Source organism: Leopardus geoffroyi, chromosome E2, assembly GCF_018350155.1.
Source record: "Leopardus geoffroyi isolate Oge1 chromosome E2, O.geoffroyi_Oge1_pat1.0, whole genome shotgun sequence".
NCBI classification, from domain to species: domain Eukaryota; kingdom Metazoa; phylum Chordata; class Mammalia; order Carnivora; family Felidae; genus Leopardus; species Leopardus geoffroyi.
This window is the reverse complement of record NC_059335.1, coordinates 42606535-42658833: the sequence shown is the minus strand read 5'-3', so window position 1 is coordinate 42658833 and position 52299 is coordinate 42606535. Positions and strand designations below refer to the sequence as shown.

General features: G+C 51.6%; 3 protein-coding genes across 11 annotated transcripts; 2 read left to right on the top strand and 1 right to left on the bottom strand.

Moving 5' to 3' along the window:
• Positions 1-1328: 1328 nt before the first annotated feature.
• RRAD (RRAD, Ras related glycolysis inhibitor and calcium channel regulator) lies at positions 1329-4646 on the top strand. 2 transcript variants are annotated; one of them, XM_045443024.1, is made up of 5 exons: positions 1329-1460; positions 1697-2087; positions 2739-2812; positions 2946-3150; positions 3995-4646. In XM_045443024.1, exons 2-5 carry the CDS (start codon positions 1712-1714, stop codon positions 4270-4272), a joined length of 933 nt encoding a protein of 310 aa, XP_045298980.1. In that variant the 5' UTR covers positions 1329-1460; positions 1697-1711; the 3' UTR covers positions 4273-4646. The 2 variants fall into 2 exon arrangements, with proteins under 2 accessions (XP_045298980.1, XP_045298979.1); XM_045443023.1 differs by having other exon boundaries at positions 1330-1464.
• A 2510-nt stretch (positions 4647-7156) lies between these two features.
• CDH16 (cadherin 16) lies at positions 7157-29086 on the top strand. 5 transcript variants are annotated; one of them, XR_006702713.1, is made up of 19 exons: positions 7157-7286; positions 8274-8331; positions 8596-8679; positions 9314-9469; positions 9540-9678; positions 10035-10193; positions 10954-11150; positions 11780-11902; positions 12116-12266; positions 12483-12710; positions 12790-12866; positions 12941-13129; positions 13231-13472; positions 14023-14156; positions 14887-15129; positions 15278-15385; positions 15696-15812; positions 26898-27048; positions 27383-29086. XR_006702713.1 is itself a non-coding variant. In XM_045443007.1 (18 exons), exons 2-18 carry the CDS (start codon positions 8287-8289, stop codon positions 26915-26917), a joined length of 2412 nt encoding a protein of 803 aa, XP_045298963.1. In that variant the 5' UTR covers positions 7157-7286; positions 8274-8286; the 3' UTR covers positions 26918-29086. The 5 variants fall into 5 exon arrangements, 4 of the variants coding, with proteins under 4 accessions (XP_045298963.1, XP_045298960.1, XP_045298964.1 ...); XM_045443007.1 differs by having other exon boundaries at positions 26898-29086; XM_045443004.1 differs by lacking the exons at positions 26898-27048; positions 27383-29086 and adding an exon at positions 16634-16982.
• A 924-nt stretch (positions 29087-30010) lies between these two features.
• PDP2 (pyruvate dehyrogenase phosphatase catalytic subunit 2) lies at positions 30011-38221 on the bottom strand. Of its 4 annotated transcripts, XM_045443019.1 has the most exons (3): positions 38206-38221; positions 37083-37252; positions 30011-34961 (listed from the first exon to the last, which is right to left on the bottom strand). In XM_045443019.1, the coding sequence occupies exon 3, from the start codon at positions 34905-34907 to the stop codon at positions 33315-33317; it is 1593 nt and encodes a 530-aa protein (XP_045298975.1). In that variant the 5' UTR covers positions 34908-34961; positions 37083-37252; positions 38206-38221; the 3' UTR covers positions 30011-33314. The 4 variants fall into 4 exon arrangements, with proteins under 4 accessions (XP_045298975.1, XP_045298977.1, XP_045298976.1 ...); XM_045443021.1 differs by lacking the exon at positions 38206-38221 and having other exon boundaries at positions 36798-37099; XM_045443020.1 differs by lacking the exons at positions 37083-37252; positions 38206-38221 and adding an exon at positions 36945-37074.
• Between the last annotated feature and the right edge of the window lie 14078 nt (positions 38222-52299).

Here is a 52299-nt window from a genome sequence, read left to right as displayed (position 1 = left end):
AAGGGGGGAACAGATCATTTTATAGCTGGGCACCCTGAGGCTGGTAGAGGAAGCAAGACCCAGGAGTCTGTGGAGGCAGAGCCAGGTCTAGAAACCAAGCTTCCCCATGACATCTCCCCTCTGCCCTGGCCCCCACCCTAGGTCTAAGGAGGGGGTGAGCTCTGGGCAGTGGTGGCACCAAGTGGTGGCTAATTCCATCCCCCCAGCCCCAGCCCTGCCCCAAGGGTGCTCTACCCCTTGCCCCTCCTAGATGGGAGTCTGAACTTCCAGATCCTGTTATATGCCCTGAACAGTAGGTCCTTATGGGGCTAGAGGGAAGGAGAGAGCCATTGAAGACTTAAAGTGGCTGGATTCAGCCCTGACTGGTCCAGTCCCACCCACCCCATCCGTTCTTGCCGCCATCTGACACCTATCTGCCAGGATTTCCCCAACTTTGGGCAACCTCCAGCCCAGGAGCAGAACGACCAGGAACGGAAAGGCCAGGAGCAGAAGGGCCAGGGCCAGGTATTTTTAGCAGAGTTGTTGGCAGCTGTCTGGAGGGTGCTGGGAGGTGAGGTGGTGCTGAGTTCATCCTTTCCCTTCTCTGGGCTTGTATTCCTTCCCCCAGAATCAAGTATGCACCTCTACCTGCAAAGCACTGCCAGAGCACCTCCCTTCCCTGACTCCCTCCCCCAAACAGCTCTCCATGTGCCCCCAGGGGCTCACATTTTGACACTAGCCCACACCCTGAAGGGGAGGCGCACCAGGTAGGACCTTCAGCTCCCCAGGACAGGGAGGGGAGTAGAGAGGACTTGGTGCTAAGACCAGAGGTCCGGATTTAGGACCCTTATGTTTTAGCTCAGATATGGGAGGGTGGGGAGTGGGTGTCCTGAGCAGAGAAGGGTCAAGTCTGTTCAGCCTGTATTGGTCTGCTTGTTTGGGCAACAGGCCAGGGCTGAGGGAGAGCAAAGGGAGAATTCACTGTTAAAGGGCCAGAACTAATTTTTCCCCAGAGGAGAGTTGGCACAGTGGACCCTTCCGGTTTTCCCCCTTGACCCCTACCCACGATGGTATCCCCAACTTCAAACCCCTCCCCCGCACCATTCAACCTACCCCCATTCCTTCTGCCTCCTTCCCTGCCTCCCACCACAACCGCTCAGACCCAGGCTTTGTCTGCCCAGTCTGGTGGGGCGGGGTCTCGGTGGGTGCGAGGTCCTGGGAGGGGGTGGGGGATTCCCCCGAGGGGGAGGGGACGGACACGTCAGCCCCCGCAGCAGCGGGACGTGGGCGAGCGCGGGGGTGGGGGCGGGGGTGGGGGCGGGGGCGGGGGCGGGCAGACGCTTAAATAGACAGCTCTGGAGCCCGGGGCCCAGAGCGGACTGAGGAGGCGACGGCTGCAGCAGCGTCGGGTGTCCGAGCCAGGGTCTGCGAGTGGACTGTATCGGGGCCTGGAACCTAGTTCTGACCGTGTCCGTGTGCGGGTGGGTGAGTGTCCTGGTGTAGCAGGGTGCGGGTGGTCGCACCGTCCGGGGTGCGGATGGACGAGTCGGGAGAGTGGCTCAGAGTCAGAGCGCCTTCACGGCCGAGAGGGGACTGCGGCAGGTCCTCGGCTCCAGCGTCCTGCCTGAGCCGGGGATAGGGCAGGCGCGCCAGGGGTCCGGCCTCCCACACCCTGTACACCACGGCTTACCCTGCCTTCCCCACTCCCGTTCCCCAGACGGCGTCGGGCGCGATGACTCTGAATGGCGGCGTCAGCGGAGCGGGCGGGAACCGCGGCGCGGGCCGGGAGCGCGAGCGCCGTCGGGGCAGCACACCCTGGGGCCCGGCGCCCCCGCTGCACCGCCGAAGCATGCCGGTGGACGAGCGGGACCTGCAGGCGGCGCTGGCTCCGGGCGCTCTGGCAGCGGCCGGGACCGGGACCGGGGCCGGGGCCCAGGGTGCGACGCTCGAATGGCACGAGGGCTCCTCCGAGTCGCTCAGCTCAGGAGGCAGTGACTCAGACGAGAGCGTCTACAAGGTGCTGCTGCTGGGGGCGCCTGGCGTGGGCAAGAGCGCTCTGGCGCGAATCTTCGGTGGTGTAGAGGATGGGCCTGAAGCAGAGGCCGCAGGTGAGGGGCTGGGACTATTCAAGGGAGGGGAGATGCCAGGGTTGGGACTGAGGGCTACAGGGCTGGGGAACTGGATTAAAAGCCGCACATACCGTGGGATTCTGAAGGCATTTTCAGAACCATGCTTCTACTGACCCGTTTCATGGTTGGGGAAATTAAGAGAGAGGGGACCTCCAGCTCTTGCTAGAGGGAGAGATGCCCAGAGTAGAAGACCCATACCTAAGACAACTCTTAGGATGGGAATGGGACATCCCTCCCTGCCAGGGCTGACAGGAACACAACCAGAGGGAGTTTCTAGGAGAGAGCCCTGGGTGACAAAGGCTCTAAGAATATGACAGTCACTATTTTAACTCAGGCCACTGTGGTCGGAGCTACCTTGGGGCCAAGACATCAGGATTGGCCACCCAGGACATTGGCAGCTTGGGGAAGAGGTGTCTAGGTGAGGATCAGGAAGGCCCCCCATGCCCTCTACTTCCCACTTCCCAGCCCTGTTATTTCTGTTGTCACATAGTGGCCATAAGTGGAGGGAAAGGTTAGGGGGGCTCTGGAGTGGAGTTGGAAGGGGTGGCCAGAACAGTAAACCTGGCACATGGTGTGGGAGGGTGGCTTCTTGCAGCCCGCAGGTAACCTGACTACTAGTCTCCTTCCTAGGGCACACATATGATCGGTCCATCATAGTGGACGGAGAGGAGGCATCACTCATGGTCTATGACATCTGGGAGCAGGTAGGCTGCAGGCTGAGACCTAGGGCAGGGTGGGAGCGTGACCCAGGGGATAGAGGCCTGCTGATAGTGGCAGCCTTGTAGCCTGGGGGCATGAGAATTATTGGGTAGATATGTGTATATATGTGTTCCCCAGGATAGTGGCCGCTGGCTACCTGGTCATTGCATGGCTATGGGCGATGCATACGTCATCGTGTACTCAGTGACAGATAAGGAAAGCTTCGAGAAGGCCTCAGAGCTGCGAGTCCAGCTGCGGCGGGCACGGCAGACGGACGACGTGCCCATTATCCTAGTGGGCAACAAGAGCGACCTGGTGCGCTCTCGAGAGGTCTCCTTGGATGGTGAGCAGGGAGCGGGTTGGAAAGGGAGGGACATCCTAACTGGGCTGTGGTCCATTCAGTCTTGGCTCAGCTCAAGTCCCTGGGGATCATGAGTGGCTAAAAATGTTCAGGAAAAAAACTTGAGGGGGAGAGAGAGAAAACTGCTACCCTCCCACTGGACTCTCAAAGGTCCAAGAGGGCTGGGGAAAGGACCAAACGCACGAGGGGAGGTGGAAGCTGCTGTGCACTGAGCTGGGCCACCACAGGGTCCTCATCTCCTGTCCCTTTTGGCCCTGGCCTGACAGACAATGGGTGAGGAGAGCGCAGAGAACTGGGATAGGAGGTCACAGAGTGGATTTGGGGCCCAGGCCAGTCTTGGCATGGACTTGTGCCTGGGGAGGATTCTCCCCTCTTGGGCTCAGCATTCTCCTCTGTGACCCCCCAGAACTGAGCCCCTCAGAGGAACCTAGCAGTGACTTGGTGACATTCTGCTTCTAGTTTCACTGGTATATAACACCAAACCATGAAGCACTAAGCTGCTCAACAAGGTTCTCGTTCTCTTGTGTTGAGTACTGTAGCATTTCTATTTCAATATCCGACTTCAAATTATTTCAATAAACGAGTTTCCTTTTGTGGGCTTTTGTGAACTCCTTAAACGTGGGCACATTCTACTAGTTGGGTGACCCAGCAATGCCCTGGATCCTCTGTACAGGAGCTGCGTTCTATGTTTCTGGGGACCACCCAGGGATCCCCCTTCCCTGACCCTGAGATTCCTGAGTGGCAGCTGCAATGGGGTGACCAGGATTTGAGTGGACTTCTCACCCACCCACGCTTTGTTTAACCAGAATGTGCCTTTCCCCACCAGAGGGCCGGGCGTGTGCCGTGGTCTTCGACTGCAAGTTTATTGAGACCTCAGCAGCGCTGCACCACAATGTCCAGGCCCTGTTTGAGGGTGTCGTGCGCCAGATACGCCTGCGCAGGGACAGCAAAGAGGCCAATGCACGTCGACAGGCGGGTACCCGGCGGCGAGAGAGCCTTGGCAAGAAGGCAAAGCGTTTCTTGGGCCGCATTGTAGCACGCAACAGCCGCAAGATGGCCTTTCGCGCCAAGTCCAAGTCCTGCCACGATCTCTCCGTGCTCTAGACTCCACAGGCACATACTGTGTTGTGCATACACGTGGGTGGATTGGTGGGCTGGCCCAGCCAATTGCCCTAGGTGCCTCAGGGCTGGCTCAGACTCTGGGCATACCCCACCTCATGGTCACGGACAGACAGACAGTGCTGCCCAGGGAGGCAGCTCCCAGTGACCATCAAGGGCTGGGCCCACAGCAATGTGTGTACAGGCCAGTGTGTGTCCCAAGCAGCAGCCTGAGCCCAGCCCGTGGGGCAGGCCTCTGTGTGAGGAAAGGACTCTATCTTTCTCCACACTTGGGGTGTGCATGCTCTGGAGGGAGGCTGTTCAGTGCAGTGGTTAATTGTTTACATGCAAATTTTTGTAATAAAGACTATTTCCTGATAGATCAGGGCTGTTAACTCTGTATTTCCTCCCAGTAGGGGGTTGTAGGAGGAGGAAGTGTTCCTGAGGTTAAGGGATAGGGCCTCACTGCCCTTCCCTGGTGTGTGGCCTTGATTATCCTAATATTTGAGCTCTGATATATTCAGCTGAATCAGAGGGGCAGGTGTGGTTGTGGCCTGGTTGGGGATCCAAGCAGCAGGAGGAGATAATAGCCCCTCCCAGCTTGTTATCCAGATTTTTCTCTTGCACTGGGGCCTAGCAATGCCCAGCTGATTAAAGGTTCAATCTCTCCACTGTGGGTCAGGGAAACTGAGGCTGTCTGAGGTACCATGCCCTGCCCCAGGTCTCATGGGCAAACAAGAGCCCTGGGTCTGGCTGGGTCCTGGGCTGGTGTCTCCGTCCTGCTCCCTGCTGAGAGTGGCTGGAAAGTTGCTTAAGTGGGGTAGCTGTGGAAGACTTCTGAGACTCCCTGGCTGGGAAAGAAGGAGGCTAGTGTCTGAGGCTGGGATACTGAGAAAGGGAGGGCCTCACTCTTCTCTCCTCTGGGAGGGGCCAGGCCAGAGCATCCCAAGCTTAGCACTGGCTAATGTGGTGTTGGCAGGAACAGCTCCCTGGAACCCTCCCTGCCCGGAATGAGAGGCCTTGCATTGGTGTGGGAACGTGTGCCTGTTCGCTGATAGATGGCAGTGTGCCTGTCTCCTCACCACCCGCACCAGGCACAGGTGACTGCTGGGACTTTACCTACATTGTTTCAGGAATGAGTATCTCCATTTGGCAATTATAGATGGGGAACTGCAGCGGTTGCCTGAGGTCACACAGGTAGAAGTGGCTGAGTGGGGACTGGTATACTAGTCTGCTGGTCTCCAGAGCCCAAAGGCAGCCTAGAGCGAGGCTTGGTCAAGGGTCCATACAATTCCTTCGTTGGTTCAATTTATTTATTCCACAGACTCCTAGGTGCCCTTGCAACCTGGTTAGAACACTGCAGTTGTTCATTGGCAGAAGGTGTGAGTTGTTCATTGGCAGTTGTTCAACATGCACAACCTGCAGTGTGCAGAACCCATCTTGGCTGACGCATGTGCTCCCCAGGGCAATGTTAAGTGCACAGAGCTTTGCCGCTCCCCACTCCCAGCCGCAACATACTTAGAGGCATGTGGAAGGCGTGGTTTTCTCAAAGCAAGTGAAGGTCCTGAGGCCTGAAGAAAAATCCAGGCCTTCCTGGCTCTGCTACTTATTAGCTTTGTGACCCTGGGCAACCCACTCAGCATCTCTGTGCCCCAGTAAGTGACATGGGAACAATGCCCCTTCAGAAGGGAGTTAGGGTAATAGTGAAGGTATGTGCTCAGAGCAATGCCAGGTGCATAGTAGGAGCTTAACATACATGAGACCCCTTCAACCACCCCACAGTGCACTGCTTCGGGCTGTGGTGCCTGGGGTGCCTGAGTTACCCTTGGCTTGTGGCAGACAAGGCTGGAGGCAGGTGAGGAGTTTCTGCCCATCCTCCAGATATGCAGTGGGAAGGACTCAGGGAAGACCATGGGAAACTCTGAGAACAAGGAAGGACTGGAGATGGTATCCCTGACCCTTCCCACACATCCTCCTTGTGGACTCCCAGGCCCCAGAAACTTTTCCTGGCTCCACTTGGCTGCCCTCATGGGGGGAGGGGCCTCTTGCAATCCCTGCAATTCCCTCAAGGTCACCTGAGCTGGCTCAATCTTCTCTTCCTTCTCAGAGGCACGAGACAGTCCATTTTCCCAGCCCTGTCAGTGTCAGCAGCTAGTGTGAACCCTTATGGAGCCTCAGGGGATCTCAAAGGCTGCTGATTGCTCCACCCATTGGTCCCAGTGGTGGGTGGTCTAGAGCCCCAAATACCCAGTTCAGGTCATGTTCATTTATCCTTCATGTGCAACCTCCTTGTTTTTGATCCAGTCAGGAGCTGCCAGGGCCAAGCAAGGGCAAGGCCAATACTGCGTCCCTGAGACTTGCCCTGGAGGGCTCCCAGTCTGATAGAAGAGACAATGGCAGTCTGGTGTCTTCTCTGCTCTGATAGAGGTAGCACATTACATGGGGTAGAGATTATTCCCAGAAGAGAATCCTGAACAAGCATGGGATCCCAGGGAAGGTTTCCTGGAGAAAGAAATATCTGAGCTGAGTACTGAAGCCTGAGTAGATGTTCACCAGACAGATGAAGGGAGGGAAGGACATTCCCTACGAAAGGAACAGAGTGGGCCAAGATAGAGCTGCAGATGCTGGTACATGGGGGAGAAGTGGGATCGAGTCTGAAACCACAGAAAAAGAAGTAATGTCCAAGCCCATAGGGCCAAGAAATACCCATTGGGCTGTGTAGGAATGGGAGAAGTGCCAGGCCAATGATCTCCCCACCTCCTGGGGCTGGCAGTCATGGATGCTGAGCAGCCCCCAGCTTTCTAAAGTCAATGAGTAACTTTGGGGGGCTGGGCAGGGCCGGGCCTGCTGCTTTGGGCCAGTGGTGTTTTCCACTCCTGAGCAAGCCTGGCTGGACCGCCTACCTGCTCAAGTGTCCGCCCTGCCCTACCCCACCCATCCCGGCCTGGCCAGTGCTCCCCAGAGAAGGAGTCCTCTCGCCTGGCGGCTGGACCAAGGGAGCCCGCCTGAGGCACCAGAGGGTGAGGTCCCTGGAGTGGAGGGGTGAGCAGGGCTGAGGCTGGGGGTTGGTGGTAGGGGAAGGACAAACACTGCCCTGTCCAGCCCCTGTTCGGGGAAGAATTCCCAGGAGCAGTTGGAGTCGTTGTCCATGCTCTGCATGCTCAGCTCCAAGCTGAGTGCTGAAAAATGCCAAGATGAGGGCAGGACTCCTGTCCCGAGGGGACTCTGTGTCTGAAGGATGGCAGTGTGTAGAAAAACAGGCCTCAAGACCCTGAACCATGAGTCCTCTGTTCCAGGAGGGATTGTCCTGTGGTCAAGTCCTCTGTGACCTTGGTCAGGTCTTGCCTTTGAGGCTTTACCTGCAACATGAGGTGACTGCAGGAAGTGACCCTTAGAGTCCTCAGGGCCTTTCCAGATTCAAGTTTTTGGGATATTCAGGGCTGCTGGGCAATTAGCACTTCGGGATCTACATACAGGCTGGGGAGGCTATGTTGGGAAGGAGACAAAGGTCTGGAGGTGAAACTCCCATGGAGATCCTTGTGGGGCCAAGAACCAAGAGGCAGGATGGCTGGGCCTAGGGGCCTAGGTGGGCCTGGTCAAGGAGCTGGATGCTACCCTGCAGGCAGTGGGGAGCCACAGGCCCCTCCAAGAGGAGAAAGTGGAGCACAGTCTGTCGTGAGGTCCCACTGGCTATTTGTGTGGAATGGGCTGAGGCAGGGGACAAGGATGAGAGTGGGTGGAGAGCAATGTCCAAGTGGGTGGGATGGGGAGGGGCATCTCTGGGAGTATAGAAGGACAGGAGACAGGAGGAGACCTGGCTGACTGCCCCATAGTGACAGGTAGCAGGAGGTCCAGCTGAAGAAGGGAAAGTTGCACCTGTGGGGCTTGAGGAAGCCATGGCTTGGGCTGAGTGGCGATGAGAGGAGGGATACTCTCTAGGAGGAGAGTAATGGGAGGGACCCCGTGCCTACTGATCCTGGCTGTACCCTCACTGCCGTGTCCTTCAGGCCCATCCTGACCATGGTCCCTGCCTGGCTGTGGCTGCTTTACCTCTCTGTTGTCCAGGTGAGCTGGACCCTGCTCGACTCCTTCAGATCCTGGCCCTGGGTGTTGGCACCATTGTCCCCAGCTCCACCTGGACTAGTTGCACTGACCATGGAAGAGACTAGTTGTGGGAGGGCGTTCAGAGCTGGCTATAGGCCTGTTGTGGGATCAGGAGGTCAAAGACCAGAGGGTGGATGGGTTAAGGTATGGCCAGGCCTATGGAAGGGGCAGAAATTCCCCTTCCTTGTCAGCTGCCTGTGAGACAAGGTGAGAATCCTCCCCCAGGTTCTCCCAGAGGCCCAGCCTGCAGAACTGTATGTGGAAGTCCCAGAAAACTATGGTGGAAATTTCCCTTTGTACCTGATCAAGGTAAGCCTGAAAGCTGGGTGGGTTGTCCACCCCCAAGTCCTGCTTCCCCTACCTCCAGCATTTTATCTCTTTCTTTTAATCCTGCTTCCCCAAGGATATGTGCTATAGTGAGTGAGTAACAAAATTTCAATTCCAGAAGAAAGTAGAGTTTTAAGTTGAAAAATAAATAATTGGTTGGGGCGCCTGGGTGGCTCGGTTGAGCAACCGACTTCAGCTCAGGTCATGATCTCACAGTTCACGAGTTCAAGCCCCACATCAGGCTCTGTGCTGACAGGTCAGAGCCTGGAGCCTGCTTCGGATTCTGTGTCTCTTCTCTCTCTCTGCACCTCTCCTGCTCTCCCTCTCTGTCTCTTAAAAAAATAAAAATAAATTTCTAAAAAAAAAGAAAAATAAACAATTGGTGGTGGGGTTTCAAGGTTTAGAAAGGAAGGCAGGGAGTATTGGGGTGCATCAGGTACAGGGGAAAGAGCTCCGGCTTTGAATCTCAGTCCTATGACTTCATGGCTGTTTGACCTCAGGCAAGCGCTAGCCCTCTCTGAGCTTCAGTCTCCCCACATATATAATGGGGTCATTGGGTGGAGGGGCATCCCCCAGGCCTGGCTCCCACTGCCTTTACCTCTGTTCTCCCCAACAGCTACCACTGCCCCCTGAGGAGACTGAAGGTAAGATGGTGCTGTCAGGAAACCCGGACATGACAGCCGAGGGCCCCTTTGCTGTGGATGCAGGGTCTGGCTTCTTGCTGGTGACCAGGGTCCTGGATCGCGAGGAGCAAGCGGAGTACCGGCTACAGGTATGGCTGGGCCAGATATAGAGAAGAACAGTGAAGGCAGGGCGGGGCACTGACTATCCTTCCCTGCCAGGTCACCCTGGAGACTGAGGACGGACATGTCTTGTGGGGCCCACAGCCTGTGCTTGTGCATGTGAAGGATGAGAATGACCAGGTGCCCCACTTCTCTCAGTCCATCTACAGAGTTCAGCTGAGCCAGGGCACCAGGCCTGGTGAGTGCCCAGGGCAACGGGCTAACAACAAGGTCATGTGGGCAATGATGTGGGCAATGATGAGAGAGTAAAGAGGTGGTCAGACACCCAGCATAAGCACAGGGCAGCCAGGATCCAAGGCGCCCCCCTCCTATTTCTGTCCCAACCTTCTCCCCCCACCCTCCTTAGAGTCCTCTGGCCCCATCCAGTCTTGGCCTCTGTTCACCTGAAAAGTGGGATGAAAAGCTGTGGCTCCCATCCAGAGTCCTGATATGATGATGGATATGAAAGGAAGTACCAGGGAGAGATAGGGGAGGCTTGGGAAACCCTCCCCAACCCCTTCTCCTTTCATGGTTTGTCTTCTCCACACACACCAGGCATCCCCTTCCTCTTCCTTGAGGCTTTGGACGAGGATGAGCCAGGCACAGCCAACTCAGATCTCCGATTCTACATCCTGAACCAGGCTCCAGCCCGGCCTTCCCCAGACATGTTCCAGCTGGAGCCTCGGCTGGGGGCTCTGGCCCTCAGTCCTGAGGGTGAGCCTGAGCTGGGTGTGAGGAGGAGAGAGGTCAGAGAAAGCTGGGGAAGGCAGCATGTGAGCCGTAACAGTAGGATGGGTTGGAGCTAGAGATGAAGAAAGAGTATTCTGGGTGGAGAAGAGCAAAGCACAAGGCTTGAACTTTGTGCATGGAGAGAAAAAATGGTGTGAATGGAGTACCTCAGCCCTATACCCGGGACACCTGAGTCTAAGGGACAAGGCTAGGAGAAACCTGAGGGGTTGTAGCCCAGGATGTTGCTGGGAGACCTTTGGACTGATTGTAAGGGAGACCTGAACCTGGGAATTCAGACCAGAGGCACATGATAGGGAAAGAAAAGCTAACCATATATCTGCCCAGCCAGTCACCCATTCACCCATCTACCACCCAACTGTTACACATGTAGTCCATCTATTCAAACATCTATGCAGATTAACCCATCCACACACCCAAATTCCCATGCATTTACTTGGTCAACCATCCATGCATCTAACTGGTCATCTAATCACTACCCAGCCACTCATGTGTCCCTACCCCCATCCTAGTCATCCAGTCCGTCAACTATTCATTGTGTGGATAGATAGGAAATGGCTTTGCAAATTTTCAAGTCCTGCTTGAGTGCTCACTATGGTGTTAAAAGTCTTACCCTTGGGCCAAGAAAGTATCCTGGACACCTGCCATATGCTTGGCTTTGTGTTTGGTAACTCACTGAGAAGGATGTCCTGGACTCCTGCTCACCTGACCATCCTGACCCTTCTAGGAAGCACCAGCCTAGACCAGGATATGGAAGGGCCCTACCAGCTATTGGTACAGGTCAAGGACATGGGTGACCAGGCTTCGGGCCACCAGGCCACAGCCACCGTAGATGTCTCTGTGGTAGAGAACACCTGGGTGCCCCTAGATCCTGTCCACCTGGCAGAGAATCTGAAAGTTCCATACCCACACCACATTGCCCAGGTGAGTAAGTGCCTGTCAGTGGCCGAAGTAGCCCCATGGATGGTACATCTGGGCCTCAGTCTCAAGATTTGGGGGGTGGGTCTGAGGCCCAGCTTGACCCCTGCTCCCCTCCTACCTATGTTCTTCCCTCGACTGTCCCCATCAGTTCCCATCATGGAGTAGGGCATCCAAGGCCCCAGAACCAGGCCCACAGCCCCTCACCTGCTATCCTCTGGCAAGCGTGGCTCTGGGCCCTGACCTGAGCTTGCCCCAGGTTCCTTAGAGGGAACAGCTGCCACCCTCTGCTGCCATGGGGATTGTCACCCGGGCTTGGAATGTCTCAGACCTTCTCGAGGAATGCCCCGGGTCTGGCCCAGCCTGAGAGGGCACAGAATAACAACCTGGTCATTCAGGCATTTTGGGCAGGGTCTGGGCTCGGACCAGGGCAAGGCCACCCTGGACTTGCTACAACAACGAGTGTCCCAAACAAAAAGACCCTACCTGGACTCCAGGGAGGATAGCAGCTTACCTGACGTCACACAGGAGCAGGGGCCCAGGCTCCCTACCCAGGCACAGTTGAGACATAAGAGCTGATGTGGGCTGTTCCTGCCCCTCATCCTGGGGTGCCCTTATTCTGTGACCCCTCCCAGGTACACTGGAGTGGGGGAGATGTACATTATCATCTGGAGAGCCAGCCCCCTGGACCCTTTGATGTGGATGCAGAGGGGACACTCTACGTGACCAAGGAGCTGGACCGAGAATCCCAGGCTGAGGTGAGGTGAGGTGAGGGGGAAGCCAGGAGGGCAGGCTGAGGGGTGCCTGGTCACTGTCCAGTTGGCTTCTGGGGGTGTCACATCCCCCACAGGCACTGAGGCAGTGGAAGAGCACCCAGAAGAGCTGGAGCTGGCCGCCGGAAGGGACCCAGACTGAGGCCAGGCTGGAACTGCCCTTGGCCTTCATCTGAAGACCCCCACTGTCCACCTCAGTACCTGCTCCAGGTGCAGGCTCAGAATACCCGTGGTGAGGACTACACAGAACCTCTGGAGCTGCGTGTGGTAGTGATGGATGAGAATGACAATGCACCTGTCTGCCCCCTACATGGTTCCCCAATCAGCATTCCTGAGCTCAGCCCTCCAGGTGGGCTATGGGCCTTGTCAGGGGATGCGGGAGGGTTGAAGTCCTTGTGAACCATCCCATCTTGCTCTTCTCTGGGGTGGGACCAGTCTCAGGCCCCTATATCAATGTCCCTACCCTTCCATAAGTTCACGTTCAGTCCAGCCCAAAAGAGGAGTGGGCAAAGTGAGGCCTGCAGATTGGCCTGTGGTCCCACCCAGGTGGGTACTGTCTTTACAGGCACTGAGGTGACTAGGCTGTTGGCAGAGGACCTGGATGCCCCCGGTTCCCCAAATTCCTACATTGTGTATCGGCTGCTGAGCTCTGAGCCTGAGGAGGGAGCAGAGGGAAGAGCCTTCAAACTGGACTCCACCTCAGGCAGTGTGACAGTCGGGGACGCCCCCCTCCAGGCTGGCCAGAGCATCTTGCTTCAGGTGATGGCTGCTGACCTAGGAGGAGCAGAGGGTGGTAAGTGCCCTGATGGTGACCCATGTTCTCTCCCTCTATTTCTATCCTGGTCTCTCCAACATGTCCTCTCCTGCCTCAGGCCTCAGCAGCACATGTGAGGTCACTGTCACAATCACAGACATCAATGACCATGCCCCCGAGTTCACCAATTCCCAGGTAAGCAGGAACAGGGGAGAAGACCTTGGGAAGGCACTGATGAAGGGCTCACAGCCCCTCCACAATCTCTCCAGATTGAGCCTATAAGCCTCCCTGAGGATGCAGAGCCTGGGACTCTGGTGGCCACACTCACAGCCACTGATGCTGACCTTGAGCCTGCCTTCCGCCTCATGGACTTTGCCATTGAGGTGGAGGACGTGGAGGGGACCTTCGGTCTGGATTGGGAACCAGACTCCAGTCATGTCCAACTTCGACTCCTCAAGGTAAGGGGCTGGGGGGTGGGAAGGTTTATGCGTATACTCATATGCATGCACAAGTGTGCCATGCCCTGACCCAAATAGTGACCCAGCTGCATTGGTTCTAGAACCTCAGCTATGAGGCAGCTTCAAGCCACAAGTTGGTGGTAGTGGTTCGGAGCGTGGCAGAGTTGGTAGGGCCAGGCCCAGGCCCTGGAGCCACAGCCACAGTGATGGTTCTTGTGGAAAGGGTGGTGCCACCCCCCAAGTTGGACCAGGAGAGCTACGAGGCCAGTGTTCCAGTCAGCACCCCAGCTGGCTCCCTCCTGCTGACCATCCAACCCTCAGACCGCATGAGCAGTCCCCTCAGGTGAGCCTTACTGGGCTGGACCTCCCCTGCTCCCAGGGGATGACCCCCAGGGCCTCAGAGGGGACTCACATTATCTGTGGCCTGGAATATTTCTCAAACCATGGCTAATGCCAAGGTTGTGACTCCTGAGGTTGGGTCAGAGCTGGATGAGCTGGACAGGCCATGGAGAGGAGTGTTAGGTGCTCAGAGGACACCTCCCCATGCTGTCTTGAACTGGGCCCTCCCCCATGCCCCACCCAGACCGCAGCACAGATGAGGATGTTCCCTGGCCCCATCCTGTCCCTTTTTGGGGTGACCCAGGACTAGTGGTGTTGAGTCAGGCCCCCCAGGCTGTGATAGTAACGCCCACAGTATCCATGATTTAAGCCCTGTCCCTCAACAAGCCCCTGAAGCTGAGGAGGGAGACTAGGCACCTTGGGCACTGCTGCCTAGCAGTGAGTCACAGAGATGATGTGGAACTTGAGCAGGTCACATGGCCCTGGGGGTCCCTGAGTAAGACCCCATATATGGTTTCAGTGCCTCCCTGCCCTCCATCTTCTCTGGGCCTTAGGTTCTCCCTGGTCAATGACTCAGAGGGCTGGCTCTGCATCAAGGAGGTCTCTGGGGAGGTGCACACCGCGCGGCCCCTACAAGGTGCCCAGCCTGGGGACATGTACACAGTGCTCGTGGAGGCCCAGTATGAAGGTACGGCCAGGCAGTGGTGGGGCCTCTGGGAGGGAGAGTAAGCCTCAGGCAGAGAGATAGATGGGCAGGACTGAGCTTTCTTCCCAGGCTCCTTACTGGCATCTACTCTGCCCAGGCAGGAAAGAGGAGTGAGGGCTGGGGCCAATGTCAGTCTCTGAGATGCCTGCCCTTTCAGACCACCCTCCTCCCTCAGATACTTACAGTCCTCCAACACTGCCCCTTAGCCCTAGAGGGCCTCTCAGGTGTTGGCTTCAGATATAGGTTAGGAGCAGAGGCTGGGGGACTGTGCAAGCGGAAGGAGTGCCAGGGGCTGTGTCTATGGCAGGTGAGCCAGAACTCTGAATGCCACTTTGACAAGATGAAAAGCTGGCCCAGGGGTGGGTATGTTAGGGCAGCAGGTCTCGGGTCTGGGCTGGACTGTCCTGTGGTATATGACAGACCCAACAGAGCTGAACTCCCCTACAGTCAGGACATCTCCACACGGTTGGGCCATGAAACTGGTGGTTGGGGGCTTGGGAGGAGGTGAGGGGATGCCTGGCATCCAGAAAAGCACAGGAAGGTCTGACAGCTGTTTGGATAGTGAAGGGGGCAAGGTGCACTGTGAGGAGGAGACAGGCGTGGGGATGCTGATGGGGATGGACAGGAGGGATAGAGTAGGGCAGGTGAAGCCAAGACTCAGCAGGGTGAGATCAATGGGCCTGGAGCTAGCTCAGCACTGCCTCCTCTGCAGATGAGCCGACACTGAGCGCCTCTGCAACCCTCGTGATCCACTTTCTGAAGGCCCCTTCTTCCCGGGCCCCAACTCTGAACCACGTGCCCACCCGACACCTCTGCACACCCCGCCAGGACCATGGTGTGGTTATCAATGGACCCAGCGAGGACCCTGATATGGCTGGTGGACATGGTCCCTACAGCTTTGCCCTTGGTCCCAACCCGACAGTGCAGCGGGATTGGCACCTCCAGGCTCTCAACGGTGTGTGGTGGGGCAGCGGGGGAGACTGTGGCTAAGACAGGAAGTGGTGTGGCACTTGGAAGTGAGATGCCCTTCCACTGTGAGGGTGGGGCTGGGCTTAGGGCCTATTCAGGCTACTGACTCTGGTCACTGCTTATGGTCCCAACAGGTTCCCATGCCTACCTCACTCTGGCCCTGCATTGGGTGGAGCCACGTGAGCACGTAGTACCCATAGTTGTCAGCCACAATGCCCGGATGTGGCAGCTCCTGATCCGAGGTAAGGCCAGGGCTCCGTGTGCCTGCAGTTCCTGAGGGAACCATTTTGATGCAGGGGGAGGGGCTGGGTACACATGAATGTTGGTTCACACGGACTGCAAATACCTGTGCATGCCTGCACATCTGTGATCAGGCGCACGGATGCTCGTGCACACAGACACACACGTAGAGGAGCGTGCTCACCCCCCCCCCAACACAAATACGTATGTGTGCACAAAAATGTGTATTAGCTGGCTGCACTGGGACTGCCGAGCAGCTGGAGAACCCTCCCCCACCGCCTTTACCTTCGTCCCCTGCCCCCTGTCCCCTAGTGATCGTGTGTCGCTGCAACGTAGAGGGACAGTGCATGCGAAAGGTGGGCCGCATGAAGGGCATGCCCACGAAGCTGTCAGCCGTGGGCATCCTCGTGGGCACCTTGATGGCGATAGGTAATGGATGCTGAGCTCTTGAGTGGGGGAGGGTGATGGATGGTTGGAGTCACAGCCTCCAGATGCACAGTGCCCTGTCCCCTGATGCCCCCCAGGACTGGAGAGGGAACCCCAGAACTGTCCTAGTCATTATGCTCTTGTTTCCTGCCATCACAGTCATCATCACCGTCATCGCTGATAACAGCATTTACTATTATATTATTATACGTTGTCTGTGCAATATAGGATTGTCACACTGAATTCTCCCCACAACCCTGTGAGGTAGATCCTGGCATCTCCCTATTTTCCATTTGAGGTCACTGAGGCTCAGAGAGGTTAAGTGACTCGTCAGAGGTTACACAGCCAGAATATGACAGAGCCCAGGTCTTTCCAGCCTATTCCCTTTAGTCCAAGCCTCCCTCTCTATCCCCTTGATTTTTTTTTTATCCCTATAGATTTTTTTCCTGGCTGTTTTTGTTGTTGTTGTTGTTTGGTTTTGGGTTTTTTTTTTTTTTTTTTTTTGTCAATTCTACCACAATGCGACCATGTGCCTGTCTCCCAGAGATCCATGGGAACAACTCACTGGCTCCCGTATGACTCCCACCCAAACTGTTCCCCAGAGGAGGGGACTTTGGAGGTGGGGGTGTTCTGGGGCAGCTGCAGGCCAAGCAGTCAGGCTTCTTCTGGCACCAGGACGACAGCCAAACCCAGTCTAGACTTGGGGATGCTGTCTAGGAAACCTTGCTTCCTTATTAAACCAATACCAAAGCAGGCAGTTTTTGGTGGTGGACAAGTCCCATGGCCCCTTCTGAGAGCTGATCCATCCCTCTTGGGCCCCTCAGGCATCTTCCTTATCCTCATCTTCACTCACTTGAGCCTGGCAAGGAAGAAGGACCTAGATCAGCCAGTGGACAGCGTGCCCCTGAAGGCGGTGGTTTGAACGGTCCAGCCAGACCCAGTTGGGAACTTGGCCTTTCCATCTGAGTCCACTGGGAGGGCCCCAGGACTGCTGATCACCGGGGGCTAGGACAGTGTAAAAGCCCCTTCACCGCCCTAGAGTGGAGGCAACATCACCACACAAGTCTGTAGAGCCTGACCACTGACTTTATGGGCTGCCCATGGGAGTGCTCCAAATGGTGGCACATTTGTCCAATAATAAAGCCTCAGAGAGCAGGGCATGTGTTCTAAGGGGCTGCTGTGCCTGTGTCTGTCATGTGCGTGTGTGCATTACCTATGTCCAAGGTACTCATGTACCTTGCGTCTTTTCCCATCTCCTGCTGCACAGAAAGGGTCTAGGGGCTTGAGGGACAAGCCTGGGGTCCCCTTTGAGGAGGAACATGGGGACATCATATTGGTTTTTGGTGAAAACTTGAGGTTGGAGCAAAGTGGATCATTTCTTTTTTAAAAATAGTTATTTATTTGGGGGTGATGCACACGTGCATGGGGGCGGGGCAGAGAGAGGGAGAATCCCAAGCAGACGCCATGCTGTCAGCACAGACCCCCGTGGGGGCCTCGAACCCATGAACCGTGAAATCATGACCTGAGCTGAAATCAAGAGTCAGATGTTTAACTGACTGAGCCACCCAGACACCCCAAGGTGGGTTATTTCTATGGGCATTTGGAGACCATGGCTGCAGCCCCTTGCTGGGTCAACTCTGACTAGGTGACGGTTGAGGAGGATGTCCTTGAAAGTGTATTCTGTGTTTTCTGGGACATCATATTTGCTAGGGGAGGGCATCGGTGAGTCCATGTCCTGTGCTCCTGTGTGAGCACACTCCTGTATCTGTGTGAGTCACCTACACATGAGTGGACAGAGGTCCCACAGTCTTAAGTGGGGCCTAAATAGGGCTGAAAAGAAATCATGAGGGCCTAATGTGGCTGGAACAAGAGAGGTAAGATTGGGAATGGGTCCCTCTGCCCCAGTGCAGGCCCCAGAGCACCTTTGGATTTCATATACAGGCTGGTGAGTACATGAGGGGCTCTGCAGAAAGTCAGAGAAGGGGCAGCACTGGGAACCCCCATGGCTCACCCTGGAGTTCCCCCCACCCCAAATGAACCCTTTCCCCTTGCCCAAGATTAAGCCTTGGCCCTGGTGCCCTGCTGAGGCCGACCTCCAATCCCTGACCCTTGACTGGCCCCAGACACATGCTGATCTCCTATACACCCATCCCAACAGTCTCTGGGGAACTAGGGTGGGACTTGCTGTCCCAGGCACCCTTAGCTGATGATGGTAGATCACGGGGAAGGGAGAAAAACAACCTCTGTGAGGCCCAGTCCCTATTTTTAGGAGATAATCTCTCCACTCCTGGCAGATTCTGTGGGATGGGGGCCAAGTGCAGCCAAGAGAGATGGGATGGGTATCCTGGCTGGTCTCTAGAGCCTGACTCAGGGAGGATCCCCAGCCCAGGGATGAACTCTGAGGCTGGTCCCAGCCATTCTCCGCCCAGGGCGTGCACACATACACACACACACACACACACACACACACACACACACACACACTCCCCAACATGAGGCTCTGCCAACTCAGTCCAAGCAGAGCTTCCTGCTCCTCTCCCAGGATCCTCTACTCCTCCTGCACCCACTTAGAAGTCTCCAAGGTGCAAAGCTCTTTGAAGGTGGCATCTTATCTTCCCACCAACCTGAAAGGGCAGGATTATTGGCCCCATTTGCCAGTGGAGCTTCTTCTTTTTTTAAAAAGTGTTTATTTATTTATTTATTTATTTATTTATTTATTTATTTATTTATTTATTTTTGAAAGAGACACAGTGCAAGAAGGGGAAGGGCAGAGAGAGAGGGAAACACAGAATCCAAAGCAGGCTCTAGGCTCTGAGCTGTCAGCACAGAGCCCAACATGGGGCTCAAACTACAAACTGTGAGATCGTGACCTTAGGTGAAGTCAGATGCTTAACAGACTGAGCCACCCAGACGTCCCATGCTAGTGGAGTTTCTTGAAGGTCAGAGAGGTTCGGGGCTGCAGCTGAGAGTCTTGGAAGCAGAGTGCAAGGTGGGACTATCTGGCAGAGGTTCTAGTTACCTCTTCTGAAGTGTCCACAGCCTTCAGCGGGCCTCTGCTCCCACGAAATCCCTGAGAAGAGCGTTGGAGATCATCTGGGCCAGTTCCTTTTTGTAAAGTTGAGAAAGTGAATCACAAAAAGGTAAAGAAACCTTCCCAAATTCATCCAGCCAGTGGGATGCAGCACCTGAGCTGGAGCCCTGGAATCACCCTGCTCTCAGGTCCTTAATTCTGGATGGACAGATCGGTGGATAGGTGGGCGGGCGGATGATTGGCGGAGTGAATGGGTGAGCAGGTCGGCGGATTGTAGATGGGTAAATGGGTGGATGGGTTGGTAAGCGGGTTGGTGGGGTACCAACCAGGGAAGAATGAATGACAGGACACCGAGGTGAATTAAGGCACCTGCCCCAGTTTGAGGGATTTTGTCTTTGGCTTCCAGGCCCCAGGCACCCTCTGACTGTGTCAGTTTTGGGGCTGACCATAAGGTCCATAATCCCCAGGGATGCAGACTCTGTTTCCCCTAGAATCTGGGGACATAAGCCTCTCCATGATCCCCAGCCTATTTCCTTGCTTAGAGGAAAGCAAGTGTCAGAGAGGGGGTGTGGCTTCTCTTGGGTCACAGAGGGAGAGAAACAGAGAGCTGGCACTGGTCTGTGGGCTTGGCCATGGGTCAGTGAGTGTCAGTAGAGATTACACTAGGGAGGTGGGTCTCATTCTGCAGGCAGGGCCTAGCTGCTAAGACAAGGTGAGGGAAAACCTGTGGCTCAGTATGGGTCGAACATATGATCCAGGCTCTGCCCCATCTTTGCTGTGTGTTCCCAGATGAGTCGCTTCATCTCTCTGAGTCTTGGTTTCCTTGTTAATAAGACGGGCTTCACGAAAATGGAGTTGTTGAGAGGACAACGTGAGATAATCACCAGAAAATGTGTTTAACACAGTGCTGGGCACACAGCAGGAGTTCAGTACATGTGGCTTTCCTTGGCCCACAGACTGTGGGGGGTGGGGTATCTACTACAGATGCCTACAGCCATGTACTCTCACATTCCCCAGGGGCCCTATGAGGGCCAAGGTTTAGGAAGGGAATATGAGGGGCACCTGGGTGGCTCAGTTGGTTAAGCATCTGATTTCAGCTCAGGTTCTGATCTCATGGTTCGTGGGTTCGAGCCCATGTAGGGCTCTGTGCTGACAGCTTGGAGCCTACTTCAGATTCTGTGTCTCACTCTCTCTCTGTCCCTCCCTCCCTTATTCTCTCTCTCTCTCAAAAACAAAATAAACATTAAAAAAAGAAAAAAAGGAAGGGAATATGAAGGGGAGCCCCAACTCTGGCCCCGACACGGCCCTGCTGGCTGACCCTGGGCAAGACACCCCCCTTCAACCGTTGGCTCCCTGCCAGCTCTAAAGCTGTCTCTAGGGGGATGTTGAGAGGTCTTATAGGGTTCAGACTGGTCTAGAGCTTCAGGGAGTCACAGGGCCTGCCCCGGTGGGGAGCTCATTCTCCCCCTCTCCCAGGCCCCTTCCAGAGGCACAGGGCCAGATCAAAGGGACCCAGCACTGAGGATTGGGAGGCGGGCTTGGAAAGAATGTAAACATGAGGATATTTTTAAACTTTTTCCAGCCCCAGAGATTAAGGCTCTTGAAGGGAGAGGCCCAGAGACTGGTCTGGCCCTCACAAAAAAAGAGTGTGGGGACCTCTGAGACTCCCACCCCACCCACACCTACCTGTACCCACCCCAGGACTCTACCTTGCACCCCAGGGCAGTTCTTCCTCTGATTTCATTTCCAGAGGTCCTGCTGCTGCGGATAGCATGTTTCTTCTTCTTTAAAAAAAAAAAAAAAATTTTTTTTAATGTTTATTTATTTTTGAGAGAGGAAGAGACAGAGTGCAAGCTGGGGAGGGGCAGAGAGAGAAGGGATACATAGAATCCGAAGCAGGCTCCAGACTCCGAGCTGTCCACACAGAGCCCGACGCGGGGCTCGAACTCACGAACTGTGAGATCATGACCTGATCTGAAGTCAAACGCTCAACCAACTGACCCACCCAGGCGCCCCGGAATAGCATGTTTCTAATGAGATGACCTAAGAGATGTGGGAGGGCCCAAAGGGTTTCTAGGGTTGTGGGGGCCTACCTGGCAGGGCTAGTGTTGAGGGGAAGATGAGGAGGGGAAAGAGGCTGGGAGCAGAGGTGAGGAGGCTAGGGGAGGGCCTGGGTCCAGGTCTGAGCTATGCAGTGAGTCAGGCTGTGGGAGATGTAGGGGCCACTGACATGATGGTGGTTGGGGGTGGGGGAGGGCTGATTACCCCCAGGTGTCACGGTGACTCAGGAACTTGGACACAAAGCTCCCTACATCTCACCACTCTGGATGTCATGGTGACGCTCACCCTGGGTTCTATGACAACAGCCTCTTCTCTCTGAGTGATGCAGCCACCCTCGCACACTCATGCTACACAGTGGAGCACACCCACAGGAGTGTCACAGGGAGACTCAGAGAGGGGACTCAGTCACAACATGCCCCCCCCCCCACCTTGTGATCATATCCCAGGCACTCCCACAACTTTACCCCATCCACATCTCCGCTCATCAGGAAGTCAAAGGGTCAAAGTTCATGGGGGTATTTGATGGCCAGCCTGTGGTTACCAGGACAACGAGGAGCCGTAGCCCCAGGAGAGGCCTTGCTGGATGTTTCCCATGTTCCGGGGGTGCTGCTATGCCGCCTTCTCCTGCTTATGGACCCAGAGAGGGACAAGTGTCCAGCTCTAGGTCACACAGCTCCTCAGTGGAGGGCAGGGTTCAGGGCAGGCATCCACAAGGTGGCGTGCTGCCTTCCAGATTGCATCCACTGAGGCAGCAGAGACAGAGGACAAGGTCTGATGCTGTCTCATAAGATGTTGTGGGACTTCGGGCCCAGGACGATGCAGGAGCTGGATGGGGCCAGAACTGATAGGACTGGGGGCCTGGTACCTCCCTGAAGACGTTGCCGTTCTGTCCCTGTGTGCATGCCCAGTCTCAGTTGCTATTCATACCTACTTAGTGGTGGCCACAGGGTCAGAGATAGTGGCTGGGTGGGAGGGAGTCATGAGCACCAGCCTCTTATCTGACACATTCTCTGGAAACTTGGCAGGGACTGTCAGGCTTTGGGGCCTGGGCAGGGGGGCATTGGGATGGTCACATGAATACGTTTTGGGGGATGGGCTCATTTGGGACAGGGCCCCCGCACCAGCTGCCTCTCTGACAGCCAGGCAAGTCCCATCAGAACTGGGACTTCCAGTGGGACTTCCTCCCATGTGGTCATCAAGACCCACAGGTCGTTCTCAGCTTCTTACCCAGTCCCAACCATAAGACACAACCTTGAAGCCTCTGATGCCCCTGAAGACAATGTGTTGGTTTCCCTGGTGAGGCTGTAGGTGGAGGCTGCCTCTACGAGAAGAGCACAGTCCTGTGAGCACAATACTGTGAGTACTGTGTCCTGCCCACTTCTAGGCTGTGTGACCTTGTGCAAGCTGCTTCCCCTCTCTGAGATTCGGTTTCCTCATCCCTTTTCTGGGATGTTGTAAGAATGACAAAGTCCAGTTGTTAGGAATCCGGGCTAAGGGCTGCAAATGTGTGTGTGTGTGTGCACGTGTGCACGCACGTATGCTCCGGTGGGCCGCCAGGATGGGGAGAGGGAGGTACATAGGTCCCCCACCTTGGAGACTCCCGCCTCATGGATTTTCCATTGGCACGTCGGCACCCTCTCCCCCAAAATAGGCCTTAAGAGCCGTGTGCGACAGAGCCCAGACTGAGGGGACTTTTTTTAGCTGCCCTTTGATTGTCAGCTCTCAAACGGCCACTATTTCAAGCCCCAACGCCTACAGGAGTAGGGCCAAGTGGGGGCCCCAAGTCAGCTCTGTGGGCCCGGCTGGCTCCTGGAAGGCATCCCCTAGGGGGCTAGCCACGCCCTCTGACACTCAGCACTGCCTGTCAGGAGAGCACAGCGTCCCCTGTGTATTGGGCTGAGGGCTTGTCCGTCTGCCTCCAGGGAAGCTGCAGACCAGGCAAAAACCAACCTCATTTACAGAGCTCACCCACAGGCCGCTGGCTACCACTGTGAAGAGAAAAGCACATTGTGGGGATTAACTGAGATAATACAAGCAAAGCCCTTACTCAGTGCAGGGGCTGGCACATCACTGGCCCTCAAAAAATGGCAATAACTACTATTATTTATTAGTGTCATGACAGCTACAGTCATTCTTGTTTTTGTTGTTACAGTAACATTTTTATCTGGTTTCCTTCTGGTCTTTTTTTTTTTTTTAATGCATTTATCTTATGTTGCTGAGTTCAGGTAACAATACTCACCCCGCCCTGGCCACACACACACCTGGTTGCAGCAGAAAGGAGCCCCTCCGACTCTACTGGGGTACCATCTATGCATCCCGGATCCCTGAGATTGCACTCGATCTTTCTGAACGTCTGGGGTATAGCTTATGTCATCTCCAATACCATCAATCCCTGCTCCATAGGATTTCAGGGCTCCAGATTTTGAAAGTCAAGTTCTAAATGCTGGATCCCCATATGGCTCCTGCACCTGGATTCTAGATCCCTCTGGATTAAACCTACAGAAATGAGCTTGTTTCCACAGTTAGATGTGAGGAAGAATTTTCTGGCTGTTCAGGTGCATAAGGTTTGGCAATGGGTCATGAGGAGAAATGAAGATACTCTTGGCTTCCTGGTCATAGTGTGTGGTGGCAGGGCAGGGGCGGGGGCATGAGAATGGGGTTTGCCAAGAAGAGGGGGAGAAGGGATGGGGTAGAAAGCCAGATTCTGGGAAGTGGCTGGGAAGGGAGACACAGGGAGAGTGGCTGAGCCAGGTTTCCCCCTTCCCTTCTGGTGTCATTTCCCAGCAGGGCAGCAAGGTCAGCTAGGGTTGGGGGGGTCACATGTTCCACCCTTGCTCCCAGTGGTTACTGCACAAGGTGAGACTTCCTTGTTACCCGAAGGACAGAAATAGGTCCCAGGTGATGGCCAGCAATCCATGCCCAGAGCCACCAGGGTTATTCTGAGAGTGGCAGGCACAGAGCCAGGCCAGGCTTGGTCAAGTGGACTGAGCTGGAACCTTGGCCTGCAGGTTCACCCTGCCCTTTCAGGAATCCTGAACAGGATGTGGGAACTGGAGCCATCCTCAGGCCGACCCTCGATAGGTGGGCTTCACTCGATTCCTGACTCAGCTGTGTGACTTTGGGCAAGCCACTTGGCATCTCCAAGCATCAGCTTCCTGCTCAAATGATAGGGATCTTAATCCTTGCCTCTCAGGGTAGTTGAGAGAACTCTGTGAAGCTGACAGATGTGATCAATATATGTGTGAACCTCCATTTCTGCTGTCCCAGAGTGCAAGCCTCGGGGTCCAGAGAAGACAAGGGGCTTGTCTGCATACCCCAGCTGCCAAAAGGCCTCTTACCCACCATTCTGAAGGAGTCAGAGTCAGGCACAAAAGCACGTTTCTGGAAGGGCTTGTGGGGATTTTCCAGGAAAAACTCCATCCAACTGGAGAATTCCATTCCCAGCCCTGCTGCCCAGGGCTCAGGCTAAGGAGGGGACGGTCTGGTTCATTCCGGTTCTGTCCAGCTCCTGCTCCTCGCCTACAAAGTCCAGGTCAGGGTACCTCAAACAATGTTCTTTCAGTGTTTGCTGTGCAGTGTGAGGGGTCTGAGGCTCCCAAGGTCCTGCTCGAGGCCCCAGCACAGGACAGTACTGGGTTCACAGTTGGTCCTCCCCTGACCCCTCAAGCCTTCCAGGGGCCCTCCCTTTCCCTCATCCACATGTCCTAGCATTTTCCCTGGAGCCAGCCCCTGCCCTCAGGGTCAGCCTCGATGGACATGGACCAGCCAGTGTGATGGACGCTGACTTAGGGAGAGATGGCGCCTGACCCAGCCCAGGGCGTGGGAGCTGACAAATGGAGCTGAAGTAGGGAAGGGTAGCCGGGCTGGGACAACTGCCTGGGCAAAATCTCAGAGGACTGGGACATGCTGTGGCATACTGTGACATTTCTGTGAGGCTGGAGCACAGGTTTGAGGGAGTCTGATGGGCACTGAGGTCAAGGGTGGTAGTTGAACTTGACTCAGTTAGTTGCTGAGCTGGAATTGGAACCAGTTGCTTTCCCAGCCCAGGCCTCTTCCTTCACAGGTACTCCCACCAGGGTTTTCCCAGGGTTTGGCCAGGAACCAGGTGTGTGGGTGGGGAGTAGGGAGGTGGGAGAATGAGGGGGGCGTGGGGGGTGTGGGTGGGATGAGGGGGGTGGGGAGTCCTCTCAGCAAGGGGGCCAGGCTGCCAAATAGGAATCTCAAAACATAACAGGGTGTTACAGCTGGGCCCAGGGGAACCCAGCTCAGCTTGCCACAAGGTGGCCACCTCTGAGATATTCCTGCACCCACAAAATGCACGTTCTGCCCACAAAGTTCTCCAGGGAGTCATTGGAACACTCAGATCTGCTGGGAGCAAAGCTCTTGGAAGGTCCCCCCAGGGCCCTGGGTACTCCCAGATCTACTCTGTCATTTTATTTCAACTTTAGCTCAGCACCTGTGCCCTCTCCAGCTGCAGCCACCTTCTTCACCCCTGTGGAGGGGAACATGGCTCCCCTCCACCCTGCAGGCTGGCACCAAGGTTTATGAGCCAGTGCAGAAACCTCTGAGAGCCACATGGGTGGAAAAAGTTACCCGGTTCTAAATCAGCCAGCCTCTCGGTGATCTCATCCCCTTCCCAATATAGTCATACTCCCCTCCTCCAGCCCCTGGCCCGTGGGCTAAGTCACGAGGGAGCTGGTGGAGGGGGCATGTGTGAGGGCTGGGGGAAAGGATTTTCACTTGGGGTCACACTGTACATTCTGTTTCATAATGTGATTTCCCATCCCACCCCCACTTACAGTATTTACATTTAGCAATTTCCTGTCTAGTAATAAAGACTGCTTTTTAAACTGTCACTTAAAGTCCACCAGATGGATGCACCAGAATGTCTTTGTCCAGTATGTTGAGGAAGGACATGTCAGCAGTATTCAGTTTCTCTTTCTTAACCAACTCCAGTGCCATGGCCATTTTTGTTCAACCCCCCTTATGCAGTTGGCTGACCCTCTCCCTCTCTTTCTCTCTCTGATAAATTCTGACAGGTGCTGGGCGGGAGAGCAGGCTTCACAGTGTGGGTGAATAGTTCTGGGCTCTCCCCCAAGCCAGAGGTTCCAAGCCCAGGGCAGGGGTGGGGGGGGGGGGTGGCGGGCAGAGACCAGTCCAGGGCCACCAGGGCAGGAAAGCAAGGCAGGCTGTGATCTGCTAGTCCCTCCTGCCTGCTCGAGACAAGCAACCCCTTCCCTCCCTCCCCCACCCCCCGCTTCCACCTGCTCTTGCCCTCCCAACCCCCACAGGCCAGGCTGACCAGGGATACAAGTAAAGGCCATACACAGAGGCCGTCTTGTGTTGCATGCACACAGCCCCACTCCAGGTAGAAGCAGAGGGTCCAGCCTCAGGATGGGACTCCCCACAGTCCATCCAATCCACATCTTGCCAAATACTCCTCTGGCTTCTGCTAGAATGCTTCCACGGACCAACAGCCCACTCCTTCCTGCCAGGCTTTAAGGAAATGGGTAGAGCATATTTTTGTTTGGTTTTTTGGTTTTGTTTTGTTTGTTTGTTTTTTATCAGATGAATAGGTATTCAACAGAATTGCGTGATTGCTTAGACAATCACATGAAAGCTAAGAGGAAGTTTTGAAGTCAGATACCAGGGCTCGAAACTCAGCTCCACATTTACTAGTTTTGTGACCTTGAGCATATCGTTTTTCTTTTCCAGGCTCAGTTTCACCATCTGTAAAATGGGTTCATAATATTTGCTTCGGGGCATCTGGGTGGCTTAGTCAGTTAAGCGTCCAGCTTCAGCTTGGGTCGTGATCTCACAGTTAATGAGTTCAAGCCCCCCGTGGGGCTCTGTGCTGACAGCACAGAGCCTGGAGCCTCCTTTGAGTTCTGTGTCTCCCTCTCTCTCTCTCCCCTTCCCCTGCTCATGCTCTGTCTGTATGTCTGTCTGTCTCTCTCAAAAATGAATAAACATTAAAAAAAATACTTGTTTCATAGGGTTGCCAGATTTATTGTGAGGGACTGGTTCATGTGGTTATGGAGGCTGAGAAGTCCAACACTCTGCTCTCTGCAAGCTGGAGACCCAAGAAAGCCAGTGGCGTGGTTCCAGTCCAAAGCTGAAGGCCTAAGAATGAGAGGAGCCAATGGTGTAAGTCCCAGTCAGAGTCCACAGACCCGAGAACGGGGAGCACCAGGTGTCTAAGGGCAGAAGATGGATGTCCCAGCTCAACGGACAGCATGTTTCTGTCCTTTTTGCTCCATTCCAGCCCTGGGTGGACTGTCTGATGCCCACCCACTCCTTTACTCAGTCTACTGATTTAATCTCTTCTGAAAACATCCTCACAGCACACTCAGAAATAATATTTTACCAGTTTTCTAGGCATGCCTTAGCCCAGTCAGGTTAGCACATATGATTAACCATCACAACCATCTCTCAGACTTACCAATTATCAAGACTGCTGCACACTAATGTCAATCCCCAGGGTCACAGTTGCTAAGTTCAGCCCAGGTTCAAGAGGAGGAGAATTAGACCCTACAGCTCGGTGGGAGGAGCAGCAAAGAATCTGTGGTCATCCTTAAAACTGCCACAAGGAGCAAGAGGTGGAGGGTTCCAGGCTCCCTGCCAGGAGTGACCAGGGAGCAGCCTGACTCTTGGAAGACGTGACCTCGGGTTATGGAGGAAAGACCTCTTTCTCTTCTCTCCTTTCTCCCTGCATGACTATGGTATCTGCACACCTGGGGAGGAGTCCGAGGAGGCAGGGGGGGAAGATGCTGAGCTTTCTCCCAAGGGTGAGGGATAGCCTGGAAGGTATGGAGCAGATGAGTGATACATAATATTTGGGTCTGACCCAGATCACTCTGGCTGCCTTGTGCTGGGTGGAGTTGACTGGAGGGGCAGCTGCTGTGTGTGGGTGGGAGGGTAAAGGTGGTTTGGACCATTCTTGGGGCTGGGCAAGAGAAAGTAGACCCCCGAGCTGCTGGGAGGGTGGCTGAGGGGACTGGCTGCAGGAAGCAGGAAGAGGAGGTGGGAAGCGTTCAGAAGTGAGGGGCAGTCCACAGAGGGGAACATCCACATTGGGGCAGACTGGAAAAGGTAGCAGCTACTTCCTCCGCACGTAAAGCTCACCACCTGGCTCTGGCTGTCTTAGGTCCCCAGCAGCCCTCTTCCCACAAAGCAGGGCTGAGTGATTACAGGACAGGGTCCTTCTCCCACCCCACATTCATTCCAGCCCCAAGGATGTCTGGGGTCTGATGAGGCTCCCTGAAAGGTGTCCCAGGCTGCAGTCCCAGGGAGCCCCTGCTCTGGCAGGGCAGTGCCTCAGGGCCTCATGGAATATGATCTTCCCACTCCAGCTGCGGCCGGCACCAACATGGCCAGATGGCGACATCTAGAGGCAGCTTCCTGTCTCACACGGCTTCTCGGCAGAATCCCACAGCAAAGGGCCTGCGCTGGAGGTGCCAACCAAGCCGAGGGCTCCCCATTGGAGTTCCCATCATCCTTAGGATCAAGTGAGCCAAAAAGCAGAGCTCAGAAAAGGCCCAGCCACTCCATGCCTCCATGCCAAAGCCCATTTTGGAGTTAGCAAAGCCCTGGAAACGCCAAATGAACCACCCATAGATACTCTCCCTTCCCAAAAGGCAAGGACATGTTGGCTTGATGATGTTCCCCTATCCCCCTCCCTGCTGCACACCTTTGTCTCAGAAGAAGGGCCATCCCAGCAACTCAGCCAGCCTCTTGTCACAGAGCCAACCCATCATCTCCACCTCGCAGCCAGGCCCATCCTGTGTCCTGAGTCCCAAATGAGAATTCCTCTCCTTAGCGATGCCTTTAAAATCACTTGTTCATTTCCATCTATCCACACCTGCAGTTTTTCTGGTAACAGAGCTCCTGACCCCTCTCCTCACTTTTACACCACCACTCACAGTTTTCCTGCTACTCCTCTGACCTCTCTTTTGCTGGTTCCTCTTATCTGCTGCTCCCTTAATCATCCACCCATCTGTCCTTCCCCCCAATCCTTCTTCACTCATTCTACAATCAGCAGGACAGGAACTACTTTAGGGCATTGAGTAGCATCAAGTAAAATAAAAACAAAAAAATCTATAGAGATGAAAGAAATAGCATAAATTTACTTCCCCCCCCCCCCCGCCCCGGAAAGAGCCCAAAGAACTCAATTTTTAAAATTTAATTCTGTTTCCCTTGTATTTTTTCCCTTATATTTTTATCGTGTTCCGAAATGATGGGATATTGGAACACATATGTTAAGTATATCTAGCTTGTTTTCAGCACCACCTACTTCTCTATCCCATCCCCACCCACCCTGGGCCAAAATTGTGCAATGAAAAGATTTTTCATGCATCATGTTCCCTTTCTAAAGGGGCCAGTATAGGGACAAGTGGATGGTCTGTGGACTCGGTTCAAATCCTGGCCCTACCATGATGTCAGGGGCAAGTTTTTCAGTCTTTGGGCTTGTTTTATGTCATTAAAAAGAGGGAAATAGCTCTTCCTGTTATCCTCATCAAACCTCAGACATCCCCTTTTCCACTTTTCCCTCCCTCAGATCTGCTCTTCTTCAAGTCCGCACTAAAGTGTTAATAATTTAATAGTTGGATTGCATTTTAAGAAGCACCCATAGAGGCCGTCCTTAGGAAATTTATCTCTCCAGCAGCAGGGAGATACAGCTCAGGTGCGGCAGCAGGGGCGGGGGAGGGTGGTGGGAAGAGGTGGAGAGGGTCTCCAACACTATGGAAGTAGCTGTCTGGAATGTTTCCCCAAAGCTGGCTCTGCATTTAACAAAAGCTGGTTTCACAGGCTCAGTTAAATTTGAAATCCCAGCAGGCCTTGGCACTGAGTGTGGGGAGACCCTTAGAACAAAAGCCTTAATTTCCTTTTCCTTCATTTCAGGTGCTCACACACATAGTTAACACTCAATGAGCACTTCCTGTGTGGTCAGCAGCCATGACAAATTTGCAGAGAAGACCTCTCCTTTGGCGGGGTGGATTCTTACAGACTAAAATCTTCCATGGCCAGATAAAGGTGGTGAAACAAGGGCTGGTGTAATCTAGTACCCTACAGACCTAAAGAAATTAATATCAAACCAAAAGAAACCAAATTTCATTTTGCCTTTTATTTACGAGTTTCATTTAAATATCTCTAATAGTCAGAAAATCAATGTCAAATAAGATCATGGGAGTACAGCTTAAAATACAAATGTCAGTAAATATTAAAGAACATGGTTAGTAATTTGTCCAAGTAAATGCTTGATAACAAATTATTTTCCAGGAAGCAAGTTCAACATCAGGTGCCCAAAGTATAAGGGACGGAGCTCCAGGCTGCTCGGGAAATGGTTGCACAGCAGTCCTTTCCCCCTCGGCGATGCACGAGGCTGCTTGCATGACAGCTGTACCACCAGGCTTTAGACCCCAGCTCCAAACCTACTTGGGCTTTTTCCACCAGGGGAAGGACATGTTCAGAGACAAATGCACCACATTAAGATGAAACTAGGATGGCTCAGTTCCAAGATACTCTGGTTTAATCTGGGAAGTCAAGGCCTCCCAAGAACTGTCAAACGAAGATAGGTTACCAGGGACCGATGGACGAAAGACTCAAGCCAGATTCATTCTGAACACATGTTCTTATTCCATACAATCCATTATTTTCTTCTTTAACTGACTCAAGTTCAAGCTGTTTATATTTCTCTTATGCCTAAAAGGGTGCCAGCTCAGTTGTGTTTAGCCTGAACTTTTACCCAGTGTGCCCAATACTAAAGACCTTTTAGGCCAATCATACTTCTGGAGAACTGTGTTTATATATTAACATACCTCAAAGTTCACATTTTCATTATAACACATTAGCTTTTTTTAATATATAACAAATTAGCTTTAATGTTACAAATAATATTTCAGAAAACCCAATGTAAGTAACTTGACTGAGGCTACTAACCCGCATTTAAAACGAATACCATCTTCTCAGCCATTTTGACCAATTCCCAGTTAGCGGAGCTGTGATATTTATACATAAAACAATATTGAAATTATGCCAATATTACAAAGTTTCTTACCTACAATTATATGCAATTTAAAGAACCAAAGCATACTTTATTCAAGGTATATCCAAAATATTAAATGTTCACTCTTATTTTTTAGTTGATTTTAGAGGTCTCAATATGGAAATCTTTACTAAAAGGAATAATAAATGCTTTAGAAGACTGACAAGTACCACCAACCCCCTCTCAAATTCCAGTGTCCTCTGGCAGTAGCCCATGTCTCAGAGAGGCCACAGACACCAGAATTGTGGTCAAGGAGACAGACATGCTGGGGGTTAACCAGGAGACTCTCCTTGGAGCATTCATGGAAAGAGCTGACAGAGTTCACAGTAGAAAAAGGCAGACAGTAAACTGGCCTTTCTTCCATCTCGATATACTACAATTAGAAAGCGGGAAATATATTAGGCAGAGAAAAAACGCAGATAAGCTTGGAGAAGCAGGTGGGAAGTCTGTATTTTCTCAGCTGTCCCGCAAGTTACTGAGTCAGACGCATTTTATGGCCTTTGCTAGGCTCCAAAATGGGATTCATACACTCTGTAATCCCCGTAAATGCTCCGACGGTGTGCCAGGGTTTAGCTGACATAAAGAACAAAGGATGGCAGACAAGCAGTCTTCAACTTTAGCAACAAACCTTCATGCAAGCACAATGGCAGTCATTCACGTTTTATTTCTCAGTTATGATCCAGGAGGTCAAAAGGAACACTAATGATTTCAGAATAAAAGGACCAAGGCTTAAGCACTGACTGGAGCTGAAGCCCAATCACTGAACAGCTGCACTGGAAAACAGACAGGGAAATGTCCCCAAGTTAAAAGCACTCCAACACTTGAATGAGTATCACCGGGACGTGAAAAATCAAACTTTCTTTTTTCTTTCAGTGGATGGTACAAGGTGGAAGAGGAGGAGAGGGATCAACTAACGTAGTGCAGGAAGACAGAACTGTCAGCTTTGTGGGATTATATTTGTGTTTCCATTTAGGGACACATTTCCTGTTGTGTAAATGCCGCAGCATTTCACGAGAACACGAAATTCTTTCCCCCAAAAAGGATCCACATGGTTTAATTTGAAATAAACACAAAGACTGTGCTGCCCACAGAAGCCATTACAGGTTGCAGTTTTATTTTTGCCCCAACTCCTATACTAAATATGGTCTGGCTCCTGAGGAGAAGCCATGGCGGTTTATCCCACAGTCTTAGGGCAAGCATCCCGTCTGACAAAACTCACTCCTTCTTCCCCACTGCCTCTCAGGACACAGACAGGCAGCCCTGGTTAGTGACTTCTCAAGCTCTTCATGTTTTCACCTGTCCAGATTGGGGCTGAATCTTAGGTCCATAATCCACTGCATAAGCCAGTCCTGCCTGCACATCTGTCACAACTACCATATCACACGATCGCATTTTCTCCTCCCCTATAACCATTTGAAGAGGGAGCCTTCTTTCCGGACAATATTGCGTGCATATAGTCAGTAGCAGTAGAGTGAGGGAGTTTGGCAGAGCAGAGGTAGGAATATTAGGTGGAATGAACACAAGAACGTTTGAGAGGTATAATCAGAAAGGCTAAGTGCTATAAATAGCCCCACAGAGGCTAAGCCCTGGAGCATATTTTATTAATGCCGGGAAGGCGAGGAGTTAAGGCTTAGATAGAAGTTACCTCCTAGTGTGGCTCAAGGTTCAAGGGGTGGGACACAGTGGAAGGTATCACAAGTGGCACGAGTCAATTCATCAGCTGGTCCAGAGGCCTCGCCCCTCTCACTCTCGGCTGAAAACCAAGACAAATCATTCCAAGCATGCTTACAGCAGGCCTGTTTGCAAGTTTGAGGACTGTTTTAACATAAAAACACACCAGGATGCAGCATCACAAAATGTTTTCACAAGTATAATCACACAAAAAAGTTAGAATATTGCATAGAAAAGAGTATTCTCTGTAAACCTAGGTCTTAGTAATTTAAAAATAAGTCCGCGATTGTAAATTGAGGAAAACTACCAAGTTTGCAGATTCTGCACAACATCAGGAAATCCTGAAGTTCTTCATAGTCTTAGGATGATGATTACATTTACCCTTTGAAGGCTCAGGCTGATGATGGCTTAACGACAACAGCGTCTTTATAAAAGGACTTTGGCTATGGGCCCAAGCCAATTCTATGGTCTCAATGCTCTGCCCTCTCTATGCAGAAGCGGTGACCAAAACACACTGTGGCATGAAATCACTGCTACCGTTTTTAAACCGAGCCTGGCTTTTCCTCATGTCAGTCTATTATTAAGCCCACCTACCTCAGCCTACCTTTTTAACAGTAAGGTCTGACTAGCCAGTTTAAGAGTAAGTGAAAATGTCTTAGAGCAGCATTTAAGTTAACCTTGGCAATACGGGACACTCTTAACCCCCTTTGTAATATGCGTCAATTGAGTCTGAGTTAAAATACACCACGGTGACAGTGATGTCATCCCTGTACATCCTCGCCAAGTCCTCTGGCAAAGTCAGCATCGCTGTTAGCCGCTCCGGCTCCATCTCCCCATACTCATTGCTCCCTATGGCGTGTCTGATCAGACGCGTGGCTGCATTTTGGTCGGCCGCGCGTAGCCCCTGGGCTCTCCTCTGCTGCAGCAGGCTCTGCATGAGTCCTAGGTTGGCGGGTCTCTGGGCCAGCTCCGGCTTGTGCCGACTTGCTTCTGCCAGGTGCTCCACCACCAGCCTCACCACATCCTCATTGTCCAGCACGTCCCACAGGCCATCTGAGGCCAACACAAGGAACTTATCCTGGGGCCTCAGCCGGTGGTAGGTGACCTCAGGCTCAGCAGTCAGGTAGGGTGGAGTGTGGTAGTGTGGGGGGGTGAACTGGTAAATGTTGAGGGCCTCGGTGTCAAAGCCCCTCTCCAGGACACTGCGCTGCAGCTCTTTACTCCACTTCAGCTGGACATCCCCGAAGGCCCTGCAGGGCATGAGCACGCCCAGCAGCCTGTTGTCCACAATGACTGTCCTGTCCTCTGATTCAGGGTGCTCCCTCTTTAGCCGTGACAGCTCAGCTTGGTTCCAGGCATTGTGGTCACGGGTGAGGGGCAGACAAGACCACATGCCATTGTCCTCCTGGACCCCAAGGATGGCCCGACAGTCACCAGCGTTTGCCACATGCAAGTGAACTCCATCAACATGGGCCATGCAAGCTGTAGCCCCAGAGAAGGCCACCTGGAGTGAAAGGTTCCTCGTCATCTCATCTTCCAGGGGGGCCTGGACTTCCAGCGAGATGTCAGAATCCAGTCTCTGGAAGGAATACATTAATGCTTCCTTAATGTTGAGTCCCATTTCCATGTGCAGGTCAAGCAGTTCCTGCCAGTAGACACGGAGGTGATCAAGGTGCACTGACGTGACATCCTTGTAGATACTGTCCCCTGGGTGCTTGAGCCATTGCAGGATGGGCATCAGGGGCTTCATGCTTTCCATGGCTCCCTCCATCCGCTCCAGGGTCTGCTGGGACATCAGCGACACCGCCACATAGTAGAAGAGCCTCTCGCTCACTGCTTGAGCACACGCATGGCCACCATGTCCATCAAAGATGCCAAACATCAGCCCGCTGGTCTGCAGGCAGGAAGCCACACCTCGCCGGTCCTCCACTGGGGAATTGGCAGCCAGTTGGTTGCTCTCAAACCGTAACACTGAATTTGGGGCTCCACTGACGAGGTCAAGGATCTTGTGAGCCGACTCACCGGCTCGCAGCACTTCATTTACCTGCTCAGGGCTGAGTTGCAAGTGGAAATCGTCTTCCTCTGTTGATGTGTGTCTGTAGGCTTTCTGCAGGGCAAAGCCACTGCACGGGGCACTGTGCTTCAGGGTGCCTGGTCCCTGGGAAAAGAGTCTCCATCTTGATTTATTTCTATTTGAGGCACACCTTGAATACAAACGTCTGCCCCCTTGTAACGTGGCAATGCTGTTCCTTGCAGAATTTAAGATCCAGAAGGGCAAAGTACTTGACATTATGCAGCGATACCGGCAAATGTGTTCCTTCCGCAAAAGGGGCTTTCTTTAAACCTGAAAATTAAAGAGTTGAAGAAAATTCAAATTTAATTTCTTAAAAACAGACTTCTGAAAACATTTATTTTGCTACTATTCTGAACAAAAGTGTTTTAAGATAAACCTTAAAAGAGTTGGGTGGTTCTGTGGGTCAAGTGGCCGGCTTCGGCTTAGGTCGTGATCTTATGGTTCCTGACCCTGAATTCCTGATTTCGGGTTCTCTGCTGTCAATGAGGAGCCTGCTTTGGATCCTTCATCCCCCCGCTCTCTTTCTGCCCCTCCCCTGCTTGTGCTCTCTCTCTCTTTGAGCTCTCTCTCTCAAAAAAAAAAATTTTTTTTTAAATAGTCAAACAGTTGACTAAATTCAAAATACTTGAGCAAGTCTCCCTACCTCCCATTACAACGCATAAATAACATTTCAGAAAATGAGAAAAACGGGATTTTTATATGCTCTCCATTCATACAGAGCCACTGAAGGTTTCCCCACAGAACTCCCTCATTGCTCACAGCTGACCCAGGGGCCCCTTTATATTTTCCTTCCCAAATCTTTCCCTTGCCAGAGCCCTGTGTCTAACTCCCATGTTCGCTTTCCCCAACAGACTGTAAGTGTTTATTTAAATACCTATCTGCTTCTCCACTAGTCTATACGCTCCATGAAGTCAGGAACCCTTACTCACCGGTAGCTCTCCAGCCCCATACAACACACAACAGGTCCTCAGATACTGGCTAGACGCAGCATTTCCAAAGGCCCAATAGCACACCAGGTGTGACACCAGCTGTCTAACATCAGACACACTGCTTCACTTGCCTGAGCTCCAGCGGTCTGTCAGGGGGATGGGATGAATACCCGTCTTATAAGGTTTTGTGAGGATTCAATGAAATATGACCCTTCTGCTCCAAAAAGGTAGTTATACTTTTATCATTAAGTGACTCCTCGGGTCACTCTGTATACATTTTTATACAACTGAAACCACAACTTAAATCTGTTTTTTTTTTTTTCTTTTAAGCATTTTATTCATGATAAAGACATTTCAGGGATGTGTACTACCCTATTTTGGCATAAACAATCTCAATTTCCTTAACTGTTCTCTATTGTTGTAGATTTAGAAGTCGTTTCTACTGGCTATGGATAAAACACCAAATTGCACTGCCTTATGCACCAACCTTTTCCCTACTTAGGTTTTAATCTACTTATTTCCCAAAGGAGGAATCAGTAGGTCAGAGGGTGTAGACTCATAATGCCAAACTGATCTCCAAAATGTTCACATCTGCCTCCACAAGGACATGAAGGGAACAGTTTCCTACCACCTTCAACAGACGCTGAGGATACCTCCTCTTAGACAAAAAGCAAAGCAAAACAAACAAACAAACAAACAAACCTGCTCTATTTTCTATTTTCCCGGGTGACCTAAGAGGAGCGTTTCCCACGTGTTTTCGGATTTCGTTCAGGAGACCTGCCCTCTGCCAGTTTGTCTGTTGGGGCACTGGGAACTCTCAGAACTGAGGACCGTGCTCCTCCCCGCCAGCCCACCCTGCTGAACTTGGGGCAGGAGCGGTAGGTCAACGCCCACAGAGGCCGCCTGGCACCTCCCACCCTCCAGGGCCCTGCAGAGAAATCAGGGAGCAGTGCCGGACGCAAGTTGGTCCGCCGCAGCCGGGACCCAAACAATTTCGCGTCCCTGAAGAAAACACAGGTCCCAAATTCAAGTCTCTGCCCCACAGCCTCATAGATAAGAGTGCGGTCTCGGGAGTCTATCAAGCCCGATCGCGCCCATACCCCGGCGCGGCCACATCCCTGAGCTCCAGCTTCCCAGCCTGTAAAATAGGGAAATGCAGTCGAGGCGCCGAACTCACAGGGGTGCTCCAAGGGCTAACGCAGCTAGTGCGTGTGCCGGGGTCCGAAGCCAAGGGTCCTTGGCGAGTCCGAGAGCCCACGTGGCGCGTGCGCGCGGTGGTGTGACCGTGACTGCGGGCCCGCCCCCTCACCTCATTTCACCTCACCTCCGCTTTCCACCTCATCATCTGAACCGATTCTGACGGCCGCAGAGGGCTGGGCTCCGGGGACGCCCGGCGGGGCTGGAGGAGTCCCCATTCTGCGATCGCTCCCTTCCCTACCTCGGACCCTCGCTCCCCACTCACCAGCTTGCGCCACTGCCACCGGGTCCGTCCTGTCAGTTCCACGCCTGCGCACAGTGCTGCGGCAGCCGCCACTCCCGCCTCACCTCCTTGAAGCGTCCCCTTGTGCAGCTCCAGATGGAGAAGGAAGCATCCTCTCTCCAGCTCTTATTGGTTCACCTGCGGAGGCGGGCCTTTGACGGACAGAAGAATTACCCAATGGCTGAGGAGGACGACAGGGCAGGCAGGGCGGGAGGAGCTAAATCCAGTTCCTCCCCACCCATCCGCACCCTTCTGGGCTCCCACCGTGGGTGAGCAGAGTTCCCGGCCACGCGACCAGGCAATCAGGGACCGAACTACCCCGCCACGTGATGGCCCACACTCTGCACACCCCAAACCCAGCATCCTCTCCAATTCTTTACTGTTGGTAATGCCGCACGGTTTCCTCTCCTTTGCTTTGCCCACCAAATCCAGACCTCTCTCCCAAGCGTCACAGCCTTGTGTTCAACCACTTGGACGCCTCCCTTTGGAGGCCCTATGTACGCCTCGAACACATCTCGCTCAGAACTCACCTTCCTACCAAACTCGCCCTTCCTCTCCTACCCTAACCCAATAATGGCCCCACCATCTTCCCAGATAGCCTAAACCAGAATCCTGGGAGTCTTAACTGCTCCCTCTTTCCAGCCCCTCTCCTGTTATCTAATCCTGCTAATCTTATCTCCTGAGTATCTCTGCAATCACACATTTGCCTCCAGCTACCCAATTCCAATCCTCTCATCTGGTCTCCCTACGTTCACTTTACGACTCAGCTGCTCTTCCTGTACGGAACAGGCAGTGACCCTTCTAAAACTCAAACTCCTGCTCTAAAGTTTTCATTGGTTCCCAGGGGTCGTTGGGCCTTCAAAAGACATTTATATTGATCTGACCACTGACAGTTACTAGAAATGGTTACCAGTTGGTAGGTTGAGAAAGACTGAGAACCAAGACACCAGATAACCCCTCAGTCCCTCGTATTGTGGGATTCCAGTTATCCGCTGCTTCCTTATTATCGTAAGGCAAGTACAGTCCTTCCCTGGAGGCAGAGACCAGAAATGCCACTTGGAGCCCTGAGAATGTAGTCTTCTGGAAGCGAGACACACTGGTTTACCTGGAGAGCCTGGCCAGCCCACCTGGACCCGAGGACATGCCTGCCATAATACCGCTCCTGTCAGACTTGCATCTGGTTTGACGTTTATACTGCCACTCACCCTTGGCCCTTTCAGGAAGTTTTCTGGTAAGTCAGAATTTGCAATATCTCTCTTCCTGGATATTGAGAAGGCTGTTTCAGACTGAAAGTAAAGATAACTCTAAGGCATTCTAAATAAATGGGCGTAAGTTTTATTTTTAGGTTTTGTATAGATAGTTCATTTGGGGTGACAAAGGGTCATCCTTAAGGACAGAGTCAGCACAGTTTAATCACTTCATCTGCAGGCATTTATGGGTGCCTGAGGTGACTACTGGAGGCACACAGATGGCTGCCCCCACCACACTTTCCTGAGAGAAATTACATCACCCTGCTAAGTCAGAAACCACAGAGTTTTTTTTGTTACCACACACAACAATTCCAAAGTAAAAATGTATCTTTGAGGATTTTGTGTGCACTGGAGCTTTCGTTTAGAGGCTGTAGCTAGCTCAGTCACCAACATATGATGGCTAGCCCAAGAACCCCAGCCCGTCTCCCAGTGCTTCTTGTCTCAAGGTCTTAAAAGAAGAAAAATGAAGGAAAAGGTCTGATCTCTCCTTAAGAAAGGAAAAGCAGCAGCTCAGCTGTCATTTTCTGAGGAAATTTAAAAAGATTCAGCCTCAGTCAAAACCAAGCAAATAAGAATTAAAACAAGATACTGGTTTTTGTCAAACAACCTGACAATCATTAAAACAGATTAGTACTTCATGTTGGTGAGTAGGCATTGCCTTCTGGGCAGGTAGGAGTGTAAATTGAGGCTACCCAATGGACCGATTTTTGATCCGCTAATTCTACTTCTTTTTTTTTAATGTGTTTTATTTATTTTTGAGACAGAGACAGAGCATTAGCGGGGGAGGAACAGAGAGAGAGGGAGACATAGAATCTGAAGCAAGCTCAGGGTCTGAGCTGTCAGCACAGAGCCCTACTCGGTGTTCAAACCCATAGACCTTGAGATCATGACCTGAGCTGAAGTTAGACAGCTTAACTGACACAACCACCCAGGTGCTCCAATTCTACTTATTTTAATTTACCCTAAATAGACAGTCAAAGGTAAACATTAGAAATTTTCTTTTTCTTTTCTTTTGAGAGAGAAAGAGGGCACAAATGAGTGAGGGGCAGAGAGAGAGAGAGAGAAAGAGAAATTTTCTACAGTAAACATACACATATATTACTCCATCTGGCATTTCTTGTATAATCAAGAAGAAGAAAGAGGAGGAGGAGGGAGAGAAGCAGCAGCAGCAGCAACAGCAGCAAAACTATATTTTAAAAACAACCACAGGCCTAACCAGAGTAGGGAGTTAGATCCCTTGGATGATTCTGGCAAAATTCCCTGATTTTATAGCCATACAAATAGGGGCTTCCATGGAATGTTAGGAAAGCTGGATCTGAGATTATCTTGTGTCAGGAGGAACTGAGAGAGTAGCAGATACCTTTTTGTCCAACTGTCAAAACTATACATCTAGGCCTGATATCTGTAAGAGTTTGTAAAAACCCCAGATATCTTTCTTTGTGGCCGAGCAGACATGCTTCCCCTTGGAGCAGTTCTGTGACCTTAGTGCTCCCCAGTGCAACTGAATAAACCCAGAAAAGCCTTCCTGCTGATCTGAGCACATCTGTGCCCTCCGACAGTTGTCTCACAGACCAGTGTCATCCTAAATCAAGTAATTCAGCTTCACCACCTCTGGCCAAACAGGTGACTTTTCCTGGCACCGTCTCCTCCCACATTGACCATGCACATGGACACACGTGTGTGTACGCACCTCCCCCCCCCCCCCCCCCCGCCGCCTCCCCAGGGCCCCTTTTCCTTCAGAGGGAATGGTAACGGTAACCATTCCCTGCAGAGCAGCAACCTCAAGGACATATTTCACAAGTCTTGAGGGTGATAGTGACAAAGGCTTGGGAATTTTTTTTTAATGTTGTATTTATTTTTAAGAGACAGAAAGAGACAGAGTGTGAGCAGGGAAGGGGCAGAGAGAGAGCGAGACACAGAATTGGAAGCAGGCTCCAGGCTCTGAGCTGTCAGCACAGAACCTGACTCGGGGCTCGAACTCATGAACTACAAGATCATGACCTGAGCTTAACCGACTGAACCACCCAGGTGCCCCATGGGAATTTTTAAAAAACACAAATCTTGTCTCAGCCCTCCTCTCAAACCTGCTCTGAAGCAACAGAGCTTGCGGACAATTAGGAAGCCTCAAAGTGGTTGTGTTAAGCTCCTAGCTCATAGAGCCAAAGCTAAAGATTTCCCTTCACTAGAGGAGGATGGGCAGACCCTTTGGGGGAAATACAACCTGTGTTTCTGTCTCTTTAACGCTCCTCCAAACGCAGATCAATGTCTTTCACCTGTTTGACAGATCAGCTGCACCCAAGGCTCTGATGATGTAGGCCAGAGGTCTTCCCCTGTGACCCCAAAATAATCATTCCCTTTTCCACCATCATCCCACAGCTGTCTCTACTCAGACTTAACCACTGGCAGGCCCAGAATTTTCCATCGTCCTCAAGTCCCAAGCCTAAGACCCAGTTCTGGCACTTATTTGCTGTGTGATCCTGGCCCAGTCACTTACTTCCTCTCTCTGAGCCTCTGTAGAGCTCCTTGCTTGGAAGGGGCAATTTTGTGGGCCTTGTACTTGTCACCAGCACTCCAAGTTGCCTATGACTCATATTCTTTCTTGAAAGTAAATTGGGAATGGAGCAGAAGAACAGCTCGAGGGGTCTGGTGTGGGTAAGAGGAGGCAAGAGGAAGTTGGAAGACAGCCCTGGAGCCCCTGGAGGCGCATGGTTTTCCTGCTTTCTCTTGAAGCTGCAGGGTATGGAATAGGTTCAGTCAGCAAGCAGTGGCCCTGTGGCGTGGCTTGTGCTACCCTATGACATTGTCCAAGAAACTGAGGGTGCCCAGCCGCTGCTGTGTGCCATCCCTGCGGAGGCCCCACCCCCGGTACCCGGAGCACCCTTTTCAGGCCCAGGGGCAACTCCTTGAGGGACCAGAGAACACAGTGAGCTAGGTTCAGGGGTGGGGGGTGCAGTGTCACCTGAGCAATTGTCCCCAGCATCCAACAAGATGCCAAATGTGGGGTTGGAAAGGCCAGGAAGGAGCTATTAGGACAGAACAGAACATCAAATGAAAAACCAGATTACAACAGAGAGTTTGGTTTTGATAATAACGATATTTCATGTATGCATTTCTTCTCCTCTTTTTTCCTTTGTGCATGCCTCTTTGCGTGCAAAGAAAAATCTAGCAGGACACATGCCGACAGTTAACAATACTTATCTCTGGGTCATGAAACTTTCACATTCTTTCCTTTTCCATGTATTTCTTTATATGCTTTTTTTTTCTTTTTTAACATGCAGCATGTATTTAATAATCAGGAAAACCCCCAATAATGTCTGTCCCACACACTTACACCTAAGAGTGGGAGAGAAGAAGGCAGAGTGGGCTGTTCTGGGGCAAGGGAGGCAGCTAGGGAGAGGGGTGGGGACCAGAAGGCTATTTTATGTCTGGAAATCAGGGAAGGTTCCTCTGATAAGATAGGCTTTGGAGAGAGATCTGAAGGAAGTTCGAGACTGAGCCTGGCCTATCTGGGAAAGAGCATTCCATGGAGAGAGAACGGTAAGGACAAAGGTCTTCACCTTGTGAACCAAGGGAAGGGCTTGGATTTTATGGCCAGGGCTGCCTGCCCCGTCTCCAACCCTTGGGCCAGAGCTGGAAAGAACTTGAGATCATCTCACCCATGCCTTCTGAAAGTGTGCTCCATGGAGCGCCATACCAGAAAATGTTTTGAGAGAAAAGAACCATGTCTCTACTACCCACCCCTGGAAGAGATTCACAATGAACAACTTAGTTAAGGCCCTGAGAAATGGTGCAGTAAAAGGAATTCATCCAACTTTATTGCAGCAATTCCAAACATTTCCCCATGAACCTCCTTTTTGCTCTAAAATCCCATCTAACAGAACCCATGTACTTCATGAGATGCCCATATATCCAAAGCACAAAATAAAGTCCAGAAACCTGAACTGACTTCACCAGGTTCCTGGGGGTCCCACTTTAAGCTTGTGGCTAAGAAGAGTCTGGGTCCTACTCTCTGGACTCACTTCCAAGCCACTCTTCTAGAAACTTTCCACATTTAATAGCCTGAGGGGCCAATTTGAGCTTCTCTGAAACCAGAGGAAGAGTTCTCCTGAGGGAAGACAGTTACCCTCTCAGCATACTGTATTTTTGTTTAGCCATCTTTTTATTTTAATTTTTTTAATTTTTCTAATTTACTTATTTGTTTTTGAGAGAGAGAGAGAGAGCGTACACACAAGTGGGGGAGGGGCAGAGAGAGAGAGAAAGAGAGGGAGACACAAAATCCAAAGCAGGCTCCAGGCTCTGAGCTGTCAGCGCAGAATCTGACTTGGAGCTTGAAATCCTGAACTGTGAGATCATGACCTGAGCCGAAGTCAGATGCTTAACAAACTGAGCCATCCAGGCCCCTTTTGAGCATTTTTTTACACCTGCTTTTCCAAAAGACAAGAGCCTCCTCTAGCACAAAGCACCCCATGTAATGTGGTGGTTTCAGAGGCTGGACTGCGGGTCAGGCAGACATGAGAACCCCAGTGCTGTCATTAACCGGATGCATGACTTGGGCAACGGACCTCAGTCAAATTTAGAGCCTCTGTATCTCCATCTGCTGAATGGGGGCAGCCATTCCCATGTATGTTGTGGGGACATATCCCCTCCTCCTAGCTGTATAGTGACTACAGAATGGGGGCAGAAAGGAGTATGTGAGGGTGCTGAAGCAGAGCTGTCCTCCTTTCTTGGCTCTGAAGCTATTTCTGTCTGAAGAACTAGGACCTGTCAATGTAATCAGGGCACCCCCATCCCCAGGCTATGCTGGAGACTGGGTCAAATTTAATTCAGCCTTTTATTTTCACACTTACCGTCGATTCCCAGGGCAAAGCCCCTGCTGTTCCCCCCCTCCCCGGAATGCCCTCCCCTTCCTCCATACCTTTGGCAAACAGTGGGGCCATTACCTCAGGCCTCCACCTGCCCTTTCCCCAAGAGCCCAGTGGTGCTCAGTGGCACTGACAAGTTCACCCAGCTTCACCCAGCACTGGAGGCCCTGGACAGCAGAAGAAGCAAGAGCTTAGGGTGTCAAGCAAAGCAGGAGCACAAACAGCAGCAAAAATATTTTAAATTTTTGACAAGTGGTAACTGGCTGGGCAAGGGTTCTTTCCTAGCTTGGCTAGGCTGGGCTCTTGCTAGTGAATACGAAGATGGACCAGAGACCAAGCTACAGGCTCACACGTGGCCACAAGGGGGCGTAAATACACTGCAGGAAGCGCCTGAGCATCTCGCTGCCTAGAGCTGGTGGAGGGAGTGTGTGTGTGTGTGTGTGTGTGTGTGTGTGTATGTGTGTGTGTGTGTGTATGTGCGCACACTTGTCTGCATCATTCCACAATGCTTATTGTGATACTGTCATTAGTGGGAAGACCGACTAATGCCTTTCAAGGGGCCCGGAGAGTGGTGGCATAGGCTTGGCTCCAAGGTAGGCCAATCCGGCCCCAGCTCCAACTATGTGACCTGGAGCAAGTATCTCAATCTGATCCTCAGTATCTCATCGGCAAAATGGGAATAAGAATGGTACCCACTTCAAAAGGTCTTGGGTCAATTCAGGAAATGAGTTAATTAAGTGAGTCAATTCATGAAAAAAAAAAACAAAACAATTCACGGATTGTGTTCACTGGTGGGTCATGCCACAGGCACATGGAGCATGTTCTCAGGGAGTCCAAAGGAAGGTGCCTTAAAATAATCGGTTAGTTCATATTTTATTAAAATAAAAGTGTGATGAGAGAAATCAGAATTATGTTTACCTTCCTTATAGTTACCTATCAGTTTAGTATCATCTTGTACTTCACATATGTGAAGGCCCCATAATCCTTTCAGTGTGTGGCTTAGATGGGTTTTCAGCTCATGGAGGCCCCCATCGGGGCTGCAGCTGATGGGGTCCCCTATGTCTGTTAGGAGGTGCAGTTCCTGAGGGGGCTCAGAGTAGTTGAGCAGGTATCCATGCAGGGCCCAGGAAAGTGTAGGTCCTGTGGCCTCCTCCGAAGGAAGACTCAGTGATAGGTAGCAAAGTCCACACAGGATCTGCAACCCTCCATCTTTAGGACCGACCTACTCCCTCAGGAGCTGCCTACGGAGAGGATTTACCTTATAGTCCCCCGTTAGTTCTGTCACCTGGGCCCTTACTTCCTTCAGGCTCTGCCCAACCCTCGACCCTGTGCCCTACTCAGGTGCCCCTCCCTGTGGTTCTTTGACCTCCAGATGGCCTCCTCTTTTGTCCCTTAGACTTGTGATACACCCCAGAGGGCATGTAGGGCATCTAGAGGGCAGTTGTCACATGGTTGGGGAGAACCCTGGCATTTGGGGTTGTCAGGGGTGTAGAAGTCCTACAGGACAGTTTCGCATAACAAAAGATTATCTGAGACCTGCCCTACCTTCGAACATCTCACCTGGATGTTCAAACAGGTGAAGAATCTGTTTATCTTCATCTGAGCCTGCAACATTGTTCCTTTTTTAACATTCTTTTTTTAGGGGCACCTGAATAGCTCAGTCGGCTAAGTGTCCGACTTTGGCTCAGGTCATGATCTCACAGTTCCTGGGTTCGAGCCCTGTGTCAGGCTTTGTGCTGACAGCTCAGAGCCTGGAGACTGCTTAGCATTCTATGTCTCCTTTGTCCTCTGCCCCTCCCCCACCCACACCCTGTCTCTCTCTCACACACTTTCTCTCAAAAATAAACATTAAAAAATATTTTTTGATTCTTTTTTTAAACTGAAGTATAGTTGATTTACAATGTTTCATTTGTGCAACATGGTGAACAAATCTATACATTCCGTTATGCTCACCACAAGCTTAGAACCATCTATCATCATAGTACACTGTTACAATACCATTGACTATATTCCCTATGCTCTCTGTTTTATCCCTGTGACTTATTCATTCCATGCAGCTTTGTTCCATTTTATTTGGAAACACAGAGTAATGCTTGCACAGTTTTAATATATAGTGAATTATTGTACTTTATGTTGCCTGGAATTTTACCACTTATGCCTAATTTGAGCATTGTTCCACTCGCAATCTTAAGAGACAAAATGTCACCTCCTATGAGTTAAAATATGATGACTTAGGGGCACCTGGGTGGCTCAGTTGGTTGAGTGTCTGACTTTGGCTCAGGTCATGATCTTGCGGTTCATGAGTTTGAGCCCCACATCAGACTTTGTGGTGACAGAGCCGGGCCTGCTTCGGATTCTGTCTCCCTCTCTCTCTGCCCCTCCTCTGCTCACTCTCTCTCTCTCAAAAATAAATAAACAATAAAACATTTTAGAATGTGATGACTTATAAAATATTGTACAATGAATACACAAATTTTTCAAATTCAGTGAGTAGATGGGATATTTTCATGTCTGTTCTAAAAAATAGAGGAGTTCACCGTCTGGGAAAATCATATCCTGAAGGCAGCAATACTCATGTCCCTCAGGCTGGAATGAATTTGTAGTTGCCATGTTCTGAGGCTTCTGAATATAGGTACAAGCCTCAGAAGACCTCATCACAACCTTGTGAGCTAGCATTTATGTTCTGAAACACCTATTATTTTATTGAAAATTATGCTTTTTGCGTATATAAACATGTATTATAAAGGGCTGTCCTTTATATTACAACTAAGGCATCAAAGTAATTTTTTGGAATCAAGTGTGTAGATAAATTGTATTTTCTTTGATTTTCACTGAAGGCTCATAGTAGGAGGTATTGCATTTTTTATTATAAAAAGTAGGCTCTGGAAAAAAAAAAGTAGGCTCTGAGAATCTTGCAGACATAAATCCAGAAACTAAAGAGGTTTCTGGAATGAATGATTTCATTTATTTGAAGTTCAAAACCAGACAAATGTAATTTATGCTATTAGGAGTCAGGATGGTGAGTACTTTTGGGAGGTAGGAACTTGATGAAGATGTAGGGGTGGGGGGTGCTGGAGATGTGCTATTGCTGACCTAAGTGCTGGTTCCATAGGTGTGTGCAGACTGTGAAAGTTCATCAAGCATATGTACTTCTCTGTATATATGTTGTGCTTCAATTAAAACAAAAACAAAAAGTTACATCACCAGTAATGAGACAAATCAGCATCATCTACCTAAGAACAACGTGGGAACCTTTCTTGTGATATTCCTATGAAAACCAAATAACCCGAGTCTCCTCATGAAGAAACACCCGACAAACCCAGCTGAGGGACATCCTACTACTAACTGGCCTGTACCCTCTGATCATACCAATGTTGTGAAAGACAAAGACAGAGGAACTGACCAAAGAAAAGGATGCTAAATGGACTGGACAACTGAATCCAAGGTATGATCTGGGATTTTTTGTTGTTATTGTTACAAAAGACATTATTGGGACAATTAGCACAGTATGAATAAGGTACGTTGATTGGATAATAGTAACATAACAATATTGGGGCGCCTGGGTGGCTCAGTCAGTTGCACATCTGACTTCAGCTCAGATCACGATCTCAGGGTTCGTGGTTTCGAGCCCCGTGTCAGGCACTGTCAGCCTGCTTTGGATTCTGTGTCTCTCTCTGCCCCTCCCCACCTTGCGCTCTGTCTCTCTCTCTCTCTCTCTCAAAAATAAATAAACATTAAACAATTTTTTCCAAAATTTTTTTAAAAAATGTAAAAAAATGATAACATAATAATGTTAATTTCCTGCTTTTGAGTCTTATACTGTGGTTATATAAGAGAATGTCCTCATTTTTAGGAAAGCCACTGGCAAAAAAAATGTATACATATGGAGAGAGAGAGGGAGAGAGAGAAAGCAAATGTGATAAAATGGGGGGTCCAGTACCAGTCTATAGTATATTCACTGTATTATTTTTTAAACTTTTCTTAAGTCTGAGATTATGCTAAAGCAAAAAGGTTTTGGGGTGGGGGTTCTGAGTCTGCTAGTAGAAACCCTAAACATTGGCTATTCCTGTTCCCATGGCAGCAACCCCAGTTTTCCCGGGTGTCAGTGTGAAAAGGGGCAGAAAAAGAAAATTCCAAAGCTGACATTTCCTGACATGGCTAAGTCCTGTGTGCCACGGGCACTGAGGGTCCATCTCTAGAGGCCTCAGCTTTACAGCAAGGGCTTAGTAAATTTGGCTGAGGTTGATCAAGCTCTTGCCTGCAGCCAGACACCTGGCTTTCTTTCCTCAGCATGACCTCTGACCTCAGGGAGCCCTGGAGATTGAGGGAGGCGCCCCCCACGGCTGTAGAGCTGGCTGCTGCTGCCCTGATCTGAGCCCCTGGGAGTGGCTGGAGCCACCACTGGCACCAGCTAAAGCAGCCAGATTGGCGCAGAGTCCTCCACCCCCAACCTGGGGTCATGGGGCCCATGTGGTCAGCTCTGCACCTAGTAGACCTGAGCTGCACAGGAGTGAGGAGCTCCCCTCCAGGTCCTTTGGCCTGCCCCAGAAACCACAGGCTTCCAGATTTAGTGCTGGGGCCGGGGCTTCAAAGGCTTGGCTGCCCCCAAAATACCTTTTCAGCTCACCTGCCTCTGCCTCAAATTATACCATTAGAGCTCTGCCCTCCTAGGAGAGAAATCATTTCCAAGCACTGACTTCTAAAGTGCAGTGCAGACAATGACCCTTTGTCCTATGGGTCATAGTTCACGGAATTGGGTATGTGAAACACATGGAATTACTTATTTTCTATAAATCATTTAAATCCAGCTCTGAGCCCCCATTACATCGGGCTGGCTGGAAATTCAGCCCAGGTATTCTCCTGTCACACTGATGGGCAAAGGTCTGGGGGTCTTGGGAGATTCTTCCAGTCATCTGTCCCTGCCGGGTTGGGCCCAGCATCACGCCCCTTGCAATTTAGGGGGCACATGGGGTGACCCACATCCTGGGATCCAGAGCTGTCTGCCCCCCAGCTTGGCCATGGCTTGGCTCTACTTCTGGGAAATCTGCTTTCTCTCCTCCCTCAAGTCCTCCCACTGACACATTTTACAGATGGGGAACTGAGGTGGAGAGAAGAGGTCACACGGAAGACTGAAAAGGAGGTGATAAGATCATTCCCCCATAAGGTGTTACTGCCTCCCAAGGGAGGCATTTCATCCGGGGACCATGTCAACTGAGCACTGAAGCTCAACTGGCAAGATTTCAGACTCCGCAACAGGTAAGCACAGAGTTATTCTGTGTGGGGACCTTTCTGCGAAGTAGGGCTCTCCTGATGAGCACTGGACCAGGAGTCATAAATCCTTGCTCTCCCACCAACTTAGGCAGACTCTGTTCCTTCTTTGGGCCTCAGTTGTTCTATCTGTATACGGAGATCAGAACAGGAATTCTTTTGGTGTGGATACTCTGGGATTCCCTGGGCAGCTTACTGATCCTTACCATGGCTTCCTCTGATTGCAAAAGTCATACCTTCTAAACTCTACTCCTGAACACTCATGAACAGTAGCAACAGCAGCAAGGACCCAGTTCCCAGTTCCCCAGGGAGGCCTGGGTAGCTGGAGAGATACGACTGTGTGCCCTCAGGAGATACCCATGCCCAGAGCAACCAAGGAGTTGTCACTCACAGCAGGACTTGAGAGAAGAGGAGGAGGAGCTCGTTCCTGAAAACCTGAGGGATCCCTGGGAGCCCAGGTCACCCTGGAGCCTCTGTGTCCCTATGCCTTTCCTGCAGTGCCTATCCCGAGAGAGTAACTCATTGGGTCTAAAGAGTCACCTGCTCACCCTCCCACGCTTCTGCAGATGAAAACATTTGAGTTGCAACTGGAGGGATTTAGATTAGACTCACAGATGGCCAAGCCAAGAACGACCAGGTCCAGGAGTGAGTCCCTTCTGCAGGGCCAAGGAGGGCAGCTGGAGGAGGTAATGAATTGTACCTGTCAGAATTTGCACTTGAGCCTGTGTTAGAAGGTGGATTCAGGCCAAATGACGCCTAGTGCTTTCTGAGCCTCAGAGAGAATCCTCTTCCTCCAATCCAGGAGGCCCTCAGCTCCTGCTCTAGATCTCCAGCAGCTCCTCATGGCACCCGGATATAAAGGTAAACTTCTCCCTGACATTTGAGGCCTTCAGAGCCTGGGGAGCCCTGTGTCTCCAGCCACACATCCCCTCTTTGTTGATACCTGCTGGTTGATAGCCAGGCCTTCTTCTCTCTGTCTGGTAAATGTTCACTGCTGCTGAGGCTTCTGTGCCTCTGCTGTGATGCCAACTACTTTGGCTTTGGACCCCTCTTCCAGGAAGCCCTCTCAAACTAACCAAGTCTCCTCGACCAAGCCAGGACTCTTCCCAGAGACACTACCACCTTCCCCTACTCTTGACAGTCTTTTGTAGTCAGTTCCTTGCTGAAGGTCTTGGCCTTTCCCTCAGAGGAACAGCGAAGGTCCTGCAGGGTGACCTGGGGCAGGGCCAGCCAGGCTGGAGGTTTCCTGGAGGTGGAAGGCCCCAATAGAGGGAGCCAATTTGGCATCAAATGTTCTGAAACTGCCCTTGTGGAGGACACAGGCTCGGAGCAGATCTGACTCATTCCGGCCACCACCTTGCCTGGCTACAGGCCCTGCCAGAGGGCCTATTTGGATACCGTACTAGCAGATGGCCCTGCAAAGGGAAATATCTGTTTTCGGCTAGGCTATCCAATATGGTAGCCACTGGCCACATGTGCTCTTAGGCACTTGAAATGTAGCTACTCTGAATCAAGATATGCTATGAGTGTAAAATACACACTGGATTTCAAAAACTTAGCACAAAAAATAATGTAAAATATCTCATTAATTTTTTTATATGGATGACATGTTGAAATGATAATATACTTTGGACATAATTAAGTTAAATAAGATATATTCAAATTAAATACACTTGTTTCTTTTTACCTTTTAAAACAGAGCTACTAGAAAATTTTAAATTACATATGTGGCTCACATTATATCATGTCTGTTTTATAGAGGAGAACACAAACTTTTGAGGGCTTGAGTGACATATGGTGCAAAGGCCGGTGCATCTGCCCTAAGTTTGTGAGCAGAAAAGCCTCCAAAAGGAATGCATTCCCCAGCCCCTGCCTCTGGCTGCAGGCCAGATACCATCCGTGCTCACAGAATCACATTCTCCCTTCCCCTCAGAGTCTTGACCAACCAGGGGTTCATTTTGCCCTTGAGGGTGAGATCAGAGTTCATGTTGTGACACATGGACATGGGGGGACACAGCCCAAGGTATCCAGGATGGGCAGATACTGTTATCTCACCTTCCTTCCATCCTTAGGTCAGCTCTGGCTGCAGCCAAGGCCTGCATCCTGCTCCAGGCCCCCTTAGCTTGGACATGAGTCCAATGGGACATGAGCCCCCACCCCCACCAGACATCAGCTCTGACAACAATGCTGTCAGCTTACCTTGCAGCCTTCACCTCAGACCCGTTTCTGTCCATATCCCCAACCTTTGCTCAGACCACAGATCACTGTCCCCACAGATGAGCCCTTGGGCAGATAGTGTCCCCAGCCAGCCCTATGGGGACCTCTCAGACCCCTGCAGCAATAGCAGCTCTAGAGGTAACTGGGATTGGGAGCAGATCCTCTACAGACAGAGCTCCAGGGGGCTGGGTCTTTACAGCCACCCCATCTCCCGAGGCCCGGAGAAGGGAGACCCAGGGCCTGCATCCTCCAGCTTTGGAGGGAAGTCTATGCCCCTAGCCTGGGCACAAAGTCTATGCTGTGGCCACTGGCGTGGGCTACCCTGGATACCAGGGAGGGCTGTCTGGGAACCTGGGAGCGAGCAGAGCCTATCTTGTCTTGAGTGCTCTGAATGTGCCCTGCATCAGCTTCTGGAGGCAATCTTGTCCTGGGTGAGGATTCAGGACACAGTCCTGGGTCCCTTGAGGCCAGGTTTGCTGGAGGCATTTGGGATCCAGCTGGGGCATCCCATTTGGATGTAAAAGGGTCAAATCTTGGGCTGTGATCATAAGGAGGCCACTTTTGATTTTAAAATAGTTTTAAATTAGAAAACAAATTAAGGGGAAAGATTTAAGGAGTGAGGATTCTTGGCAGCCTTGGGATAATTACTATAAAGCCAGCTCCCATTTCTCAAGTCCTCTTTGGTGCCAGGCCTGTCTTGCCACCATGCCCTCGAGGGGCTGGCCGAGGTCCTTGGCATTGCCAGCAGCGTCAGTCCTGTTGTTTCAACTCCACATGGCCGCCACCGTGCCCATCCCTCCCTCCCATGGGTGGGCCCAGTTGCTGTGGCACAGAGCAGGAGAGTTGTGGGACAGATTCAGGTTCAAATCCCACTCTGCCACTTGCCTAGTTAACCCTCCCCCAGGCACATCATCACTGTCCGTAAAACGGGGGGTGAAGACAGTTCTTGTATCCTAGGGAGAGAGTCAGTCATCTGCCCCTGGCCCTTGGCCTGTCTTAAGAGGAAGCTTTACTAGCATTACTTTTCCTTTTTTTTTTTTAATGTTTTATTTAATGTTTTAACATTTTTATTTAATGTTTAATTTAATGTTTATTTAATGTTTATTTAATGTTTAATTTAATGTTTATTTAATGTTTATTTAATGTTTAATTAACATTTTTATTAATGTTTAACATTTTTATTTAATGTTTAATTTAGAGACAGAGAGCAGGGGAGGGGGAGAGAGAGAGGGAGACAGAGGATCCCAAGTAGGCTGTATGCTGACATACTGCCAGGCTGACAGTGAGGCTCGAACTCACCAGCTGTGAGATCATGGCCTGAGCCAAAGTCAGATGCTCAACCCACTGAGCCACCAGGCACCCCACTAGCATTGCTTTTCTGCTGCTGCCTGCCCCCAAGCTGAGCAAACACCATCCTCCAGACACCACCCTTCTTAATGTCTCCGGAAACCTAGAGGGAGAAAATGGCCCTTATATCGGGCCAGGGGTGCCTGCAAGGGCAAAGCTGTGCCTGGCCTCCCATCAAAGGGCTCTGTCCCTTCTGTTCTTCCACTTCAACCCAGTCTGGAGACAGATTTGTCCTGAGCATGGGAGTGAGAAGGG

What these genes read in the sequence shown, in the direction of transcription:
- RRAD (XM_045443024.1), top strand. Translation starts at nt 1,712, where the DNA reads ATGACTCTGAATGGCGGCGTCAGCGGAGCGGGCGGGAACCGCGGCGCG. An exon ending in TCTATGACATCTGGGAGCAG is followed by an intron (nt 2,813 to 2,945) that starts GTAGGCTGCAGG and finishes TGTGTTCCCCAG; the next exon opens with GATAGTGGCCGCTGGCTACC. An exon ending in TCGAGAGGTCTCCTTGGATG is followed by an intron (nt 3,151 to 3,994) that starts GTGAGCAGGGAG and finishes TTTCCCCACCAG; the next exon opens with AGGGCCGGGCGTGTGCCGTG.
- PDP2 (XM_045443019.1), bottom strand. Translation starts at nt 34,907, where the DNA reads ATGTCAAGTACTTTGCCCTTCTGGATCTTAAATTCTGCAAGGAACAGC.
- CDH16 (XM_045443004.1), top strand. Translation starts at nt 8,287, where the DNA reads ATGGTCCCTGCCTGGCTGTGGCTGCTTTACCTCTCTGTTGTCCAG. An exon ending in TTTACCTCTCTGTTGTCCAG is followed by an intron (nt 8,332 to 8,595) that starts GTGAGCTGGACC and finishes ATCCTCCCCCAG; the next exon opens with GTTCTCCCAGAGGCCCAGCC. An exon ending in AAGCGGAGTACCGGCTACAG is followed by an intron (nt 9,470 to 9,539) that starts GTATGGCTGGGC and finishes CTTCCCTGCCAG; the next exon opens with GTCACCCTGGAGACTGAGGA.